General features: G+C 33.7%; 6 protein-coding genes and 1 long non-coding RNA gene across 10 annotated transcripts in view; 2 read left to right on the forward strand and 5 right to left on the reverse strand.

Annotated features, from left to right (window-relative positions):
• Nucleotides 1–2,702: 2,702 nt before the first annotated feature.
• On the reverse strand, nucleotides 2,703–9,124 carry LOC116108458 (transcription factor bHLH81-like). The gene is made up of 5 exons (XM_031394706.1): nucleotides 8,464–9,124; nucleotides 7,937–8,080; nucleotides 7,770–7,835; nucleotides 3,326–3,394; nucleotides 2,703–3,084 (listed from the first exon to the last, which is right to left on the reverse strand). Exons 1-5 carry the CDS (start codon nucleotides 8,872–8,874, stop codon nucleotides 3,037–3,039), a joined length of 738 nt encoding a protein of 245 aa, XP_031250566.1. The 5' UTR covers nucleotides 8,875–9,124; the 3' UTR covers nucleotides 2,703–3,036.
• A 14,631-nt stretch (nucleotides 9,125–23,755) lies between these two features.
• Nucleotides 23,756–28,528, forward strand: LOC116108427 (FT-interacting protein 7). Of its 2 annotated transcripts, none has more exons than XM_031394678.1 (2): nucleotides 23,756–25,934; nucleotides 27,293–28,528. In XM_031394678.1, the coding sequence occupies exons 1-2, from the start codon at nucleotides 23,912–23,914 to the stop codon at nucleotides 28,282–28,284; spliced, it is 3,015 nt and encodes a 1,004-aa protein (XP_031250538.1). In that variant the 5' UTR covers nucleotides 23,756–23,911; the 3' UTR covers nucleotides 28,285–28,528. The 2 variants fall into 2 exon arrangements, with proteins under 2 accessions (XP_031250538.1, XP_031250537.1); XM_031394677.1 differs by having other exon boundaries at nucleotides 23,756–25,067; nucleotides 26,420–28,528.
• Nucleotides 28,529–28,547: 19 nt separating this feature from the next.
• On the reverse strand, nucleotides 28,548–35,267 carry LOC116108430 (threonylcarbamoyladenosine tRNA methylthiotransferase). Its single transcript, XM_031394682.1, has 5 exons — nucleotides 35,210–35,267; nucleotides 32,143–32,205; nucleotides 31,680–31,772; nucleotides 29,616–29,776; nucleotides 28,548–29,277 (listed from the first exon to the last, which is right to left on the reverse strand). Exons 1-5 carry the CDS (start codon nucleotides 35,250–35,252, stop codon nucleotides 28,723–28,725), a joined length of 915 nt encoding a protein of 304 aa, XP_031250542.1. The 5' UTR covers nucleotides 35,253–35,267; the 3' UTR covers nucleotides 28,548–28,722.
• On the reverse strand, nucleotides 33,009–34,773 carry LOC116108431. Its single transcript, XR_004124635.1, has 5 exons — nucleotides 34,681–34,773; nucleotides 34,361–34,428; nucleotides 34,211–34,286; nucleotides 33,619–33,827; nucleotides 33,009–33,441 (listed from the first exon to the last, which is right to left on the reverse strand). It is a non-coding gene; the product is annotated as an uncharacterized LOC116108431 (long non-coding RNA).
• Nucleotides 35,268–39,419: 4,152 nt separating the features above from the next.
• On the reverse strand, nucleotides 39,420–46,377 carry LOC116108428 (disease resistance protein RPP2B-like). 3 transcript variants are annotated; one of them, XM_031394680.1, is made up of 6 exons: nucleotides 45,721–46,377; nucleotides 43,647–44,745; nucleotides 42,461–42,760; nucleotides 41,036–42,382; nucleotides 39,847–40,051; nucleotides 39,420–39,705 (listed from the first exon to the last, which is right to left on the reverse strand). In XM_031394680.1, the coding sequence occupies exons 1-4, from the start codon at nucleotides 46,203–46,205 to the stop codon at nucleotides 41,399–41,401; spliced, it is 2,868 nt and encodes a 955-aa protein (XP_031250540.1). In that variant the 5' UTR covers nucleotides 46,206–46,377; the 3' UTR covers nucleotides 39,420–39,705; nucleotides 39,847–40,051; nucleotides 41,036–41,398. The 3 variants fall into 3 exon arrangements, with proteins under 3 accessions (XP_031250540.1, XP_031250541.1, XP_031250539.1); XM_031394681.1 differs by having other exon boundaries at nucleotides 39,420–39,769; XM_031394679.1 differs by having other exon boundaries at nucleotides 39,420–40,051.
• Nucleotides 46,378–52,974: 6,597 nt separating this feature from the next.
• LOC116108450 (FT-interacting protein 7-like) lies at nucleotides 52,975–55,993 on the forward strand. Its single transcript, XM_031394699.1, has 2 exons — nucleotides 52,975–54,901; nucleotides 55,001–55,993. Exons 1-2 carry the CDS (start codon nucleotides 53,046–53,048, stop codon nucleotides 55,413–55,415), a joined length of 2,271 nt encoding a protein of 756 aa, XP_031250559.1. The 5' UTR covers nucleotides 52,975–53,045; the 3' UTR covers nucleotides 55,416–55,993.
• A 15,090-nt stretch (nucleotides 55,994–71,083) lies between these two features.
• The window catches only part of LOC116108449 (alpha-(1,4)-fucosyltransferase), a 3,419-nt gene continuing 2,413 nt past the window's right edge, over nucleotides 71,084–72,089 (reverse strand). The window contains exons 2-3 of the mRNA XM_031394698.1: nucleotides 71,938–72,089; nucleotides 71,084–71,834 (exon numbers count right to left, since the gene is read on the reverse strand). The exon at nucleotides 71,938–72,089 is cut by the window's right edge and continues 22 nt beyond it. Coding sequence (XP_031250558.1) covers nucleotides 71,265–71,834; nucleotides 71,938–72,089 — 722 coding nt within the window. The 3' untranslated portion in view covers nucleotides 71,084–71,264. The remainder of the gene's footprint in view (nucleotides 71,835–71,937) is intronic.

The raw sequence follows: 72,089 nt of genomic DNA on the forward strand, positions 1-72,089 counted from the left end.
CTACTTCCGGCAGCTGTTGGTTGCATCTGCACACTTACCAGTGATGGGCTTGCTTGGTTTTGCTGGGTTTTATATTATAATTTTATTTTATTTTTGTTTGGGGGGAGGGGTGGGTTTGTTGTATTTCTAAACAAATGGAAGTGTTTATTTCTGTAGTTGCTTTGTTTAAGTTAGTAATTATCTTCTTTTGTTATTGCTCTATATTTGGCATAGACGTGAGAGTGGAGCAGAGCAGCCAGATTGTTCTTTTCTCTCTTTGTATCTCTTCACTGATTCCATTTCCCCATTTATTATGCGAATGTCTACCGTACATCTACACCTCCATTATTATTTCTTCACTTGAAATGACATCTCTACCCGGCTATGAGTTAAGAATTCTTATCATATCGGCCTTACATTCCATATTGTAATAACAAATATTTATCTGATATTTTAAAAAAAAAAATTCAAGCGGTCAAGATATATGTATATGTCATTGGCTTATTAATATTTACTAAGTATCTTTTTAAATTAAAATTTAATAATGAAGAGATTTTATTATTTTTGAAATCTTAAAAGGACTTTTGTTAAATGTTAATTAATCAAACCTTACGAAGATGTATGCATTGTAACTCGGACCAATTTGATGTTCGACCGAGATTCGGACCCTTGTTTGGTTCGAGTATCCTAAACTTGAATAACAGTTGGACCAGATTGACCCAAGATTGAATCGGTGGAACAATGTCGAATCGTCGGTCTGACCAATGGATAGACACTCATACCAATGATGCCAGCATAACATCAATATACCATTTTAAAATTCTTGAATTTAATTTTGGATTTATTTATTTATTTTGGTTTTGATTTTGATTTTAGATTTGGATGGACTTATTTTAGAAATTATTAATTTTTAAAGTTGACATCATCGGTCTGGCAACAGGTCATACCAGTCAGGCCGCCCGACCCAGGACCAAACTCGATCAAAGGGTCAAGACTGGTCTAGGTTATAAAAACATTGATGGAATAAAGATTAAGGTCTTATTCTTACAGTGTGAATATTTACTACTAATTACAAAACATTGGGGTTCTGTTTTTATATAAGTGTAAAATATTAATAAAACTGATAATAAATTATATAAAAAAATTAACTAAATAATATCGCAATTAATTGAATTTTTTAAAATATTTTATGAAATTTTTTTTTATTTTTTTTTCGGGTCATATCCTAGATTGGGGCATAGCCGCATTAGGCCAGGTAATACTAATTACCTTGCCAGTCCAAGGCTCTAGTGGGCAGCGGACAACACCTGTCACCTATTTTAATATTAATAGAAATAATAAATAATTTAAAGTATTGAATTATGTTATGCAAATTTTATGTATTTGTCACGTGAAGGTTGTGTAACTCTAAAAACTTATTTTATTTGATACATATTATACTTAGCCATATAATTTCATCATTTTACCTCATTCGACCCATTTATCTGGATATTGATCTTTCAACTCGAAATTGTTTTGAAACCCGGACCAGGCCAGTCGGTCCAACCGTCGACCAATCCCTTCTTTGATCCAAGAACCTCTTAAACCCACTTTTAACGTTTGATTCGGAATGGCCCGGCTTTGAACCGGCAAAATAGTATCGAAAAGCCGATTCAACCGGCCTAGTCAGTAAACCGGGTCACAAAATTAAAACACCTACTTTTTTTTTCTTTCTAGATACTCAAATAAACAAACAGATCTAAGAATTGTACAATAACCGAAAAAGAAAACAAGAGTCCATAATGCTAGTAGATATGAGAAACAGGAGCAATTAAACCACAGAAGATGAATTTACAATGTAACTTTGATAATGGTTTGTGTATTACAAGCTTAATTAGTTCAGAAAAAAAAAAACATCAACTAGGTATAGAGAAAAAAATAATTAAGAAAATTGAAAACTTAACAGAAAAAGAAAAGATAAGGCTTTTAGAGGAGGTGGCCCGTGGGTGGACATTAAAACTTCTTTGGTGATTCTACTTCCTCTATTTCAGGTTAAGGGAGAGAGAGAGGGGGAAGAAAGAAGGTAAAGAGAGAAATGGTAGAGAGAAGAAATGTGGGGATAGAGTGTTTGCAAACAAGTTATTAAATATCTGTTCATGTTAAAATTTATAATTAATGTCAAAAATAAGAAAATTAAATTTATTAGGGTTGGGTTGGGTGAAGTAGATTCTAGAAGATAAAGTTATTGAGTGTGGTTGAGCGTTGGATAAGTGTGACTTTAATTTACATTTTTACCGTGGAAAGAGAGTGATGGGGTACAATAAATAATGATGAGTTGTCACTGATCCGATCCATGGGTCAGACCAGTTGGACCGCCTGACTCGAGACTCGACTCCTTTACCAAGTCATTGTTCGGGTCGATTTTCAAAACATACTCGTCAAAATGAGGAATTTATTATAATTTCTCAAAATTCAAACATTTTTTCAAAGAAATATGTATTTTATTTAGGTCTGAATGCAAATTCTAAAACAACAAATTCAAAGAATTTATGCATACCTTTACCTTTTTTGTTTCTATTATTTCTTTCCCTTTTGCCTTTAAGGTTGGGATAATGTGATGGTCACGTTTCAAAGGCAGTAGATATAGAATATGATTTTTCTTGCAACAACAAAAGCTTTGGTGAGAAGGTGCGAGAGTTATGGCAGTGAAATAATGAATATATATATAGAATGATAAATTTAGTACATGAATACCTTCATGTTTCTTCCGGAATACAAAGAAATTATTAATAACCAAAAAAATGGTTGCTAGGTGGTACATTTAAATTATATTATTGTGTACAATAAATTTACAACTACAACCACATCAGTGAACTTCAAACAACAGTTCTTGCCAAAATGAATTAAGTCCTGATCATGGACTTTATGGTTATATTGAACCCACAAAATAGGCAATCATCTAATATAAAGGAAGAAGCTAAAACACAAGATGGTGACATATTATTGCAAACAACAATGATAGATCCCGACCAAAACCTTATATATCTAATAATTACATTATCTGGTACCTTCTTCAGGTTAATCTTTCTCTATGCATTTGCAATTCCTTTGATGCTCCGTGAGTTCCTGCCATTACAAAGATTTTCCTTTTTATTGTACTGGAGTCAGAAATTAAATCAAAAGGTCGATTTCAATGTCTAACAACAATGCATCTACGCATTTACTTGTTCAACTAGAAGATGAGAAAATGAAAGAAAAATTATAACAGAGGGGACCAGTAAGGTTGTTAGACTCCAGAACTTTAATTTTGTACAAGCCTTCTCTTCGAAATTAAATAAATAATTAGCAAGTTCAATGTTAGTAGTACCTGAATTTGCTTTTGAAGAAACTTGACATATTCTACTGCCTCCTCTAACATATCTGCAGTGTTTGTTTGCTGCAAACCAGAAAAAAAAAATATGATAATTAATTTGATTAGTTTCCTTGTCGAAAAGCAAATTACAATATCCAGACAAACGATACAGGAAAGGACTTTAATTTCTTTAATAAGAAAACATGAGGTCATTCTTGTCAAACATTGCTGTAAAATTGTAAACTGTGATACAATTTTATGTTATCATTTAATCCAAAAGCTTAAGCATGTAAATACGGAACCAACAATCGTATTTAAGTTCCTAATATAGCTCCTCGCATGCAAGCCATGAGATCAAATACCACCAAAACCATGAATGCAACATGAACATAAAGAAAAAAATAATTATAAGTACACATGGCAATTGATGAAATTCCATGAATCTATATTTTCCTTTTTTCCATAGTTGACCTTGTGAAGGATGTCCTCTTTAATTTATAATTCCTTTTTTTTTTTTTTTTTCTACTTTTCTAGAATGTTGATTCATTTTATTGTTAGTTTAGAGTTCCACAAGTTGTAATACCCCATGGCTCCTACCAATACTTGCCCGAAATTTCACAAGAAGGGAGACAAGAACTAAAGCTCCTAAGACAACTTGATAAAAAGCAGATCCCTCAAGGTTAGCACATTCACACAGGTGCTTATTGACATATCATGAATGAATTGTTCAGATTTTGTGTCAATTACAAAACATGCTGAACCACCTGACATGACATCCTTAACCAACAAGAATAACATTGTCGTATGAAAGTGGAGTTTCCATAATAAGAAGTGGTCCTATAGGATGGATATCTCGTGCATAAGTACATTTTCTCTTTATTTTTTCTTATTTCATTTTAATCAAACACTAGATGTTGAAAGTAGAGATGGCTTCCATAAACCTTGACCGCTTCTCCATCCAATGGTATGAGTGGTTTCAATTTTGTCATGTTATACATGGGATAAATATATGGAAGGTCTTATTCTGTGACTTGGTCTTTCTAAAAATAAGAATATGGACGAGGAATTAGCTAAAATTTTACAAACAACAATTGTTTTGGAAGATCAAGGTCATTTTGAGTGATTATCCAATAAAACTCAGGATTGGTCTCAACATCAAACAATGAGGACCTTTACTGAAGGCCTTCCTTCTAGCATTAGACACGATGTTAAGACGTACAAACTTGAACAGTGACAAGCACTATATCCTTTGCTAGAATGCTTGAAGAAAAATCAATGAGGAGACTTATTATTTGTGGGATGCTATTGACAAGACCTCGGACAAAGAACTGAAATAATCATTCAAAATAACCAAAAAAGACTGTTGGAAAAAAAGGCTCAAGGAGCGGATAGCTACGAGATTATGTTGGTGTTGTGATGCAAAGTGGAAAAAAGGGCATCATTACAACAAAAAGAGACTTTTAATGGTGGAAATAGTTGGAGATTTTGATGGCATTGGCATCAACTACTCAAATGCACAGGATGGAGATTGATGAAACCATAATCTTACTTAGTTGATAGACTTGGGGACAAGGCTGACTTTGAGGGCAGGAATCACATATATTTGTGAATCTGTAGTTCCTTTTTCGTTGACACTGGAGATGGGATACCCTATTTAATTTATAATTCCTTCTAAATTACTTGTTTGTTTTATTTTTTCATGTGTTGTTTATTTTTGTTTTTAGTATAGAGTTCTAAAAATTCCAACCAACACCCTATCAATTATAATATGAAGGAATAAAATAATAAACATTGGCTCCCAGAGGAAGTTCCCCTCGAAGTAGTAGCCTACCTCTTTTCAATTTTTTCAAAATTTTTTGTAGTTCTATTTTTTAAAATTTGTCATTACTAGAGCCCTAGTATCCTAACAGCAATTCAATTGGTTCAAGGTGTAGACTTAGCTAATTTCAAAATAGCCTCATATATTAAAAAAAATCGTGTCAGACATCAAAAAAAAAAATTATGGGGACGATCCTAAAGACTAATTAATCAATTTCATCTCTACTCTTAAACTGTTGGCTTCCAACCTCATTAACATACTCCAACATCATACATTCTCCGATGTTAAAGTTCTCCATAGTATCATTATAGCTAAAAACAAAAAGAAAAGTGCCACTTTAATTTACCATTGCTTGAGCACACCTTTCTCATCCAATATTCTAACTAATTTCACCCGTGTGCAGAGAGAGAGAGAACACCACTCAACAAGAGTGTACTTCCAAGATCATGAGAATAAACTTAATACTCCAGGTATGTCTCTTGATTACATAACTTCACAACATCATTGTCATACTCCACCTTTGTAATTCCGTTAAAGTTAACGTTCTCCGCTATCCTATTGTAGATAAGACACCTCTTTTGTTCCTTATTTCTTAAGTATGCCTTTCTCACCCACAAATCCAACCATTTTCACTCCTCAAGCTGTTTTTGCCTGCACCCACACACACACACGTCTCTGTGTGTGTGTGTGAGAGAGAGAGAGAATTTAACGACAGTGAACTTTCAAGATTCTGAAACTAATCCTTGTACTCTATATGTAGCTTGGCCAGATGTCCTTATGGGAATTTGGAGTGACTTTCAATGGGCTCTATTGATTTCTATCCTTATATATTATGCGGCATTAAGAAACTAATAATCAAAAATAATTTAGGAATTTTTAGGTTCTTATTGCCGCATAATATATGGCTAACAGTGTCTGAGTTATCACGTACCCTTTGCTTTAAATTTCTACTTGTCTTCCACCAAAAAATATTTCCATAAAATGTCCTTTATTAATATCAAATTACAAATTGATCTAGATCCCATTCTTTAGATATTCTTATTCTTAGTTTAGATATTCTATTTCTAGGTCTTTTAGAAATTTTATTAAATCCCTTACCTTTGCACGTAACTAGTTAGTAGAGAAACAAAGTGGAAAATAAGAACTTGCAGTTCATCAAGAGATTAGCAATTCTTCAACAAACATATAAAACTATCTTAATTGATGAGATACTAAAATAGATAAGTTTATACTAGTACAGAAATTATTACAGTGACATCTAATCGACGAAAAAATATACATAGATGGATTGTATTTCTAAGAAAACGGAAAAGAAAAAGAGTTATTTCTTACTCTCTTCCATGTACAAAAGTATAAGTAGATATTATAATTGAGAAATAGATTTCTGAATCAGTTAAGCATACAAACAGAAAAGGTAGATCTTCAGTTCATTTTTTAGAATATCGGAGAAATCTGATCTACTTCGTTCCTAACATTATCATAAATGATCAGGGATGCAATATATTTCCAACTATGTTTCTAATCACATTACAACGTTTAATTTAAGTACCTTCTGTATACAATACTCCTACTGCAGCAACATTTTCCCCTTTTTGTTTTCTTTTAACTCAATATCCATTTAATAGGAGCCCAGGCCCGAGTTTGGCAAAGGTTTCATTTGTTCCATTTTCTCTTCCTTTTTCTTTCAAGACGCACAGGCATGGTCTACAAGTTTCGATCAAGAAGGTTTGAAAAGAAAGACCAAGGTCATCTTCTAGGTGCTTGATGGACAGAACTAGGGAGAAAGAATATATGTATTTAGTCCATATCTTTGTGAGGTTTCTTAAAGAATTGAATCCTTTACCAATATGACTCTTGAAAATTATATTTCAAAACTTATCATCTTGGGTAAAGAAAATATTGAATTAGGATAAATGTAATTCATAACATAAACTTGCACCATGGAAGACAATTGAGATGGCTTTGCAAAGATTGGGGACTACCTCAAGACATGTTTAGGATAATGTAACTCTTTGTAACCTTATGGTTTAGAGATGAAACAGAGAGCATTTGAAAAGAAAGTAGGTTCTCGTTGTTTTTATAAATTCAATAAATTAGGTGATTCTCATCCTCACAAACAAAATATCAGGTAAGCCGATTAAAATTTCTTCTGCTTCTATTATGATATTTGATTTCAATTTTCTACTGATTTTTCAACAGTCAAATATCACAATCAATGCTAGATTTCAAAAGAATAATTTAGATGAGACAAAAATCAGTAGCCAGATTGATCTCAGGCAATGTGAGTATCAAAGAACTATTGGAAGCCTAACCCAAACAAAATCACTTTAGACTATTAGCACATAACGAAACTGTAAAACATTTAAAAGGTACAATTTAAGCACGGAAATGAGAGGCATATTTAGTGGTTCTAAAAACAAAATATGTGAATTTTATAGGTCTAAATGAGATATCTAACGTTCCATGTCATTTCAATCTTACAAAAATGATTCAACTATTGTATCCTACATTTCAGCAGAATTTGTGAGATTTTAGTTAGGTATACAGATGTCCCTATGGCCTATTAGCCATTACCAAAATTAATTAACTAAAATCTTTGAGTTCAAAGAATTCTCTTCTCAATAAAATCCAAATATTTACCTTATCCATGTTTGGCACAAGCTCCTGAAGCTTTCTTATGCGGTCACTAATTCGTGTCCTCCGAACCTAACAAACAAAATAGAAATTCTTAGATAGAGCTTAACTCAAACACATACAGTACATATTCATAAATTGCCACATTCAGCAGAGCTAAACTGACTTCTTACCCTCTCTGCAATACTTCGAGGATGTGTAGCACAACCACGCTTCGCACGCACCCTGCAAGGCACTGAATCCTCCAAAAGTTTCTCCATATCCATATCCATCAACCCTGCTACCCCACCCCGTGCCTGACCACTTTGCTCTCCTCTCTACCAAAAATCAAAACCACCACATAACACTAACTCAATTTCTTTCTTAAACAAAACAACCCTTTGCCATCATTTCCAAATTTCATCAAAAAACAAAGATAAAATAAAATCCCCATAGGATCCAGCTTTGAGGTAAAGGGTTCAAATCCCCTCAAGGCCACCAATAGCCATTATTATAATCCCACAAGTTTCGTGAGGTCGAGGGATTTCTGGCTCTGAAAAAAGAAATAGAGTAACATCCCGGCCCACTGTCGAGATAGTGGAGTTTAGAGTGCGTCCCTCTTGATTCGAACCCATAACTTCAACAATAGGCCAGGATGTCACAAATAGACATTGAAACTGAAGAACAATTAAGCAGCTTACACTGATGAAACTTAGCTTACCGAATGGGACTGAAACTTGGGCGAAGATTGTTGAGTATTTTCATCTCTAGGTCTCTTACTGGAGGGGGAAACATCAATATTTGGAGACAAGTAACCGTAAGTGGCTGGGATTCCAAAGTTTGAAAAATACCCATCAAATAAATCCGCAGGAGAGCCGCTTTGGCGCTGAAAACTAACCGGCTCCAATTGACTGAGTCCTGGATCGGCTGCACCGCCACTATTGAGTAACTGAGTCAAGCACTGGTTAGGCTTCAATGGGTCTTCCTCTTCTTCTTCTAAAAGAGCTTCTAACCAAGTGGCTGGAGCTGAGCGGAACCGCGCAAGTCCAGGTCCTCGACTCAGTTCAGCAGCACCTCCACTTCCGCCAGCACCGGCGTTTGAGCTGCTACTTCCGGCAGCTGTTGGTTGCATCTGCACACTTACCAGTGATGGGCTTTGCTTGGTTTTGCTGGGTTTTATATTAATTAATTTTATTTTATTTTTGTTTGGGGGGAGGGGTGGGGTTTGTTGTATTTCTTAAACAAATGGAAGTGTTTATTTCTGTAGTTGCTTTGTTTAAGTTAGTAACTTTATCTTCTTTGTTTATTGCTCTATATTTGGCATAGACGTGAGAGTGAGCAGAGCAGCCAGATTGTTCTTTTCTTCTCTTTGTATCTCTTCACTGATTCCATTTCCCCCATTTATTATGCGAATGTCTACCGTACATCTACACCTCCATTATTATTTCTTCCACTTGAAATGACATCTCTACCCCGGCTATGAGTGAAGAATTCTATCTAGTTAAATCATATCGGCCTTACATTCCATATATGTAATAACAAATATTTATCTGATATTTTTTAAATTTTCTTTAAGCGTTAAGATATATGTATATGTCATTGGCTTATTAATATTTACTAATGTATCTTTTTAATATTTAAAATTTAATAATGAAGAGATTTTTATTATTTTTGAAATCTTAAAAGGACTTTTGTTAAATGTTAATTAATCAAACCTTACGAAGATGTATGCATTGTCTAAACTCGGACCAATTTGATCGGTTCGACCGAGATTCGGACCCTTGTTTGGTTCGAGTATATCCTAAACTTGATTATAACAGTTGGACCAGATTGACCCAAGATTGAATCGGTGGAACAATGTCGAATCGTCGGTCTGACCAATTGGACTAGACACTCATACCAATGATGCCAGCATAACATCAATATAGCATATTTTAAAATTCTTTGAATTTCAATTTTGGATTTATTTTATTTATTTTGGTTTTGATTTTAGATTTGGATGGACTTATTTTAGAAATTTATTAATTTTTAAAGTTGACATCATCGGTCTGGCACACAGGTCATACCAGTCAGGCCGCCCGACCCGAGGACCAAACTCGATCAACGGGTCAAGACTTGGTCTAGGTATAAAAACATTGATGGAATAAAGATTAAGGTCTTATTTCTTACAAGTGTGAATATTTACTACTAATTACAAAACATTTGGAGGTTCTGTTTTTTTATATAATTATCCTGAATTTTGAATGGGTTTTTGCTTAGAAAAACAGTATTTTTATTATTATTAATTTAGTTTTGAGCTTTGGTTAGCAATTGAGTCCAATTTGGGTTATTAAAAGATCTGATATGATTTAATGAAAAATCCAATTCGGATGGAATGGAGATGAAGGTTATAATTAAATAAATATATATATTAAAATTTTGATAGTTCTTTATAAACTTAGAAAACTACCAGATTATTTTTATGATAATTAATAAAATGGGTGAATTTACTATTTTAAAGGTAAAAATGGTCAAATTGACCGAGACTTGCAGTGGGCGGTGAGTGTTTCTTTCTTTCCAACTATAAGGGTAAGATGGTCTTAAGAAAAAAAAAACAGCTCAACGGTGACGTTTTAATGGCATGGGTGGTTTGTGATTATGATTAGAAATGGACATTTTTATATGCTTGAAATTAATGCAAACCTCATATATTTACAAAATTCTCCCAAAAATACAATATTGCCAATATCACATTTTATAATTGAAATATTAATTTTAATAATAAATAATGCTTGAGATTTTGAAAATCATCTTCTTATAACATAAAATGAGGACATCATATGGTACAATGTCATTAGATTGTTACATTTAACCAAATTTTAGTAACCTTATAATATAAAATAATTATATATTAGTAATTAATTGAAAAATGGTACACTTGGTGTCATAAAACAAAAATACTGTTATTTATAACTAAAATATTGGTTGAACAACACTATTACACCTATATTGTGACATGATCATATAAAACATTGATATTACTCGTAAAATTTTCAATCCATAAAAAATAATTATACGGTTAGGATTTAAATAAAAAGTTCATATGATATAATCAATTTGAATATATTATAACATGATTAAGATAGATGAAATCTTTATTTAATTTATGTGATTATTGAAATAGTAAGTGTCATTCGGTATGGTTTACTTATTTTTGGAATGGTAAAAATTCTTTAAACCTATTTCAAGGCTTTCGTTACAATAAAATAATAATAATAATAATAATAATAATAATAAAAGATTTGTAATAATTATCTGAGCATAGTAAAGCAAAATTGGTGGGTTCAATGACCTCTCTAAGTTTTAAATAATATAATTTTTACCCTTTGAGTAGGGAAAATTGAGCTTCGCCAAGCTAAGCATTTTTTTTAATCATTAAATTATTATTGGTCTAATGGGTTTGTATTTTTTTTTTCATTGAAGAATTTTAATGTTTTTATTTATTTATTTTTTTTGTAATATTGTTTCGTAGAAAAGGAGTGCCGAAAATTAATATTATTTTGGGTTCTCTTCCACCCCCCCTTTTTTTATAATTCTAACTATGTGTATAAGCTGAGAATCACTGCAATTCTAATAATCAAGTGAAAAAAATAAAATAAATTCATGAATTTGGCTGGTTCTTACAACATTATTAATAAGAACATGCAAGAAAGAAAATTAAATAAAAATAATGAAATTAACATTTATTGATTAGTAGTCTTAACATTATTTTAACTACTTTGACTTTATTTAAAATAAAATAATTTAGAAGAAATAATCATGAATTTTGAGGGACAAAAACTATAAACGCTATTTTGCTAATGGAATTTCAAAACTTATTTAACTAGTGGAAGAAAGTAAGGGATGTAAGTGTAAAGTTTAAAACTACAAGGGAGGTCACTAAGATATATCTTATGAAAATCTATAGAAAGAGTAAGGATGTCCCCTACAAAGCAATAACGTCAAATGACATCAGCAATTTGGGAAGAAGGGAGGGGGAGGGATAGAAATGGAAGGAGCGTGAAGGGCACGCACCAATATAAAAGAAAAAGGGAGATATGATATAGGTGCTTTATAAGGCAAAATTAAGGAGGAAAAAGAAGCTATCCAAAAATGTAAACATTAATTAAGAAAAGTAAAGGGACGGATTAGACTTTTACTTTACTTTTTATATAATGGTGGACACCACCTTCACTTCTTGTTTGAATTAGATCATGAGTGTGTAGGAATAGGATTCTCCTTCACATCTTCTTACTCAATTTTACCTTATTATAACCCTTTTTTTTTTTTTTTTTTTTTATGACCTAGGGTGTTCGGACCAGCTTGCACTCTTCTCAATTAGTCTTCTAGAACTTGAAACTATCGGTCAGATAAAAACTCTAATAATCACCCCTATTTGGGATCGCAATCAATCATCTCTTCTCAATTTCTCTCGATAACCCATTCCATCTCACTTTTACTTCAATCTACCTTGACACCCTAATTACAACACACATTGTTAAGCTAAAAAATTGATACACAAAGAATAATATTTCATCAAGTATAGAAGTAATTTTTCAAGATTTTGTTCTCGTTAAATATGTTGTTTCTTTCCTATTTGTATATGTGAATATATATTATTTTCATATGGGTTGAATGTATGTAATTGTATAAGTGTTTGGATATAAAAACTCGTGTACTTGAAATGCAAATCAGTTTTTGAGTTGTTATCCAAAACTTTTGAATAAACTTGAGTGGCTTGAGACCAATCGCTTGAGTTGCTTAAGTCCAGTGACTCCAGTGGCTCGAGCCTAGTCAATTGAATGGCTTGAGTTTGGTCGATCGAGTCAAGCGCTCAAGTGGCTTGAGTCTTGCAATATTAAACATTGTAATGATTTTAATTTAATTGTTCAATATGTTAGCTTATGGAAATTCATGAGAATTTAATCTAACAATATAAAGAAAAATTGTGTATTTAGTAGTATTCATTATTTCTTATTTGTCTATGCAAAGTAAATACAATGATTTCCACCATTCATGTCTTGATAGTGAGTGGAAAATAATGGTGGGTGGAATTGGTATTCCATTAATGATTTGAAAGACATGGACTTTCAGTTAATTTCTTAAAGTTGTTTATGAGGATTTTAGATATAAATCCTCTCAGAATTAAAATCCTAATTAAAATAACGTAACTAAATCCCTAAATATCAAGCTTCAAATTGGAAAAAATAGTTACCTTTGACTCCATCTCTTGGAACAAGGTCAAATCCAAGCTTCCTCTATCCAAAATTCTCAACTTTGGATTTCAATCTATTTTCCTCCTTATGAGATTCACGAATTCTCCCAATTAAGCCTAAAATATGCACACAACTTGATATTTTCAAAATGATGATGAACCAACGTTTAGCTTTGATTCCGATTGTGTTATCTCAGTCGCTTGAATCCATGCAATCCGTGGCTTTGGAGTTGATTGGTTGCGAGGATGAAGGCAAATAAATTACAAAAATCATGTGAAGGTTCTTGATTACAATTCAATTTAGGATTGGGTTATTTGTTCATTTTAATTTTTAATCAGTGTTACTATATAAGTAAATTTCTCTAATCTCAATTACCTTCTTCATAGTTTCAAAATTATATCATTCACCTGCATTTTTTTTTTTTTAAGTATAGAGAGTGATGAGAACATCCAAATCTTGAACCAAAACTTATGAAAAAGTTGTTGGTGTCACCGACTAACATCCATCGCCCATCGGAGTTATCTTTGATGACGTGTTTGGTGATGCCCAAGGGCGGATCTAGAGTATATCCCAAATTAAAAAAATATATATATATTTATATGTAATTTTTTTTTCTTTTTATGTCAATTTCAACTAAAAACATAAAATATGAATATTATATGTTATTACATTTTATTTTGGTTCACTCTAACAAGAATTTTTGGATCCGTTATCGGTGACGCCGTTAGTATTATTGGGTAAATTTTCAAATAATTACTTAATAGTACAAATGAAAGACATTGATGACCGTGTTTTTCCCCAAAAAAACTAAAAAGAATCAACCAATTTTTTCCATTAAATTACCTTATAGGTTGATGAGTTTTCTATTTATTTAAAATAAGAAAACATATTATTTTTACAAGTTTGGGTAATTTGGGGAAATTAGACAATTTGGAATAGGTGCAAGTACCACATCCGAACCCGTAAAAAGAGTAAGAATGAGACCATTATTATAGTCTCTTTTGTTTTTAATCTTACACTGAGCCCATCAGGTTATATTAGTTACTTCATGGGTTAAAAAATAATTTATTGTATTCATTTAAGTAAAATAATTTTTTTTTACTGGCTTGGGTTTGGCAATTGGCTCCATGTTTGGGATAGGTTGGCCTAAACCTAGATTTAGATTCAACTCAAACTTAGACTTGCCCAAAATAAAAAGACCTAGGCTCGTCCTAACCTTTGATGGACCCACTTCTTTGTCCTAGAGTTGTCCCATTTGGGTTTGCGACTGTGTGTTGTTCTACTGGTCCATAGATCTACAAGCCTAATTGTCATCCCAAGATAAAATAATAATCTTTTAGCAAAGGTAAAATACTCTAATTAGCCCTGTGGTTTCCCATAATATTAAATGGACTTGAGGTTTAATCTGTTAAAATTAATGGCTTTATGGTAAACTTGGGATTTAAAAGCAAGTGGCTTTTCCTTTTTATCAAATAAATAGAAATTACAATGAAATATAAGATAAGTCTAGATAGCCGAGTGGTCAACTATAACTTTTGGGTGTATTATTCAAGAGGTTTTAAGTTGATTCATCTCGACCCTTAATAGAAATAGTCATTAAAGTTCTTATCCGATCGATAGTTTTAAAGTCTCGACAAATTAGTTAAGGTATACGTAAACTGACGCGAACATCTTCAATTATATATACAAAAGAAAAAAATTATTATTATCTGGAAAGCTTTAAGTATCCGTGGTATCCTAAAAGTTACTACTTAAAAGGATCTCAACAACCAATACTAAGTTCAAACTTCAAAGACATGATGAAGTTTGTTCTTCATTTCTTATGGCTGCAGCTGCTAACCAAGGATTACAATCCAATGAGTATCAGAAAAGGTGCTCATAAGCTCCCAACACCAAAAATACTGAGATATAGAGTCTTAATACTGTTGGAACTTGATCATAGAAAAATTCTTGAAGGCTAACCATTGTGAAAGCCTCAGAAACACCCATCAACATATATTGAGGAATCAACGAACACACACTCATTGGAATTGTCACATCCGGCTTCAGCAGTTTTAAGCCGCTTCATCTCAACTAAAGCTGCAATCACCATGGATATAAACATCCGACCTCCAATTCTCTGAAGCGTTGTAATGCCAGCAGGTTTCCCATTAAAAGCCCTTGCTATAGGAACAAAAACAGAGTCATAAACTGGCATGGTAAGAAGAATGGAAAGGTTGAAGTGAAGCGGCTGTTATTTCGAAAATGGATGCAACCCATTAGTCCATTGTAGGTCCTTGCTTTGTAAAGTTGAAGATTGTGCAAACACGATGGCATAAACCAAGTTTGTAATCCATATTGGAACAAGCCTGAGAATTGCCTTCGCTTCTTCATCTTCTTGAAAGCTACACACCTTTCCATATTGCTTTGATCCTTCTGTTGCAAGTAAGGCTTTATTGAGGAACCTGCCAGAGTTTTAGTACATAAAAATTATAGTAGCAATAAGCAAACATCCCATTAATGCTCACAAGTATATCGCTTACTTCAATTGCTCAGATTCAGAATTATGATAATAGGTGGGGCGCAAAAAATTACTCTGTAACCCAGCCCATCCATAGCCCATTATTGTCATGTTCAGTAAGCCCGACCCCATCAATAGCCCATTATTCTCACGTTCATGTTCTGGTGTTTGGGCAAAAGTGCATCCACTTCAGCACAAAGGCAGACTCCCACCTTGAAAACCGGCTTATTAGAGTGATGATTGAGCGTTAATAAATCACCAACTAAACTCATACTTCATTGATTTTGTCAAATTTGAAATTCTAACATCGAACCATCCAAACACTTATATAGATGCTCAATTACTGATTTTTCCTAATATTTTCGACCTTGGTTCTGTAGGAGTGAGTCAGAAAGATTGAGAAACAATTTAGTCGTGCACCCTAATGATCAAATCTGTTTTACGGGGTAAAATACAATTTTACGTATTAGGTTTGGGGGTAATAAAATTAGGATTCATAAAATTTCCAAAAGTGACAAATATACCCGATTTTTCGACTTATGTTATTTATACCAATTACCATTTTACCTTTAGTTTTCATTTAATTGACAATTTTGATCAATAAAATAATGATAAACATGTGGACTGAAGCCATGCCTCTAGGCTCAAAATACCCCACAGTGAAGCAAAGCTTCTGTCAAGTCAAGCTACCAAATTGGGTATTTTGAGCCTAATTATATACAATAAAACACATTGGGAATATGTTTATGTAAGAGAGAAGAAAGTAGGGTAAATGGAATATTATGAAACTAAAAAAAAAAACCTCATGAGTGTTTATTGACTCAAAAGATAAATGAATTGAAGAATCTTTTGATGATGTGTTTGAAAGTTTCTTTATTGCTTTGTATGCAATTAATTTCACTATTTTAATCAACTATAAAATTCTATATTATATTTGCTATAATAATTACCCCTTAAATTAACCCCTCAAAGTTGCATTAAACTCAAAATTAAGTGGTCCATGAAATTATTCATTTTTGGGTTGGGGTTGAGGTTTAGCAAGCTATTGGGTTGTTATTATTATTATTTTTTAAAGTAATAATTAATCATTCACATAAAGTCACTCAAAAGTTGAATAGGGTTTTAGTTTAATATAAGATTAAATTGATAGAAAACTATATAAAACTAATAAATATTAAGTTAAATTAAACAATATTTGATGAAATTGAATATACAGAATAAAGAGAAAGATGAATAAAAAGTAGAATATCCATAATATTCAAGTATCTAATACTTAAAACTTTTCAAGAAGTGATAAAGTTACAAGAAAAAAAAAAAAAAAGGATGGGATATTTAAGAAAGGAAAAAGGATACATGTGCTTTTGCATGTGGCTAATATTCTAAATTCTATTACTACAAAACAAAACCAATTGCTACCCAACACATGCACCCTACTACTCTACAACCCTTTTTGGATTCCAATTCCATTTTTATCCATTCTTTTTCATTCAATGCTTTCATTTTGTTGCCTTGTGTTGGCCTTACTCTCACCCACCTCAATCATACATTCACACAAAATATCACATATTCTTATTTTAGTTGTTAGGTTTAAACATTATATATATTACTCTCAATTATTAATTCAACTAATTATTTTGAGTTTATTTTAGTTTTAAACTAGTGGGATATCTCTCCAACCATTACTATATGGAGATAATAGTGTCCTATTGCATGATGTAGGACACAAAAGTTGTTTAATAAAAAACCCTTTTGAAAAATGATATGAATAGTGGCATTTATAGTTGTTTTCCAGGAGAAACTTGATATTAAGATTAAGGGTTTAGGTGAAGACATTAACCAATTCAGATAAGTAAATTTGGATTATGATGTTTGGATTAGGTTTGATTAAGAAGGTCAAAATAAGTTCGAGTACTGCGGATGTTCAGGAATATTGGATTTAGCCATTTAGGTTGAGAATAGAGCCTTTTGAATCCTGGTTCAAATGTAGGTCTAATGCTTTAGGTAAATGTAGATTAAGGACTTTGTTTACTTTCAAAATACAACACTAAGTGGTAAGCAAAACGTAAGATGCTTCCCAATTAGTGTTACTTGGTATAGTATTGATGAGACTAAATGATTAATCCTCTAATTTTTCTGAGTTGTTTGGTGTTGGTGTCAAAGTCCTATATCAGTTTAGAGACGAAAACCTTAGTCACTTATATAGCACAAAGACACCCTCACCACCTAGAAGTACATTTTCAGGATAAAATCATGCGAGTTTTATGTCTCAAAACGGATAATACCTTTGAAAACTCACAAACCCCTCGTCTCTTGAGGGGATGTGAGCCACATCAGTTAAGAGACAAGAATTTTAGTCGCTTAAATAGCACAAATATATCTTCACCACTTAAAGGGATATTTTCAAGATAAAACCGCATAAATCTAAAGTAGGCTATACCTCTAAAACCCCACGTATCATTTAGAGTAAATAAAAAAAAAAAAAAAAATGATTTTAGATTGAATTAATTAGTTGTAAAAGAAGAATAGAAAAGTACGCTACAGTCCAACTGACAGTAAGTACCCTCTTGCATGTGATAATGCAAATTTATTTAATATTTATATAAATGTAAATCGTTTCTAGATGAATCATGCATTTTTATTAGGTTAAAGAGACGAAGTTGGGTTATGAACTAAAGAAAGGGAAGAAAACAAAAGTGCGCAAGTTTTGGGGATCCAATTCGAGTTAATTAACCAATTCAAACACCACCAGAAAGTTTGTTGTTTAATGAATGTTTATGGTTCGCAAATAAAAAATGTGGTTGTTAGTTTTGGATTGCGAATTCTTGAAGACAAAATGACAAGATTTGGGTCCTACTTACAGGTGGCTTTCTGTTTCCTTATATCTTAATTTTAGATACTTTCTCTTTGGAACCGACACACCGACCCACCCACCGTTTTTACTTAACTATTTCATATCAACTACTCACCATGAACATTTCTGTTCACTTTTTTTTTTTTCTTTTTTTTGGGTTTAACGATTTTTATGTTATATACGTATATACAAAAGTTAAAATTTTGGTGTAAAATTTGTTGGCTGGATGGATCAGCATCCTTTGTTAAGTCTCCTCAAATTGTGGACACATGACTTATGGTTTAAGGAAATAAGGTTGTGCCTTTGCTAACAACTATAATTTTTGGTATGATAGTATAAAGTATACGACTTTTTCCTACCCAAATAATGACTTAATGACATTTTTCCACTCATAAATTTTTAAAATATCACTTTACTTACTATTTAAATTTATATTCCGACGATAAACAAAGAGCAAACTCGATTTAAGTTATTGGGGTTTTTTAGGAGGAAAAGCCAATAAGTCTTTTAGCGGTTGAGATTGACTGTAATTTGACTTGGGAATGACGGATGTACAAACCCTAATCGCTTGATTGTCTGCGATTTATAGGGTCGGCGAAAGTAGGGTTTGAGGGGTTTTGGTCATTGATGATCGGAGAAGAGAATGATGGTGGTGTGGGGTCATAATAGTGTTAGAATCGGGAATAAAATATATATATTTAAAATTAAATTAAATTAAATTACTAGGATAAAATTAAAGTTTTATTGGGCCGACAGTTGTATGTTCATGCGATTGCCAATGAAGCAATGAAGTGAAAAGGTTGCTTTAATTAACAATTATGAAGCAATAAATAAAATCCACACTCTTCCAAAAATGTCAAAATCTTGTCACTTAAAATATTGAAAGCAACTCCCACTGTACTCACTACTATCACCATGATTTTCAATTCATTTACAAAAGTGCTTGTTTTTAGAATCTTATTTTTGGTTTTTGAAAGGAAAACATTTTCTTAAGAATTAATGATGAATAAGAAATTAAGAAATAAACTTAAAATGATAATTTATTTTTTTATTATATTCTTTTCCAATATGCTTTTATTGTTCTTTAAAAAATAAAATGAATTTTTAAATGGTCTACTACATTTATCCCTATGAGACCATTGTTGCAAAATATTATATTTCTCATTGAGAATTATTGAAATCTCTCTTAAGAATATCAATATACTATAAGTTTATATTCTTTATTAGTAGGATGATCCATATTTGAATTTAATATAGTGTCGCAATAATATTACAATTATAAATTTGAAATCTCAATATATATACTTTGTAACATAATATTATTGATAATTTATATTACAGGATGATATAAGTATATTATAAATAAATGTGGGGTTTGTGTAATAAGTCAAATATATTATACTATATCTTATTGCTAATTGAAAGCTTAAATTATCAATTTATTACCCATAATGTTAGATGTACAAACAAATCTTACAAAGATTTGTGTACAAACTGATATAGCAGAAAATAAGTGGAACAAAAAGTCAAACTTATTATATTCACTATTTCATTCATTATTGTCACACCAGTTTGTATACAAATCTTTGTAAGATTTATGTGTACATTTAGCAATACTCATTTATTACCTCTCCCCTTGTGGTTGGATCACAAACCCTTTAGCTATCGGGGTTAATTATATTCAAATTGTCTTGTGTTGGAGTCGTAGGAGAGATACCTACCTCATTTATATAATTATCTTGGTCCATTAGACTTTTAAGGTGTTCTGTTACCCTGAGGATTAGACATGTTCCAATTTGGGTCTGGATACCTCAATTACCTAAAAAAAAATTATCAACTTATTAATTTAGGTTGCTTCTAATATCATAGGAAGAGTTGGTTAGAAAAACCTATAATAATTTTGGATTTGAATTATGATTGCAACTTGCAAATAACTCAAAGGCTCTATTTTTAGATGCATCATAAAGTGTAGTAGTAGCTCAATAACATGTTTATTTCTATCTAACTTTATATTGATAGTGAAGGCAACTGTATATGAAAAAGTTGGGTGACCTTTAATTTGGTCATTTCTTTTTCTCAAAGAATAAATAAAATAATTGCAATCAAACCAACAAAAAGCCAAATGGGAAAATGAAAAAGAAGATAGAGAAAGAGTTTTTATTTTGTGGTGGACATGCACGCAGACACACACTACTTAGTAGCTAAGGTACCTCATTTTTTAACCATTGGCTACTAGGAAATCTATACTTATCTCTTATTTTTCTGTCATCATCTCATGTCATCTCATACATCATACACAAATTCTTATTAAATTATTCTTAATTTTGGATTAATATAATAATCATAATTATAATAACGATAATAAAGTTCTTCAGTCTAGAACCTCTTACATTAATTTAGTCAGGACCATACTTGTATAGTATTTAATTCATCTGTATAAATTAAACCAACCCAATGAGAACCATCCAACGCGATTGAGCAAGAGTTTATATCTACATGAAGTGTCTCTCTTATTAAAATTCAGATTTGAATTCTTACTAACAAAAGTTTACTCTTGCTTGCAATAGCTGGATTGGCGTTGGTTTAGTATAAAATTATGATTAAATTTAATATTACTTATTTATTTTTTTGGATAATTTTGGTGGTAGAATTATTAAACTTTGGATAAAAATTCTATATGAGATAGTTAAAATTATTATTTATCATTTTGATTAATTTATTATAAGAAATAGTTTGTATATATTGTGTTAGATTTAATTTTTTCTATATAAAAAAATGGATCAAATATGATGATCCAAGGTTTTCTTTAAAAAAAAAACCCAAACCCACCCCATTTTTAAGAATGTATAATAGGGCGGATTTGGATATTCATAAAAGAGATGGATATCGGGATGAATTTCTTAGTGTCTAACCCAACCTGGCTCATTGACATCCCTATGTATATTACAATCTAGATTTTCTTTTTTTACTTTGAGCTTGAATATTTCTCTTTCATTATAAGCCATTTATTTTGTGGGCCTTTGTTGGAAATATTATTCCACTATCAATTTATAAAGACAAGGCAATATTGGTTGTCAATTGAAGCATCTCTCAATGAACTTCATAACTATTGGCCGCCCTAATCCACTCATAAAATGTCATTATTTTTGAGCTATCCTTCCATTTCTATTGTTCCTTAAATAAAAACAATTCCACCTATAAACATCAATAGTCACCAATACTTCAAAAGTACTCTTGTATACATTTGTTCAAAATACAAACATCGATGATGATGGATATCAATTTATTTGACACCCACATTAAAAACAAAATTTTAAGTAAACGATTATGAAATTTTGTATTTTAATGTTAGTTAACAATAATAAAACCGAAAAATACAAATATAATTATATTTAAAAGAAAGTTTTTTTAATGTGACTGTTGAAAAGGCGGAGCCAATCCTAGCTTGTCACCACATCAATATTTTTCAATGGGCTAACAACATTTTATAGATCGGTCTCAATCATTGAATTGAAATATTTAGATAGTTAAGCATTTCAAGGTTTCAAAATGACCTAGATTGGAACGGGATGTTTAAATATGACAATTCACTTTCACTAAATTTGAGATTGTCTATAAAACATCTGGATGCCTTTACAAGTCAAAAAATTAGATCATGCAAAGAATTCGTCTTGGGTGAGCTCATAAAAACAATAAAAATCTCGAGGGGTTAGTTTGCCGGTCAAAGGGGTTTGCTCTCTTAATTGAGTTCTTAGATTTAAACTTTGAGACCACTTACTATAATAACATTGTAACTTACCTTATTTATGCTTATAGAGTGTTCAATAGACCTTGAAGATTAGTTGAGGTACGCGTAAGCTAACCCAGATATCCCAGTTACAAAAAAAAAAAAAGAAAAAAAAGATAATAATAATTGTAAAAGCATTCTATTAGATTGGAATGGGATGGCTAAATATGACAATTCACTTTTACTAAATTTAAGATTGTCAATAAAACATGTGGATGCCTTTCAAAGTGGGAAAATTAGATTATTCAAAGAATTCGGCTTGTGAGGCATAAAAACAATGAAAATAAATTAATAAATCCAAAAGGCAACTTATTTTCATATTTAAAAGTCTCAAACTTGTTATATACATACCCCAAAACAAATTCAAAAATATTAAAATTAATGCGAAGCAGGTTAACAATCTATACCTTATGATCAGGGATAGAGTCAGAACAAATATGAAAATTTTAAGAGTAAATGACTTTTTCCAGCCCAAGGTTTGCCTTAATGACTTTCCCACAAAAAAATATTTCAAAATACCACTTCCCCCCACCCAAATTTTTATATTCCATTAATAACTAAAATACACTTCACTTTCTCAACTGCATTCGGCGAGTTACTAGGAGCCAAGTAAGAGAGGTTTTGTAGAGTGGAGACCAGTGATTAAATGATGGTAACAGATTGAATATTCGCCATTGAATAACGAAATCAACTTAGAACAGAAAACCTTAGCTTTGGCGGTTGTCAGTAATTGACAAAAAATCAGATGTCAGAGTGAGAGAATTCTTGTAGAGAAGAGTTTGGAGGTTCAAATAATAGTGACAGAGAGAATTTTTGCCCATCGGAATCGGCCATAATCAGTTTTAGATATTAACAAAATATAAACTTTGGGTGAGAAAGTGATATTTTGAAACTTTTTGGATGAAAAATATCGTTAAGGCAAACCTTAGGTGGGAAAAATTCGTTCACTAAAATTTAAATAGTAAATAATGTTTTGTGACATAATGTAGTTACCTAACAAGGAGGGTATGGAAGGTAGGTGAAATGAGATTTTATTAATTCATTCAATGCAAAGAAAGAAAAAGAAGCAATCCATTGAGATACGGAAAAGCTGGACCCTGTTAAATTGCTGACCTTTTAGGCCCAAGGGAAAAGACTGTTTGTATTAATAATGTATCTGCCTAATTCCCCTGAAAAGGAGAGATCCTTCTAAAAAGTGAAAGGCTGCTTTTTCAAAACACTTTTATATGTTTCAAGAATATCACTTTCACCCTCCTTTTAAATTAAACCAATGTATATCAAACCCCACAAACATTATGATCATCATTTAAAAGCCCAGATAATTACATGTACCCCCCCCTTTTGTATCATTAACAAACAATTGTACCCACCAGAATCTCCCCTTGAATGAATAAATAAGTAGAGTCTGTAGGGGCCACCACACACTCTCTTTCTAACATAATGTTTCTGTCGTCATTCTCCATTTTCAAATTCACCATTTCATCATCTTCACCTCCTTTATATGAGAAAAGTCTAAAATACCGCGGTGGTATAACATCAGTCTTATCGCAAATCAATATCATTACTTATTTATCGTTAATTTTTATAATTAATATGGTTAATGATTTTTATGGTATTACCGACGTGGTAACCGCAGTGTGGTACAGAACAGAAGTCTCCCTATTCTTTGTTTCTTTCTCCCCCTCTCCTACAACCATTTCTGTCTTCTTCTTTACTCCTACTTTTTCACCACCCACCTCTCTTCCTTCGTTTTAGATCAAACAAACAAAAACATATCTTCATTTTCTCCCTCCCACCATGGCTAAGCTGGTGGTACAAATTCTTGATGCTACTGATCTCATGCCCAAAGATGGTCAAGGATCTGTAAATCCTTTTGTCGAAGTAGAGTTTGATGGGCAGAAACAAAGGACTCAAACCAAGCCAAAAGACCTCAACCCTTCTTGGAATGAAGCCCTTGTTTTCACCATTCACAACCTCCATGATCTTCCCAATGAAACAATTCATGTTACAATGTATCATGACCCCAAAGGTGGCCATGGTCATCACATGAACTTTCTTGGCAGAGTTAGAATTTCTGGTGTTTCTATCCCTTTATCTGAGTCTGAGGCCAATGTTCAGCGATACCCTCTTGAGAAACGTGGCCTTTTCTCTCATATTAAAGGTGATATAGCTCTAAAATTTTATGCAGTTCATGATGAGTCTGGTTTTGCTGCACCAACAAATCATGGTGGTGGTAGTTTTGAGAGTAGTCAAGAGACTCCACTGCAAGAAATAAACCCCAACAGGTATTTTGATGAGCGTATCAGAAGTGAACAGTTTGAGAAGAAAAAGAAGAAGGAAAAAGAAGTGAGGACTTTTCACTCTATAGGGACTGCAACAGCCGCTCCAACTCCAGCTCCAGCTCCAGCTGTGTTTGGTTTTGATATGAAGGAAAAGCCTGTGGAGACAAGAATGGATTTTGCCAAAGCTGCAGGGCCTGCAGCAAGTGTAATGCATATGCAAACGCCAAGGACTAATCCAGAATTTCTTTTGGTGGAGACTAGTCCACCGCTTGCAGCTAGACTGAGATACAGAGGCGGCGACAAGACATCGAGTACTTATGATTTGGTTGAGCCGATGCATTTCTTGTATGTGAATGTGGTTAAGGCAAAAGATCTTCCTGTAATGGATGTTTCGGGGAGTCTTGACCCTTATGTGGAAGTAAAGCTTGGGAATTATAAAGGTGTTACCAAACACTTGGAGAAGAATCAGAACCCAGTATGGAAGCAAATTTTTGCTTTCTCAAAAGAGAGATTGCAGTCAAATTTGGTGGAAGTGATTGTGAAAGATAAGGATTTTGGGAAGGATGATTTTGTGGGGAAGGTTTATTTTGATCTATCAGAAGTCCCTGTTCGAGTTCCACCGGACAGTCCATTGGCTCCTCAATGGTACAAATTGGTGGACAAGAAGGGAGATAAAACAAAAGGTGAAATTATGCTTGCAGTTTGGATGGGAACACAAGCTGATGAGTCATTTCCTGAGGCATGGCACTCTGATGCACACAGCATTAGTCACTCAAATCTATCTAACACCAGATCAAAGGTTTACTTCTCTCCCAAGCTTTATTACCTTCGAGTTAATGTCTTGGAAGCACAGGATCTTGTGGCATCTGACAAAGGGCGAATCCCGGAGGCATATGCTACAATTCGTCTTGGAAATCAGATGAGGGTAACTAAGCCTTTGCAGACGCGAAATCCGATGTGGAAAGATGAGTTTATGTATGTGGCATCTGAGCCTTTTGAGGATCTGATTGTTGTGTCTGTTGAGGATAGAGTTGGACCTGGCAAGGATGAGACTTTAGGAAGGGCACACATTACAGTTAGAGAGGTTCCATCAAGACATGAGGTCAAAAAGTTGCCAGATCCTAGATGGTATAATCTCCAAAAACCTTCATTGGCAGAAGAGGAAGGTGAGAAGAAGAGAGAAAAATTCTCAAGCAAGATTCTAGTTGGATTCTGCTTAGAACAAGGTTACCATGTTCTTGATGAATCCACTCATTTGAGCAGTGATCTTCAGCCATCTTCAAAGCACTTGAGAAAGTCTAACATTGGAATCCTTGAACTTGGGATTTTGAGTGCAAAAAATTTGATGCCTATGAAGAGCAAAGATGGTAGAACTACTGATGCATATTGTGTGGCAAAGTATGGCAACAAATGGGTCCGAACTAGAACACTCCTTGACACTCTGACTCCACGATGGAACGAGCAGTATACCTGGGATGTTTATGATCCTTGCACAGTGATCACAATTGGTGTTTTTGATAATAACCACATTAATGGAAGCAAAGATGATGCAAAAGATCAGAGAATTGGAAAGGTGAGAATTCGTTTATCGACTTTAGAAACTGATCGTGTATATACACATTACTATCCTTTGCTGGTACTCACACCCTCCGGTTTGAAGAAACATGGGGAACTTCAATTGGCATTGAGGTTTACATGTACAGCTTGGGCAAACATGGTGACGCAATATGGAAAACCATTGCTTCCCAAAATGCATTATGTGCAGCCAATACCAGTTAGAAATATTGATTGGCTTCGCCATCAGGCCCAGCAGATAGTTGCAGCAAGGCTTGGAAGATCAGAGCCACCACTTAGGCGCGAAACAGTTGAGTACATGCTGGATGTCGATTACCATATGTTTAGTTTGAGGAGAAGCAAAGCCAATTTCCAAAGAATAATGTCACTTCTTTCAGGGGTTACAGCTGTTTGTAGATGGATAAATGACATTTGCACCTGGAGAAACCCGNGGTGGACAAGAAGGGAGATAAAACAAAAGGTGAAATTATGCTTGCAGTTTGGATGGGAACACAAGCTGATGAGTCATTTCCTGAGGCATGGCACTCTGATGCACACAGCATTAGTCACTCAAATCTATCTAACACCAGATCAAAGGTTTACTTCTCTCCCAAGCTTTATTACCTTCGAGTTAATGTCTTGGAAGCACAGGATCTTGTGGCATCTGACAAAGGGCGAATCCCGGAGGCATATGCTACAATTCGTCTTGGAAATCAGATGAGGGTAACTAAGCCTTTGCAGACGCGAAATCCGATATGGAAAGATGAGTTTATGTATGTGGCATCTGAGCCTTTTGAGGATCTGATTGTTGTGTCTGTTGAGGATAGAGTTGGACCTGGCAAGGATGAGACTTTAGGAAGGGCACACATTACAGTTAGAGAGGTTCCATCAAGACATGAGGTCAAAAAGTTGCCAGATCCTAGATGGTATAATCTCCAAAAACCTTCATTGGCAGAAGAGGAAGGTGAGAAGAAGAGAGAAAAATTCTCAAGCAAGATTCTAGTTGGATTCTGCTTAGAACAAGGTTACCATGTTCTTGATGAATCCACTCATTTGAGCAGTGATCTTCAGCCATCTTCAAAGCACTTGAGAAAGTCTAACATTGGAATCCTTGAACTTGGGATTTTGAGTGCAAAAAATTTGATGCCTATGAAGAGCAAAGATGGTAGAACTACTGATGCATATTGTGTGGCAAAGTATGGCAACAAATGGGTCCGAACTAGAACACTCCTTGACACTCTGACTCCACGATGGAACGAGCAGTATACCTGGGATGTTTATGATCCTTGCACAGTGATCACAATTGGTGTTTTTGATAATAACCACATTAATGGAAGCAAAGATGATGCAAAAGATCAGAGAATTGGAAAGGTGAGAATTCGTTTATCGACTTTAGAAACTGATCGTGTATATACACATTACTATCCTTTGCTGGTACTCACACCCTCCGGTTTGAAGAAACATGGGGAACTTCAATTGGCATTGAGGTTTACATGTACAGCTTGGGCAAACATGGTGACGCAATATGGAAAACCATTGCTTCCCAAAATGCATTATGTGCAGCCAATACCAGTTAGAAATATTGATTGGCTTCGCCATCAGGCCCAGCAGATAGTTGCAGCAAGGCTTGGAAGATCAGAGCCACCACTTAGGCGCGAAACAGTTGAGTACATGCTGGATGTCGATTACCATATGTTTAGTTTGAGGAGAAGCAAAGCCAATTTCCAAAGAATAATGTCACTTCTTTCAGGGGTTACAGCTGTTTGTAGATGGATAAATGACATTTGCACCTGGAGAAACCCGGTTACAACAATTCTTGTGCACGTGTTATTCTTGATACTGGTTTGCTATCCAGAACTGATACTGCCCACAATTTTCCTCTACCTTTTTGTTATTGGAATCTGGAACTTCCGTTTCAGGCCAAGGCACCCACCTCACATGGATGCTCGTCTTTCACAAGCAGACCATACACACCCAGATGAGCTGGATGAGGAATTTGATACATTCCCGACAACAAGACCTGCAGACATTGTAAGAATGAGATATGACAGGCTTCGCAGTGTGGCAGGTCGAGTGCAGACAGTGATTGGAGATTTGGCGTCGCAAGGGGAACGGGCTCAAGCTATACTGAGCTGGCGTGACCCAAGAGCTACTGCTATCTTCATCATCTTCTCGTTGATCTGGGCAGTGTTTATTTATATTACCCCATTGCAAGTGGTGGCAGTTCTGGTTGGTCTCTACTTTCTGCGCCATCCCCGGTTCAGGAGCAAGATGCCTGCTGTACCTGTCAACTTCTTCAAAAGATTACCAGCCAAGTCAGATATGCTACTATGATACAGCAACTGTGTCACTACATTCTTGTAAATGTCAAGATAAATCATAGCTGCAGAAGACCGAAAAATAAAGCTGCAGCAGTTTTCTTTTGTCCCTGTTATCCTCCATGGCTCCGTCAGCAGAAGAAGTTACTCCGCCAGATTTCTCAGAGCCCACCATTCTTTGGGCTTCTATATATACTTTGTTTATTTTTCTCCTGTTGGGTGAATTTTCAATGTTATATATATATTGTATTCTCGAGTAATAAGCAAGCAATCAGAATAGGAAAAAAAATGAGTACATTATGATTACTTGAAATTTAGCAACTGTTGTAATAGTGAAATCAGTTAAAATTGTTTGGTAAACAAAATTGGTTGCATTCTCAGCGATCAATCTATAGCAATCTTCAGTAAAATATCTCAATACCAAAATATTGCAAAACCCAATACAATAAAAGCTTCATTTGGATGGGGGAGTCCTATATCCAAGATGTATGATCACGGCTACAATTGTCAAGAAGCTGAAAAGCATTCCTCCGAGAAGAGCCTTGTCGATGACATCCCAACCACCAATGCTTCCTCCAACACATTCTTGCTTTTTCATGGATCCTAATGCGATATCATTTTCCACCTTGTGCACATGGTTCTTACGCTTCCTTAGTAACCATCCCATCAGATTTCTGCTGCTACGGTCTTCCAGCAATTTGTCAATCCTGGAAACTCTACTTTCCTCCAAGGCTATCTCACCTCCACAGCTTTCTGGTCCACAAGTACCACAATGTGGATCATTTGAGCATGCACATGAGTCATCTTGGTTGGAGCACGGATCCCATCTGACCTGACTAGATATTCTCCTGTTAGAAGCTGCTTTCTCGTCTATTTGGCTGAGAGTCTCAATCACTTCTCCAAAAACTGACCACCTTCCTACAGATGTTATCTTCACAATAGCTGAAGCACCAAGCATACTTTCTGCAGCAACTACAAGGACCTGGATATATCCCTTGGTATGGCCAACCTTGAACAACAAAGAAACATCTAGTCATAAATATCAAACAGTCCATAACACGACTTTGCTCCTAGAAAATAAACTGCAGAACAAAAGCATTTAGGTGCAACCAAATGACATTGTTTTACAGTTTTACCAGAACACGTGGTTATACAACAATAATTGTTAAAAGTAAAAAATGGATTCTTTGCTTGAAGTTATTCAAACATCAACAGATAAAAAGAAAAAAGAAATTACAACCTCATTTTTCAAAAGGGTAAAAATGAAATATATTAATGCTGAAAGCAAGAGAATGAGCAAACGGTTTTTCAGCATGGAGTTCATTTACAAAAGTTGTTCAGCCTTACCAGGTGTATTCCATCAGCTGCAATGTCAGTAATCCATATTCTTTCCACTCTACTCTCCATTCCATTATAGGGTGTGAAAGCTTCAAAAACAGATGTCAATTCACGACTTCGATTCTTCACTATATTACTTGGCACCTTTTTCATCCTTGCTGCAGGTGTCCCTGATTTCAGAAAGAAATGTTTATAGACATGGAAAAATTAAAGTATTCAAAATACCACAGGGCATCACCCAGCAAATCTATTCTGCACCAAGGATAGACTGCCTAATATTAGTTGAAATCTCTTCAATATATGTAAAGAACTACATCACATACAAACTTCAAAACAAGAAAAGTACCGCCGCTGCACACTCAAAGTCAAGCTAATGGCTAGGGATAAGTGTCTTTTACAAACTAATACATAGAAAGATAATAACTATATATTACAAGAATATAATAGAATAGCTTTTCTCTTTATTACCTTTAAGGGTGATTTAACATCATAAGCTTCTGCATATTACCTTTTCTCTTTATTACCCTATTTATTGCAAGAGTATTATAGAATAGCATATAAATATATTTGACATGTTATACTACAACTGTTGGAGTTAAGGACACAAAAAAGGTGTGGAGAAGTTTTCCAACTAGTTTACGTTTTCAGACCTACTGTTATCTCATCTTAACAATAGAGGTAAGTTGACTAAATCATCGTGTTCAAATTTCCAGTCTATAAATTATACTTTAACACGTAGTAAGTTGTGTTTATGTTAGAATCCACGTGTTCAAAACCACGTGATGAATCTGTTAATTCCACTTGGCCATACATGTGAAGGGGCATGTTAAAATAAATGCTATTCCTTTTGGGACTAATGGTATTTCAATCACATGTGTTCATTTTGCTGTAAAGAATGGAAGAGAGCTTTTAACACCAAAACAATTCAATCAGGTGTCTGTGTGCTAACTTTTGGGAATTACAGGATCCTGACACCTAGATCCACACTGCCATATCAAAGTCCATGTAGCATAGGGTTACAAATGCTACATTGCCAAATATGGTTAAAACTGCACGACAAACTGATTCCTTTATCTTGATACTTTATCATATAATTAAGCTGATAATAAAAATCTAAGCAAGAAAGTTTCGATTTTATTTAAAAGATATATTCACCAAGAGATGGAGCAAACAAGTCAAACTTTTGGTATTGATCTACTTCCACTTCCTAAGCAACATGTATCAGTCTGTTTACTTCGCACCCCAATGAACTTTGGGCAGTATGAGGATAGCTTGGTCATAACCTAAAAGATGTCTTCCCAGATTTCCCAAATCTACAGTTATAGCCTTTATTCTGGCTAAATGTCAGAATGCGACTTGAACAAACTTCATTTAATCACTAAAATCTTATTAAATGTGGTCAAAATAGGATATGCAAAGCCTAGTCAACTGTTTTAAACCTAACACTGACTCTCACAATTAACTGAATTTGAGTTGATGTCAACTAGTGAAACAAAAAAACACACACACACAACATTCATCTTCACTTAGCTTGCATACCAAGCCAAGACTCATGGAGAAGCAAAACTTTTGGAAGGCAGGTAAATTGAAATAGCAACTTACAGAATCTGCAGTAGCAGGAATTTGAGATGGGTGCAGTTATAATTTTCTAATGAGTAGTTGCCAAGAAAAAGTATTCTACACCTTAAAGAGAATATAAGGAGTTACATATTTAAGAATTTGACACAATGTCCAGGTTATTTTTATTTTATTTTATTTTTTTCAAAATAAGAGTTTCACACCCCAAGTGAATTATAAAATAATAGATAATAGATTAAGGAAAACATATAACTCGTCTAACTTAATCTAATATAGCCAGTGAAGAAAGATCCAAAACCAACACTTTAAAAGCTATGTGTCACAATGATAATGAGCTCCCACAAATTATAAAACACTTCCTCAATTACATGACAACACATCTTAGGTCAAAGAGACATGGAGCAACTTACCAAAAATACAATTAAGAATACAATGAAACAGTTATCATTATTTCTAAGCATAGAAGTTCATTAATATGCAACATGAATAGCATACCTGGCCTAGGATAGAACTGTGAAATGTGAACTTGGGAGAACTTGTACTCCTTAATGAGGCTAACAGTTTGCGCAAAGTCTTTATCCGTTTCACCTAAGCAGCACCATAAAATGAGTATTACTGTAACACTTTTTACCTAAAACTCTAAACAGGTAAATATTCCAAAACCTCTTCCACCAGTTCCCAAAATTCTGAAATCATACGTAAATAATTCCAATCCCCAAGGAGTTAGTAAGGCAGAGATGTTTTATAATTGATGCTCCCCTGACAGTAACTATTGCTAGTGCCACACAGAGTTGCAATATGGGAATTAAAATGAGACACAGCCGATCATTGCACAAAGTAGATAAACAATTTACCATTTAGAAGGAGTCACACCCTTCTGTTTATTTCACTTCAGCTTTTACAAGTCAAAGAATTTCAACACACACAAAAGAAGGGACAATGGAGAAGAAATACTAACCAGGGAATCCACAAATTATATCAGTTGCAATCTGCATCCCTGGCACAAGTGCGGTCAAGGTATCTACCACTGTCCTGAAGTCACTAACAGTATATTCCCGATTCATTGCCTGATACAATTAGAGCAATCATGTGATGAGATTCAACAGCCTTCTTTTACTATAATTTCAATAGAGGGAAAATTGCAGAAACAGACAATATACAGTTACATTATCAGAAAAAAANGGCAGAGCATTTGTTGTCACAAAAGGGCATTGCACCCACTAAATCGATTATTTCCTAGGTTGAATCCAACTTCCCATTATTCTATTATTTAATTATTAATTTTTTTGCACCCACTAAATCAATTATTTGACAATGAGTAAATTGGAAAACAATTAAAAAAGACTAAAAATAGAACAATAAATTAAAATATGATCTCCACTTAGAAGTTAGAACTTCGTTTATGGGTTGAAGCCAACAATTTCCCATTACTCTAAAGATAGAAAAAGTTAAATTTAGACTTGTTATGGTGGCAGATTTAACAAATAAATATAAATCACGCGTAAAAGAAATTTAGGGCCAAATCGATTCCCTTTTCAATTCCAGTTTTTTCTTGGAAAATATAGTGTTCGTTCACTAATCAATTTGTGTCACTACAAGAAATAAAGTTTTTGTGACAGTATTTACTGTCACAAAAGGGTTTTTGTGACAGTTTTGTAACACATCTAACCTGTTACAAAAAAAGCGGCGTTATAAAAAGTTTGCGAAAGCTTTGTAACAGGTATAAAAACATTTGTAATGGCAAATAAATCACAAATAATCTTTTGTGACAGCATATTGACAACATATCTTAGGTCAAAGAGACATGGGGCAACTTACCAAAAATACAAAGAAGAATAAATAAATAATTCCAAAACGTCTTGCACCAGTTCCCAAAATTTTGAATCATACATTAATAATTCCAATACCAAAGGAGTCAGTAAGGCAGAGATGTTTTATAATTGATGCTCCCCTGACAGTAAATATTGCTAGTGCCACACAGAGATACAATATGGGAATTAAAATGAGACACAGCCGGTCATTGCACAAAGTAGATAAACAATTTACCATTTAAAAGGAGTCAACACCCTGTTTATTTCACTTCAACATTTACAAGTCAAAGAATTTCAACACACACAAAAGAAGGGACAATGATGAAGAAATACTAACCAGAGAATCCACAAATTATATCAGTTGCAATCTGCATCCCTGCCACAAGTGCGGTCAAGGTACCTACCACTGTCCTGAAGTCACTAACAGTATATTCCCGATTCATTGCCTGATACAATTAGAGCAATCATGTGATGAGATTCAACAGCCTTCTTTTACTGTAATTCCAATAGAGGGAAAATTGCAGAAACAGACAATAGACAGTTATATTATCAGAAAAAAATGAAAGCACAGAACCAGTTTTTTAAGGAAAAGAGACAATTATGTTGACAATCTATTGATTTACCGTCAAGACAGCCTCACTCCCAGATTGGACTGGTACATCAAGAAAGGAGTATACACATGGGTGACGCAAAACTTCGGCTATTTCTTTCAAGTGCTCAAGAATAAAAGGAGGATTGGTCATTCCTATTCGAAGCATTGCACTTCCATCAGGAGGAAATGCTGCAACAAGAGCATTCAATACAATTGGAAGGTTAACCCCAATGTCACGACCTACAAATATTTCAGGACAAAAGAAATGGTCAACAACCTGCATGTTATGTCGAAGTTTACCATTAGGCATTAAGTAAAATATGTATTAGCTTGAATTCTAAATAAGCTTATTTAAGAGCCAAAACCTTTTAAACATATAACTAAGGTAAATCTGTAGTCAATTATAAATGCCTTGCAACATAATTGCAAAAACACAGTAATTGATCAGTTTAAAAAATAAATGAACAAAGTCACTGTATTACTAATGTGTTGTGATCATCTTAATTAAGACGATCACTTCGCATTAATAAGTAAATTGTGAGATATATCCTGTGGACACTGAGATTCCAACCAAAAATCCTAAAGAAACAAGAAATCTTCAAAACAAGTCATTTTTATATTACCATATGCTCCAGTATCTTCGCTGCCCAACCATATCTCCTCAACTCCATCAGTTATTACAGTTCTCACACAACTGACCTGCAAGATTGAAATTTAAATTAAAATATAGCCTGATGGCTTATAAGTACTAATTTTCCATGTTACAAACTTACAGGACTGTCAACAGTGTAGCTAGCTAAATGGCCTCGAGCATGCTTTGTCTTGCAATAAGTGCTAGCACCTAAGCAACCGACATTAATTGGAACAATCTAAACAAACTTTTTCTTTCTCACCTGTTGGAAAAGCAAGTTATATTTATTTTGAGAGAAAAACTACAGCTCCATCACTAGTTATGGAAATTATTTCAGGCAATTAAAAATGCATTAGTGCTACAAGTGATAATTAAAAATAACTAATGATCAGTGGAAATAACTCCTAAAAGGTCCTCCTAGTCTGAATTAGAAGGAAAATTTCAATGTAAATTACAACTCACCTTCGGAAGTTCAAGAGCTGGCAGTGTTTTGCAATGTAAGAGCCACACCTTATGACCTTTCAAAGTCTCTTCAACAACTTCAACAACATGGTCAATTTGCTGGACTAACTGTACTGACCCCTNGTATTTATAGTTTTGTATTATATGTTATTGTTTGTTTATGTGTTATTTGTTTTTTTTTTTTGGTTCATATTTGTTTATATTCTTAATTGAATTGAATTTAGAGTAGTTGATTTAGGGGGTGTAAATGTAAAAAATTAAAACTGCAGGAATTTTGGGGGTGTAATTGTCATAATTGAAAACTGTTAGGGGTGAAACTGTCAATACCGAAAGCTGGAGAGAGAAAAAACGGTCCACCCGCGGGTCCACCCGTACCCTTATAGGGTAGGGCACGGGTCCAAAATATTAGACCCGTATATATCCACCCGTATAAGACCCGTACCCGTTTTACTCGTGCCCGTTTTACCTGGCCCGTACCCGGCCCACCCACCCGTTTTGCCAGGTCTAGCCACAAGTGCGGTCAAGTTACCTACCACTGTCCTGAAGTCACTAACAGTATATTCCCGATTCATTGCCTGATACAATTAGAGCAATCATGTGATGAGATTCAACAGCCTTCTTTTACTGTAATTCCAATAGAGGGAAAATTGCAGAAACAGACAATAGACAGTTATATTATCAGAAAAAAATGAAAGCACAGAACCAGTTTTTTAAGGAAAAGAGACAATTATGTTGACAATCTATTGATTTACCGTCAAGATCGCTCTTTCAAATCTCGGCTTCCTTGTGGCACACACCCAGCAACCACCAGGGACTTTTTCACAGTTTTGCACTTTGTTATTAGAGTGTCCATGGCAGACTGGCTGGGGAACTTTACTGTGCATCTGTGTCAGGCAGTATGAATTACTAGTGCACTAATAGTACATGTACATACCATGGGAAAGGGAAACAACTTGTTTCACACATATTGTATCACTGTTACTCAAGAGACAACTACATAGAGAAAGCCCCAGTGGAGTTTTTACATACTAAATTACCAATCACAACCCCTTGGCCCTTACTGCATCAAGATCATCACCCACACGTAAAGCAAGTCACACAAAAATCATATGACATGGTGATCTAGTTGAAAATAATTACATCTTTCTTAACAACACATACAATTGGGTTATGGAAATACATTTAGAATAAATAAATGATTGAAAGAAACCCAAGCAGTACTACTCACGTATTTATCAGCCAAAGGTCTGCCTCCTCAGGATTGTCACTTAATGAATAGCCAAATGCCGAAAGCTGACAAGCCATATATTCACTGTCACTCTGAAACAATGAAAAATGAGAGAACAAAATAGTCAAGCCAAAAATCTCTGATGAACAAAAGTTGAAAATTTCCACCTCATTTTTCTTTTTGTTTTTCATTTTTGATATTTTTTCTCCTCCATGAATTTGGTTTACATAAAATTTCTTAATACAGGGTTTGGACATATTCTAAGATTCTTCAAAAGAAATAAAAGAAAACACCGCATAAATTACATTCTTCTGTGGATGATTCATGATTGACAACCCAATATTTTTACTAATTTCGATTAAGGAAAATTGTTCGAAATAATCATTTGAAATCAATAACAAATGATTTCTACCCTTTGAAGCGTAGAAAAGCAAAACTTCAATAGTGTTCTACTTTATTTGCATTGCATGTTTCTATATTACTTCATCATCACGAGTTTTAGTTTCTCAATATAGAATATCCATTCTGAGAGGTAAGACTCATATGTCCACCAGTTAAGTGTATCTTTCTTTCTCTGTTAATAAAATTCTTCAAACTGCCAAGGTTCACTAAGAAAAATATACTATATGACTTCATATTATTGCAAAAAAATTTAGCCCAACCCATAATAATTTCCCTTGCCTTAATTGAACTTACATGTCTAAATATGCTTATTAATATGAGAATATTAAGCCATAGTTTTGAGGTCTATATCGACAAAACTGTATTGTCAAATCAACCAAAGTTGATGGACTAGTACATGACAAAATCACTACAAAGCTTAAAAAAAAAAATGTGAAAGACTTAAAAAGTCAATTAACTCCAAGCTTTGAAACACTTGCACGCTAGAAAGTATTGTGCTTCCATTCTTTAATCTAGAGTTGACAATCTTTATATCTTTAGTCATTTTGCCTCTGACATACAAAGAACAGACAGTACCTTAACAATAAAATGATACCACAAACACCAAATTTGGGAATGAAATTCACAAATCAATTAAGCAGTCTACTTCAATTAACCAGCTTGTCATGCTTACTTCATTATCTTTATAACATCTGAAACCATGCTTAGGTAAAGCAGAAGCTTTGAGGTATGTCAGTGGCCAGTTAAAAAGTTATACCCACATCTTATGCATACAAAGTAGAAAAGTAGCCAATCCCAACTAGTTTTGAATTGTGAAGAATAAAGGACTTGTCTTATGCAAAAGAGAGCCCTATTTCCCTATTGAGGACAAATTGGGAAAATTTCGGCATATTTAACCATTTATCACGACAAAATAGGGAACTTTTAATGAAACTAAAGTAATTAGTGATATACACTGGTCACTAAATCCCTGGGTAACATTAGCAATATCAAGCTAAGTTAAATCCTTCAAAAACCCCAGATTTTAACTCTACAGCAGCTGTTTTTCCTAATCATTTAGCCAAAATGGCCACATTGGAGGAGGATTTTTTGAAAATTAGCCTATTCCAATTGTTCTTGCAATACCATCTATAATTAGTGACCAGCGCGCGCAGACACACACACACACACACACACAAAAAAAAAATAATTTGTACCTCTCTTCAACCATTTCAGGGGAGTCTTTCATTAAACAATAGCAGTACTATTAGCAAACGAGACACTGATATCAAGCACTGTCTTATGCCTGCAAAGACAATGCTGTCAAGCAGCATTTTGAATGTTATCTAGCTCCATTATGCAAACGAGATGGTGCTCAACGTCACCTCTCTCATGCTAAACAGAGTGAGAAGGAGCTCACCTGTGAAATGGATTTTCATGAAAAAACCCCATAAAAAGTGTTGAAAAGAGGCATTATCATTATTCCAATTAAACATAATATATCTTTGAAGACGCTACCAAAAGTGACATTGTTTCAACCAAAACCTCTGAAATGGCTATTTTTCCTAAAACCACTTTTCTAAAGGGAAGCAACCTTGTCAACAAGACTTAATTCACTGGGATTCATACACAGTGTGTAGAAAACAGAAACGCATGCATCTAACAAGCATAAAAAACAATTAGAAACATGTAATTTCAACCCATATTTAGATTCTCCCAAATAGGATTTCTCTATCACTGCATGTAACATACATACAGTTCAAGAAACAACTTTTTATCAACACAATTAGAAATCTCATGCTTTCCCATCTTGAATTAGTCTCACATATTATAAAAATGTAATGAAACAGAGTACCTGGTTATGTAAGCATCCAAAGGTCTTGATATATATAGTCTGCAGCAAGAGAAGATCAAAATAAACGAAAAATTCATGAGGGGAAAAAAAAAAAAAATGATGAAACAAAGAGAGACAGAGAGAAAGAAGAAATTACCTGGGTTCCAGGGACTTTGGAAGCAAGAGGGTGATCAAATTTGGTGACTTTTGGTTTGTTGTTATTCTTTCTGGGATTGAGTCCAACAGCATTGAGGGGCAACCTGAAACCTGGAGGAGCACCGCCACCTCCATTACCTACCAACAAATCTTCAATGTCTTCCATTCCCTTGTTCACTGCAACACAGTCGAAAGCCCCGAAAGGGTTCTCTTTCGAAACAGGTTAATTTTGTGAGTATGGACTTGTTAGTAAGGGTGTGCAAAAACCCACCCGAACCGGACTGAAAACATTTTGTTACTTTGCAGACTGATGAAGAAGAGAATGGCATGCAAGATTGAATGTTCAGATAATTCTGAAGACATCTGCATATTTTTTGCAAACTTGTGGTTTCTAACCACAAGCTTGAGGGGGAGTGCTAGAATGCAAATAGTAGAAAAATATATGTTTTCCTTAATAGTTAAGTAATATTGAGTTTACTTTTTTAAGAGATCATAATTATTATTAGCATATTTTACTTACCTTCTTTTATAGTTTATTTTAGTATAAATAGGCAATGTTGATTCAACTATAATTAATTCAATACAATTGAATTAAATTATCTCCTTGAGTCTCCTTTGTTTATGTTTCGCTCTTCACTGCTCATAATTTTGACACAAAACATCTCCACTCATACCCAAAAGTGTCATGCATTCAATCTCGAGAAAAATCCAAAATTTCCGAAACTTATAGGCTAAAATGTGATATGCAAAATCTTTGATTCAACCCAAGCTCTCAAACCCATTTCAATGCTCAAGTCAATCAAACATGCAAGGCAAGACTAGCAAGATATCACACCAAAATTTCTAGATTTCATCAAGACATTGTGCTAGAATCAAAATTGGACATGCAGCACTTCAAAGTCAGCTGAGCCGACACATGCAAGGCAGATTTAACAAGATATCCACCAAAATTTGGATCAAACACTATAATAGAAATCAACACTTTACATGCAAACAGGAATTGAGTATTTAAAAGAGTTTTTGGCTGGTCCACTTACAGATTTTCAGCTCAGCCGAAGCTTCAAATGCACCCTGAAGCACTCCTCTCTCCCGTACCCGAATCCAGATCGGAGTGATCTGCTCAAATTTTCTCCTTCTCCATTTTTTTTTTTTCACTTCACTCTCACTCTTCCTCGCCGCCAGCCCCTCTTCTTCCCTTTTTTTCAACTCTCTTTTCTTTCTCTCCTTCCTCTCTTTTCTTTCTCTCTCTGCTCTCTTCTCTTCTCCTCTGGGTTTTCTTCTCCTATTTTCTTTGTTTGGGCGACACAGCCCTTTTTATATTTCACACTCCTTTAAAATTACCATTGTTCCCTTCAAATTCACGAAATCCCCTTAAAACCCCGCCACATCAGCTTTTCCTTGCAAAAGTCTCATGATTTTTCCCCTTCTGACATGCAAACCCAACAGATTTTATTCCCTTTAGTTTTCACGCCTGACACAAATCTAAAAAACTGACAGAAACGCTCTTTCTTACAACCAACTCCATAAGACACATATACAATTTATAAGAATAAAATGAGGGGCTCACATTTATCTTCATCATCACAACGGCCACTTCCATTTTATTAGCAGGACTCTGCATAATTGGGGGAATCAGATCCACTGTTGAACCAACAAAATCATGAGCGAATTCACTCAATCAACAATAGCAAGGCTGCTGGTTTCATTTGTACTTGGATTGAACTCTTTGACTTCTTTCCATCGTTCACTAGAAGCACCCGACAGGCCCACACCTATTTCACATCCAAATTCAAACCAAAATGGAAAAACAAAAGCATGTCAAGCATCATGATCAATCAACTTTAATGAATAAATAATTAATACAAGTCATGTATCATATTAACAAAAAAAAAAAAAAAAAGCAAGTAAACAATATCTTCATCCAAAAAAAAAAAACATCTCCGATTTGTTTAACTTTTCAAACTCTATTTATTCTACTATCATACCCTAAACAATGAAAAACGTGTTTGTTTTAATATTAACTATTCAATTTAAGATCCAATCCAATTTTATTCAACAAATAACATTTAACAATTACCTTTCACAATAAAAGTTTATAAATTAACAAACACAACCTCACCCACCCAAGCTATAGTCACCCGCCAGCAACCACCGTTGGCATCGGAACGATGCACTATCTGTCGGATTTGGCCGATTTGGCCATTCGCGGCCAAACTATGGTTGTAGTCTGGTAAAAAAAGGCCAGATCGACGACTGCTAACCACCATCCGGTGGTGGTGAATAGCTGTCGATAGTCGGTTGGATGAGTATGAGTGTTTTTGTTAATCTATAAACTTTTATTGTGAGAATGTTTAGTTAAATTAACAAATGTAGGAGGTTAAAAATAATCTAAATATTTTCAGAAAATGTTTTCAGAAAATATATAAAACACATTCTCAGATTTTTATCCTATTTAATTAAATCTAATCCTATCTTATTCAGAAAAAAATATCTTATTTGATTTTATCTAAATTTGAGTTATCAGACTGTTTGAGCTTGTTAGTTCTTGTGACATACTGACAAGTTGACATTGTCAATATCAAATGAATTATTTGATTGAGATTAATTTATTATATTTCTAATGTTGGTCACGAACTATGTCTAAGTGAATTCTACCCAATATGAAAATAAAATTTCCTAAGAACCATGAACTTATAGATGATATTTGACACAAAAATAAAACCATTCAGAGATTTAAAAGCGAAATAAATGCTAACCTTGATCTTGGGCAACACCGTGATACTGCAATTACTTCCAAAGATAACTGCGAACCAGATAGCATATCCACCAACTCTAGACTCTTAAGTCTTTCCAAAGATAACAAGGATGCTCAAAAACAAAAGGATGCTCAAAAATACAACATAAAAAACATCTCTTTCAGAAATTTCATTAGTTTCCAGCATCTCTGAACTTTGTAAATTTCCATAGCCTTTAAAATTTTCAAATTTACTGAGTTTTGAACAACCAGATGCATCCGAAAATTGAAGAGACTTCAGTATTCCCATTCTAAATAGACGTCTCTCAAGGCTTGAACAGTTTCTAGGATAAAATTGGGCTCCAACATATATATATTTGGTTGATTAGGTAACTTCTTTTATTGCGGCTTCATCTAAACATAACGGCAATTCCTTAATGGCTGTTCCATCTAAATCTAATTCTATTAATTTAAATGGCAACTCAGAAATAGTCTTGAGATTTGAACAACCTGTGAGGAAAAGATATTCAAGAGATTCGAGCTTAGAGAAGCCCTTTGGGAGACTTTCAAGCTTCGAGCAATTTCTAAGCTTCAACTGGACTAGATTGGATAAATACGTAATTGATGATGGCAGTTCCTTAATTGCACTTCCATCTAAATCCAATTCTTCTAATCCACATGGCAACTCTGAAATAGTCTTGAGATTTGAACAACCTGAGAGGATAAGACATTCAAGAGATTCGAGGTTATGGAAGCCCTCTGGCAGACTCTCAAGCTTTGAGCAATTTCTAAGCTTCAATTGGATTAAATTGGATAAACATGTAATTGATGACGGCAATTCCTTAATCGCAGTTCCTTCTAAATCTAATTCTTCTAATTCACATGGTAACTCTGAAATAGTCTTGAGATTTGAACAACCTGAGAGCAGAAGATATTTAAGAGAATTGAGCTTATCAAAGCCCTTTGGGAGACTTCCAAGCTTTAAACATTTCTCAAGATTCAAACCATCTAGTTTAGAAGGATATTCGATCAAAGATGAAAATACTTCTATTGAAGTTCCGTCCAACCATAATTGCTCCATATTACTTGAGATCTTTGGAGTTGTGTTGAGATTTGAGCATCTAGACAGAATAACAAATCTAAGAGATTTTGCTTGAATGCCCATAGGAAGACTGGTGAGGCTTCTGCAATCTTCTAGATTCAGAGTAACAAGTGATGTAACATTTTGAATAGATGGAGGAGTGATCTCATACAAATTTTTGCAACCTTTTAGAATCAAACTCTCTAGATTTGTGGCAAGAGAGAGGTCTGGGATTTTAAGTAGATAATTGGAGTAGCTGAGATCAATATATTTTAAATTTGCAAGATTCTGCAAAAGGAAAAAAAAAATAAGCAGATAGATGAAATTAATTAAGATTTAGAATATATATATAAGAGCAACAAATACCTCAATGCCAGTCCAAAGTTGTTCAAGTTTGCCATGATGCATTTTAAGTACATTAAGGTGCTCAGGATGAAATTGTGATGGCAATGATCTCTGCGGGTATTCATGCCAACTGAGGTACCTTAGCTCTCTAAAGTTTGATTCAATACCATCAAAACCATGAATCATATTATTCTTCTCTCTGATTGAGTTATACACTATCAGGATTCTCAAATTTAGTATATTTGAGAATGCACGAGGAGTTAAGTGTATCTCTCTTATATTAGACATGTCAAAGCATATACCTAATATTTTTCTTGTCCCCTGACAATCAAGATCAAATCATAAGTTAGCAGCACTTATATAGAGAAAAGCTTAAATCAAATCATGCATAGATACATAAATACATATCTGTTGGGTTGGGGGAGGGGGGATAGTACTATCTAATACTACACTGAACATAATATTGTGGTTGAGGCATCATTATATTATATTAATTTATATTTTTTACAATTAATTTTTTTTCAAAATATTTATAATTTAATAGTTTATTGAAAAATTCATTTTTGTTTTAACTTATATAGATATTTAAAGTAATTTTTCTAAATTAAATAACTAATTATAAAGATTAAATAAAATAAAATAGTATAATACATCCCTTAACCTTTAGTTTTACTTTGTATTCAATAGTACGATGTTTATGTATACAGTATTAATTTGTACATTACATTAGTTAATATAGTGGAAAGTTTTTACCAAACAATATTATATTGTATTATCCAATATGCATATTCTATGCAGTACGACATACAAAGCATGACCTTACACTAAGCAGCAACACCCTATATGAAAAACTTGAAATTGAATAAAAGCAACTGAAGAACAAAGCAAGTTCTGTGCAACATGAATTATATATGGATCTGTTGTTCTGCGCAAAACTATACATGTGTGACTCTCTTTAATCTACTTCACAAACATAACAACCACTATGCAAAGTACTAATTAGTAAATGCAATAACTAAGTTCAGAAGGCAGGACACTTGGGTAATGCACACAAGAAGATTTTATATTTCATCAAACCCCAACCCTTCACCACTTCAAAACTAGTGCATGTATAAGGCAAAACAAAAACTAATAATATTCAGGAGAATGTTTACTAGATTTCACAAATATAAAACAGAAATTGAAAGCTATATGCCTTTAGTCTCACCGTATTACTTGATAATACACTGTGGATATCGTTATGATGGAACAATCGACTGCGTTGGCCAGGATCATGAATAGATTCTTGCTTAACAATTTCTCTACCCACTAGTTGAAGTAAATCATGCATGGTTATGATGTTGTTTGATATGGTTATGAGAGCCTTATCGATAAGAACGCTTAATCCAATTTGTACAGGCAAGCCCAAAGAATCAAATATTTCTTTTACTACAAATTTTTTCCATCCATTGAAGAAACATGCAATATCTAGAAATAAATCCTTCTCTTCATAATTTAGCCCATCATAACTTATTCTTAATACCTCTTGAATATACATGTGAGGAGACTCTTCCAATTTATCCAACGCACTTTCCCAATCTTGTTTTTGCCTATTTTGCAAATGTCGACCCAAGACTTTGAGAGCTAATGGAATACCTTTTGCACATCTTACTGCCTTGTTTGACAATTTTGTATAATCTGCCAAGGGACTATCTTGATTGAAGGCACATTGACTAAAAAGTTTAAGAGCGTCGTGATCAAATAATCCATCAACTGGATGAATTTCATGAACTCCAGAATTTCCAATCACTTGTCTATCTCTTGTTGTTATTATGACTCGGCTCCCAAAGCTCAAATGTTTAGGATCTCCAATTAATACTTCTATTTGTTCAAAAGAAGTTACGTCATCAAAAACAATTAGAACCTTCTTCTTGAGAAGCATATTTTGTATAAATGAATTTCCCATATTGGGAGTACCATGGCAGAGCTCCCTACTTATCTCTAATAATTTTGAAAGAAGTTTTTCACGCATATGAGTTAGTCCATTAGGATTTTGTGATTCTTCCCTAACATTCTGAGCAAAGTAGGAACTTTCGAATTGACTTGATATTTTGTTATATACCGCAGTAGCAATAGTTGTTTTACCTACACCACCGATGCCCCAAATTCCTACAATGCAACGATCATTAATCCCACTCCAAAATGAAGACTCAATTTTTTGGATAGTGGATTCTACTCCAACCAAGTCTTTGTAATCACTTGAAAACATATTTTTCAATCTCTTCAGAATATCGTTGATAATTTGCCCCATAAGTTTTGATTCGGACCTAATAATCAAACATAAAAAACAACAATACGTTTAAAAATATTAAAATAAGGGACAATATATCTGAAATTCAATTCAAATAAATTGCTCTTCAATGCACTTGAACAATTTCAAAATAAAGTTTCTCTTTTTCATTGTTATTCATTAAAAAATAATTAAAACAATTAATTGATCCATTTACTTGTAAATTAAAGGATTGTGACAAAGACTCCCAAAAAAAAAAAAAAAAAAAAAAAAAATCAACTAGACCTATTAATTTAGATTGATCAAATGTATTTGATATCCTTCAACTGCATAACCATAAGGATATAATTAATCTGAGGTATTTCTCCGCTCTTGATGGTGAAAGCATTACAAAAATGATCATTTTCTTTAAAAAAATAATGCTCTTGTGAACTCTATGAATTTAATCAAGCAATTGATAGACGAAAATCCAAAGCATCTTTTAGGGTCTTGTTTCGATAGACTTAATTGACGAAATCTAAATGTCAAAGGAAAAAAACTACACACAAATTACAAATAAACAACTGCAAAAAATTTAGGATCGATGTTTACATGTTTTACTTGATTAAGTCCGGATACCTTGGTTAAAAAAAAAAAAATGATTAGGCCCGAAAAGTTTATCTTCTTTTTTATAAATTGAGAGTCGCAACAACATAGAATGTCATTCTTATTTCTCTTAATTATGTTTCTCTGGTGCTTTGACTTTACTTATATCAAGGTCTGTGGCATATAAACCTTTTCCTCGTTTATTACAGTCTATGAAGTTAAGAATCTACTTAAAACATTTTGAGAATTTGCCTTAGGATTCTATTATTAGATGTCTCAACTAATAAGTTTCAATGCTCAAATTCAACAAAAATGAAACATACGTCCATGAGAAAATATTAAGTTAAAAAATTGGTCAACAACTATCGTAACTCGATATGCACAAAAGTATTATGTGATAATAATAACTTAGTGTAGGTACACTTACTTGGTTTCATCTAAATGCCAACCAGATAGATTAGCTGTTTCCTTCAAAGCATCCCTCCATTTATGCACTTCATCTTTATAGCGTTCGTCGTAATTGTTAGTAAAAAGCTCCCCAAATTTTCCAGCCTGATGCCTAACATCTGATGGATCTACGTGATAAAAAACTGGTATTACAATCTGACTATATTTCTTCTTGCATTCAATGATCTTTGCAAGTTCGTCGAGACACCATCGGGAAGATGCATAGTCTTCTGAAAAAATGGTAACTGAGATCTTCGCGCTTTGAATTATAACATCTGTAAGAGATGAAATTGGATCTCCTCCTTTGAGTTGGTTATCAATGAAAACATTAATACCTTTGCTGCACAAAGCTGAATGGAAATGGCTCATAAAATTGTTGCGGGTGTCTGCTCCTCTAAAATTAAGGAACACATCATATTTTAGATCAGGAATACAGATGGAAGAAGAAGAAGAAGAAGAAGCCATAGTAATTGGCAAATGAACTCTTTAAAAATTTTCTTTAAGAAGAAGATGGGGAAGCCTCAGTACTTTGATTGAACAGAGGCTCTTAGGAGTTTAGGGATACGCTCGCATACACTTGTGAAAGAAAGGAGGCTATGGAACTGTTCTGTTTCGTGTTACTTTACTCTTGCTCTGCCTTAGGCATTTCTTTCTTCTTTCTTTTGCTCTTTTGTTTTATGTTTTGTCCGTGTGTGAAAAGATATAACAAATAAAATTTTGACAAATGTCAAAATTTTAAGCTTAGTTTGTTATATATAACCAATGAACGCAGATGCATTAGTTGAACCGTAAAATATATTTCTTTATTTAAGAACAGCCTTTTCTTTTGGAGTAATGACTGGTGTGTATCGATTTTGTGTACCGAATTACGTGACACAATCCTGATCATTTATTTATTATCAGTTAATATTAATCAACGATCAGGATTTTATCATGTCATTCGATGCACAAAATCGGTACACACTAATCGATAAATCTATCATTTTCCTTTCTTTTGTCGCCCACTTTACCTAACACTCTTTATCTTCTCCCACTACAACTCCGATACTTGATTACTCAGTAAACGGATCAAACTTTTGCAGTGGTCTTTACATATATAATAATTATCAATTATTACAGCCTTCTAGACATGGTATCCTATTATTCCAAACCATAATTAAAAGGTTTGGTAAATCTGTTTTCTTGGTGGATAGATAAGCTTTAGTGTTTATGTGGTGTAACAGAATACAAAATTTTATTATATTTAAAGGACTTGTGAGATAATTATGTAATGGAATAGATCATGCAACTTTAGGGTTTTGCTGGGAGTTTTTTTCACTAGTTTTGGGGGGTTTTTAATTAGATTGATTTTGAGGTGTTTAAAAACCCTCACTTGTGAGATTTTTAATAGGCTCGTTTTTTAAAAACCCCTCAAAATCAGTATAGTGTATTTTTGAGAGGTTTATAACCGCTACCATAAAATTCCTAAGTAGACAAATTTAAATTTTTTTGAAATAAAAAGTTAGTGTTTAGAAGAACACAAAAAATAATTGTAATTAATGATTCGTTTCCTCGCTGCAAAAATATGGAATAAAGAGACCTATGCCTCTTGTTTTATGACTATATACATATATAGTAATCTTTATAAAAGTAATGAGTAATTTATGAAAAGCTTTGCAGTTGAAAATGCCAGTTTTTTGTGAGATTATTTGTAGTTTAATTTCACACGGAGCCCTGATTACCGCTTAATTAAGAGTAAATCATCATCCAGTTTATTACAGCCAAACTGTCTATTTTACACAACAAATTGCAGAGAAAATAACATTAAAAATATTCCAGTAAGCTTCCTGTTAACCATCAATTATTTTCTTTCTCGGTCTCTTCATTTCTGCTTTGAATTCTAAATATTTGAAATTTAAAATCTTAGTTCCGATATCATATTGACTTCAGGTCAAACTTCATGTTTGTATTTAATGTCCAGAATTTTGAGCTTTAAATATTTTATATTTAAAATTTTAGTTCCAATATTATATGAATTTTAAATCTTTAGGTTTTATTTTATTTAGGACTTAATGTCCATAAATTCGTAATTTTGCAAACTTCAAGTTGCAAATAGAATAGATAAATTATAATGTAAAGATAATACATAAATAAACTATTGTAAAGCTAAACTTTTTTTTTGATTTGATGGGTCCAGTTAATATTGACAACCACAGAGCATACTCATGTGGAGTTATAATAAATAACATGTATATGTTAAACACATATAATAAATTAAGCATTTAACAACAATAGTGTAGAAACATATCCGGATTACTCGTGCTGATAATGTATTATAAAATAATTACAAACAATAAAATCATAGGGATTTAAGTAAAATAAATGAAAAATAATGGACTTAGAAAACAAACGAAAAATAGAGGGACCACGAGGTCAATTTCTTCCTGTTTCACTCGTCACTCACAAGTTGGTACAGTAAAATTACAAAAGGGGCAGGTAGGAGTTTATATAGTACTTCTGCAGCCCCCAAGCTAATAAAATTTTCCAAAATTAATGGACATTTGGCAATAAAACAAAAACTCCCTATGCCACACAATGATACAGCCCACTAGGGACACCAAGCATTACGGTGGAAAGCCACCAAGTATGTTAATTTTGTGGCCATGACAACCGGTTCGACAAGAAGAGATCCATTGACTCGAAAATATAAAATCAGGAGTACCACTGACTTCATCTGGATTCGAGTTCCTGGACAAACGTTGATAAATATCGAAAATCAGAATCTCTGACTAGAGTCTATTATTAGTCATACGAAAAGCAAGTTCGTGGTGACAAGTTCCGGACATATTGATTGACGATTCGGTAGAAGATCGAGTTTAAGATTTTGACATTCCTTGAATCCGTACTCAATCAGGATATATCAATGGAGGGACTTTGCCTACATGGTACATATGATCTAAAAAGGGTTCAATGAAGTATTTCTTTATCATGGTTTGAGGACTATGACACATTGTTAGATGTTTACTATAGTCGTTGGGCCTTCGGACAAGTTTCTGGATTCATCTAAAACTAACTCACGACTAATCCACGGTAGACCTACATGGTCACACCAATAGCCTTAAAAAGTTAAAGAATGATAAGAGAGAGAAATAATTATCTGAAGAGGGCTAGCACCTTCCGAGGGTAATGATAGGATTTCTATGGTAACAGTTACATAAAAAATTATTTGTGATATTTTAAAGGTTAAAATGGTCAAGCAATAATTAATTGTATTTAATTATTATATCTTAAAGCGTTAAGATAAATTAGATGAACTAAAATAGCCTTTTAATAGTTAAAGGGCAAAAGGGTAAACTTATGGGTTGTTAATATAAACTAATTTAGTTTACATGGACCCTTGAATAGTATTGATTATTCAAAATGCAAATTAATAAATGCTGGGGCTCATTTTAGAATAAGATTTTATTGGGGCATATAAGTGAAAAATAAGTAATTACAAAATGACCCATGTATATATAAATACAAATGATTGCATTTTAGGTTAAGTGTTTATTGTTCACTCAAAAGGAAAAGAAAAGAAAGCTATTTCTTAGGTTTGACCACTCTCTCTTTCTCTCAAGGTTTGACCACTCTCTCTTTCTCTCAAGGTGGTGTTAAAGTGTGGAGGATTCATAATTTTGAATATTGACTTCATCAAATAGGTATAACTTTAATTTATGCTTTATTTAAAGTTTTTGCCTCTGTAATTCATATCTTACCTTGCGTGTTTTGTTTACATGATTTCCATCAATTTTTCCGCCACCACTTCATGGTTTTTCTTTCAGTCTCAAGTCTCGAAGAACAATACTTTTTGATGTCATGCTTAAAGCTTTTCGAAATTATAATCCTCAGCTTATAAATGTAAATATATTCAACAAAATTGACAAAGAAATTAAAATTAAAAGTGACAATAGTCAAAATAATATGACAATCGACAGCAATAGGGCTTAGCCAAAAACAATTCTTAAGCTGGTCTATATTTTAACTGAAAAAGATATTAATTAGGAAGAACTAAACCTCGATGAAATAATTAAGAGAAATATTAATTAAGAAAGTAGAATTTTGTACTTAGCATGCATGATAGAATGAACATAACCTTGATAATGTCTATTTAATTCAAAAAACAAATCAAAATAATTTACGTGTAATTAATTAAGAAAATTTAAATAAGTAACATAATTTAAAAGTAATTTGAGCAAACAAAAATACAAAGAAAATATATCAAATTCCAAAAACAGAAACAAACAAAATATGTCAAATTCCAAATGAGAATTGTGTGAATAAATAGAATTGATATAATATTGATTGTGATATATAATATTGATTGTGATAAAGTGAAAGCTATTTCAAAATAAATAAAATTAAATACGAGGAAATAGCATCTTGACAAATTTTTATACATTTTTTTCGAAAACAAATAGAGGAAAATGAACAGAAAAGAAGTCATTCTGTTATGTTAAATTATATTATTTTTCTTTGCATAAACAACCACCAACCTTGATTAAGTCTTTCTGTTATGTTAAATTATATTATTTTTCTTTGCATAAACAACCACCAACCTTGATTCACGTTATATAACACTCTATTAATATTGGTTTTTATTTAATATTTTTATTTATTTATAAAGTATAGTGTATTTGTTTTTGGTATGTATGTATAGGGTATTGGATTTTCATAATTTTAGATTCATTAATAACTCAGTACATTTTTAATGTTTTAGATTTAATACTAGTTGCATGATTAATTTTGGGCTACATATATTCTTTGAGTAGTTTAAATAAAATATAAATAATGACAAATAACTCCTTTTTTTTTTTTTTTTCCTATAATTCGAAGAGAGATTGAATCAATTAAGTCTTTTTATAAATCTTATAGAGCAAATGACATGTTCTCCCCCGAGGTTTAGCAGAATTCTTGAGTTTATACCTCTAGTTTCATTTACTCCAAATTCACACCCTTAAACTAATACTGTTAATTAATTTTGAATTTTGACTTGTGTTATTTCCATCATACCCTTTACCTTTTATTTGCCCCCACATAGTCACCATCACTATCACCATCTAGCCACCACCACCACCACTACCCAGCAATCGGCGTGTTCAGCCTTGTTCCGATTGGTTTTTCACCTAAAATCACCTCCAACCTCTTCCTTGTAACCCTTACACCAAAACCTACCAAACCCCTTCACCATTGCACCCTCCCATCGCTAGAAAATGGCCTCCTTGGCGTTTAGCGTTTTCTCCCAACTTTTCAACAATTTTCTAGCTAATTCCCTTACTAAAAATTCACCTCGAAGCCACCAATCGAATCCCCTTCATTGCCTCTACAAAGCTCACCCTCTCATCAGCCGTCATGCTGCCCAAGTTCCATTCCCACTGCCATTTGACAGCTTTTTTGCTCCCTTTTTCCACCCTCTTTTTTGCCTTTTTGACCCCCAATCCTCCTCTTTGTTGCTTTGTTGTGGTTTTTGTGCATTCTTTGGCCACTGGTTATCATCCACCAACCCCTCTATTCAAATTCATGCCCACTAGCTGTTCGAGAAAATTCTTTAACAAGCTGTCCAGCCAAGCACAGTCTGTTTTTGGGCGATGGGAGGGTGCAACGGTGAAAGGGTTTGAAGGTGATTTTGGGTGAAAAACTAGCCAGAACAAGGTTGAAATGCCGGCGGCTGGGTGCTCTATTCAAATTCATGCCCACTAGCTGTTCGAGAAAATTCTTTAACAAGCTGTCCAGCCAAGCACAGTCTGTTTTTGGGCCATGGGAGGGTGCAACGGTGAAAGGGTTTGAAGGTGATTTTGGGTGAAAAACTAGCCAGAACAAGGTTGAAATGCCGGCGGCTGGGTGGTGGTGGTGGCTGGATGGTGATGGTAATGGTGATGGTGATGGTATGGAGGAAATAAAAGGTGAAGGTAGGATGATAATAACATAAGTTAGAATTCAAAAGTAATTAATAGTATTAGTTTAAGGGCGTGAATCTTGAATAAATGTAATCAGGGGTATAAAGTCGGTATTTCGTTAAACCTCGGGTGTGCACATGTCGTTTTGTTCAATCTTATCCCATAAAATAAAGATAGATTGACAAACACTTTTCATTAACATTTTCTCACAAATGTGACGTAACAATTCGCATTTAGTCAAGTGAGATCTATTATCCACTGATCAATTGTAAACTGACACGTTATGTTTGTGAAAGAAAATTAGTAAGTAGTGTTTATCATTATAATATTACCCTATACTATATCTTATTATTATTATTATTATTATTAACCACCAAATACATGATTAATTTAATGCAATTTGATTTATAAAAGGACAACAGATATTGATTTACATAATTAACAATGACCACTATATTAAAATAATATTATTTTAGAAGAACAAGTTTAGGATAAACCTGACAACATGAAACCATCCAAAAAGATATAACAACATTCACCTACTTCTATTGGCCTATATTAAAATAATAATATTTTGAAAGAACAAGTTTAGGATAAACCTAAATTCATGAAACCATCCAATAAAATATATCAACATTCACCTAATCCTGCCGGCCACTACCAATATAAAATAATATACTCAAGTCGTTGCAAGGAAATAAAGTCTCCTTCATCTTATTAATGGGTGGCATATGAACAATAAGTGAATGGACTTTTATTATGTGCTGAATCGGTAAAATTTACTGTCTGCAAAATGGTTACTATTATATGTATACATCAATGTAAGGTAGTTTAATTTGAAATGCACTTGTAACGATAAAAAAATAAGGTATCACATTAACTATAAAAGGTCCCTATGATTATATTTAAACAAAAGTCTTATAATCAATTAGAGTTTGATTACCCTTGTTGAGAACATTTTCGAAGTAGAGCCCAACAACCCACATTGAGCCATACCACTGACTCAATGAGCCCATCTTACTTAGATCCAACAACACGGACATCAAGCTAGACCACTAACCGTTCAAGCCCATCTAAGAAAAGCTCAAGCCCAACAACCTGTAAGAAAGTTGTCACAGCCCCAAGCCCAACCCAAAATGAAAGTCCTCTTCTTACTTTCCACGATATAATATCAAAGTCAAGAGATTGTATAACTGTTACTAATTTGGATTTCATAATTCAAAATTTTAATGGCAAATGAGAAGTGCCCACGTAGCACTTACGTCTAAAATATATTAAAAACCTCAATCATGCCTCTAAAAAGCCATCCATCAAAATACGAAGGAAAATGCTTAATGGCAAATGAGCTGTGTTTGGTTTTCATACGAAGGAAAAGCCTGTGGAGATAGTAATGCATTTTGCTAAAGCTGCAGGGCCTGCAACAAGTGGAATGCATATGGAAATACCAAAGACAAATCCAGAGTCTCCTTTGGTGGAGAATAGTCCACCGATTGCAGCTAGGAGAAGATATAGAGGCGGCGACAAGAAGTTGAGTACTTATGATTTGGTTGAGCAGATGCATTACTTGTATGTGAATGTGGTTAGGGCAAAAAATCTTCCTGTAATGGATGTTTCAGGGAGTCTTAACCCTTTTGTGGAAATGAAGCTTGGGAACTACAAAGGTGTCACCAAAGACTCGGAGCAGAATCAGAAGGGGGTATGGAAGCAAATTTTTGCTTTCTCAAAAGAGAGATTGCAGTCAAATTTGTTGGAAGTTACTGTGAAAATTAAGAATTCTGGGGAGGATGAGTTAATTGTGGGCAGAGTTCTTTTTGATCTATCAGAAGTTGCCATTCGAGTTCCACCGGATAGGCCATTGGCTCCTAAATGGTATAAATTGGAAGACAATAAGAGAGTTAAAACAAAAGGTGAAATTAGGCTGGCAGTCTGGATGGGAACACAAGCTGATGAGTCATTTCCTGAGGCATGGCACTCTGATGCACACAGCACTGGTCAGTCAAATTTATCTACCACCAGATCCAAGGTTTACTTTTCTCCCAAGCTTTATTATCTTCGAGTTAATGTCTTGGAAGCACAGGATCTTGTGGCATCTGACAAAGGGCGAACCCCGGATGCATCTGTAAGAATTCAACTCGGAAATCAGGTCAGGGTTACTAGGCCAAAGCGGACGCGAAATCCAATATGGAAAGAGGAGCTTATTTATGTGGCATCTGAGCCTTTGGAGGATCTGATTATTGTGTCTGTTGAGGATGGAGTTGGAGCTGGGAAGGATGAAATTTTAGGAATGGCACACATTCAAGTTAGCGATGTCCCATCAAGACATGAGACCAGTAAGTTGCCAGATCCTCGATGGTTAGATCTCCAAAAACCTGCATTGGCTGAAGAAGGAGGTGAGACGAAGAAAGAAAAATTCTCAAGCAAGATTCTGGTTGGATTCTGCTTAGAACAAGGTTACCATGTCCTTGATGAATCCACTAGTATGAGCAGTGATTTTCAGCAATCTTCAAATCACCTGAGAAAGTCTAACATTGGAATTCTTGATCTTGGGATTTTGAGTGCAAGAAATTTGCTGCCTATGAAGAGCAAAGATGATGGAACTACTGATGCATATTGTGTGGCAAAGTATGGCAACAAATGGGTCCGAACTAGAACACTCCTTGACACTCTGACTCCTCGATGGAACGAGCAGTATACCTGGGAAGTGTATGATCCTTGCACAGTGATCAAAGTTGGTGTCTTTGATAATAGCCACATTGATGGAAGCAAAGATGATGCAAAAGATCAGAGAATTGGAAGGGTGAGAATTCGTTTATCAACTTTAAAAACTGATCGTATATACACACATTACTATCCTTTGCTGGTACTCACACCCTCTGGTTTGAAGAAACTTGGGGAACTTCAATTGGCATTGAGGTTTACATGTACAGCTTGGGTAAACATGGTGACGCAATATGGAAAACCATTGTTTCCCAAAATGCATTATGTGCAGCCAATACCAGTTAAATATATTGATTGGCTTCGCCATCATGCCCAGCAGATAGTTGCGGCAAGGCTTGGAGGATCAGGGGCACCACTCAGGTGTGAAACAGTTGAGTACATGCTGGATGTAGATTCCCATATGTGGAGTTTGAGGAGAGGCAAAGTCAGTTTCTTCAGACTAATGTCATTTCTTTCAGGGGTTACAGCTTGTTGTAAACTTATAAATGACATTTCCACCTGGAGAAACCCAGTTACGACAATTATTGCGTACGTATTATTTTTGATACTGGTTTGCTATCGAGATCTGATACTGCCCACAATTTTCCTCTACCTCTTTGTTACTGGAATCTGGAACTTCCGTTTCAGGCCAGGGCACCCACCTCAAATGGACGCTCCACTTTCACTCGCAGACGCGGCACACCCAGATGAGCTGGATGAGGAATTGTATACAGACCCAACATCAATACCTGAAGAAATACTAAGAATGAGATATGACAGACTTCGTAGCGTGGCAGGTAGGTTCCAGGCAGTGATTGAAGATTTGGCGTCACTTGGGGAAAGGGCTCAAGCTATACTCAGCTGGAATGACCCGAGAGCTACCGCTATCTTCACCATCTTCACGTTGATCTGGGCAGTGTTTATTTATGTTACTCCATTGCAAGTGGTGGCAGTTCTGGTTGGTCTATACTTTCTGCGCCATCCCTGGTTCAGGGGCAAGATACCTGATGTACCTGCCAACTTCTTTAAAAGATTACCATCCGAGTCAGACGGGCTACCATGATACAGCAACTGTGTTACTACATTCTTGTAAATGTCGAGATAAATCATAGCTGCAGTCTGCAGAGGACCTCAAATGAAGTTGCAGCAGTTCTCTTTTGTCCCTGCTATCTTGCATTAGCAGAAGAAGTTACTCTGCAAGATTTCGCAGCACCAATCGTTTCGTCATCTATGTATACTTGTTTATTTTTCTCCTTTCGGCTGAATTTTGAATGTTATATATATTGTCTTCCTCAGTAATAAGCAACGTACTGAAGATTAGCTAAAAAGAGAACAAAGCAATCATGATAGGAGAAAAAAGAGTACAAGTGTTCTGCTCTAGTTGCTGTCCTTCTAGGCCAGTCACCATCCAGCTTCCTTCCATCATCAACATATATATTTAAGAGAGGCAAAAACAAAGAGAAAGGGAGAGTAAATATGAGTTTTCTGGTCTGTAAATAGTGTATCATCAAAACGTGATCTGAAGCTCGTATGCTGTCCGATCGTTCTGATTTTTGGACATGTTGTTCATGAGACACAAATCTACATTCTGAACGGTGAAGATTGAAATCTAAGTACTGTAAGACAGTCAATTATAGGTAAACTATTCTGATTAATTTTGGTGATACTGAAAAACTTTAATCGAATTATGATATATAGTTTTTACTCCCAATAATAATTTACTTGTAACTGAATCATACAATCAGACAAAAATTATACAAAATTTATATAAAAATGATTACATTATCTTTTTTTGGTCTGATTATATGACTCAGTTGTAAGCATAAGATTACCTTTTTACTCTTCACATTGAAAAGGTTTTCCAAATAAAATTTAGGTGTCATTGATTTACTATTTCTGCATATATTTGTAGCTTTTGATTATATCCACTCAACAGAGAAACGGAATTGGAATTGTTGAATTGCTAGGTTCCTTTTTTAGTTACACGAACAAGCTAGAGACCAAAGTCAAACAAGAGAACAAAGTGAAGAGCAAAATCAATTAAAAGTGAGGATGAGAAATAATTCTTTATTTATTTATTTATTTATTTTAAATAAGAGGTTTTAAGGAAACAAAAAACGATAAACAAGCTTGCAAGAGGGTTTATTTATTTATTTATTTTTGTAAACGAGAAATAAGGGAATGCAAAAGGGTTTTCTTTTAAAAAAAAAAAATTAAACAAGAAAAAGAAAGAGTTTTTAAGTTAAAGGATTTTAATTTTCAGCAATAAAAAGTATTAAAAGAAGAGGGCTTAAGAGAGGTGGAAATTAAGGAGGGGAACAAAGAGATTAGTGATGGATGGCAAACAATAGCAAAAGTGCTCTTGGTTGAGAGCCTAGTTAGTAAATTCGCAAATTATTTTCGAATTATACGCCCACCCGTATAATTCATATATTATTCGCGAACAACCGTATTTTATAAGCCCAACTATATTATTCACGAATTATATGCCTCAGCTGTATTATTCGCGAATTATTTCCGTATCCAAATTTTTGCTGAATTTTTATAAACATATTTTTTATTATTTTCTGTATCATACCCATAAAATTCCCGTACCTTTTTTTTGTCGTACCTGTCTATTTGAAATGTTATATAGATTTTAACCAAGTGGTCTATGAAAGTGCTAAAACTAGGATTCATATTACCGTATTTTTTAAAACGTATTATTGATAATGCATCGTATTAAATCCGTATATATCCGTATCATATTTTTTCTATATCTGAATTTTATGATCAAATTTTTATAAATATATTTTTTATCATTTATCGTATCATACTCATCAAATTCTTATACTCTTTTTTATCGTATCCATATTTACTAACTAGCGCTGAGAGTAACTTGCAGTGAAATAACACCTTATCACTTGACGGTAGGAGGAACCAACATTATAATTAACAAAAAGATTTGGTATCATTGTTTGAAATTTTAGTACTAATGTTTGAAATAGAAAGTCGACTCTACTGCCGAAACAAAAAGAGAACTTTGAATCAGACCACTTTATGCATAAAACAAAAACAAAACTTTGACTAGAAACTCTGCTACCGTAAGAAAAACAAAACTTTGAATCAGACCACTTTATGCATAAAAACAAAATAAGAAACATGATAAGTCTTCCTTGTAAAATGTGACCTCAAGTGGAAGAAATAAAATATTCCTCAAGCGGTGGCCTTGATCTGCATCTAACGTAAAGACAAAATGTGAAAGCCAGAAACTACAGAACAGGTGCAAAAGAAATGATAGGGCAGAAATAAAAAATAATATTAGCAATTAATAAATATTAACACTCTAAATTAAATAAATAATTATAGACGTGGCACACGCTAGAGTGATGTAATTGATTTGTGGGCTGCAAAAATAAGTTAAAAAAGTGACACATAATATTGAAGTGGTGGCATAAATTGATGTGCATCATAAAAGAATATTAAAATGCATGCTCAAATCTAATATGTGTAATAGTATAAGCAGATACAACCTTTGCACTAACTGTTCGTTTCATATGTTAACGGAAAGAGTAATGTTATGTGCATTAATTAATTTGTACTAATCCAAGTATTAACATTATAAATTTAAAATTCTTAAAAAAAAATTCAAATTTTTATTGTTAATAGTTGAATTAATACAAATTGATTAATACACATAATATTATTCCATATAAATATATAAAGACTAGAGATATATACCCGAACCTTTTATTTGGGCTTTAATTGATGATACTTTCAGTTGATACTTGATACAAAGACATAATTCACTAAGAATCTGCTTGTATACTTTTTGGACTGTATTGTTTACTTTAACTTTCACAACTGATTTCAACAAAATATCCTAGTGTAATTGATCAGAGGTTTTAAAACTTGTACCTACACATTAGCACACTAATGCTTTTGATAATTGTAATTGATATATACCTTTCTTCTTCTTTTTTTATTTTTTTTATTTTTTATTTTTAAGTATTTATGATAATGGCACGTATGATTTATATATAAGAAGTTATATATATACTTTCTTTGTGTAATATGAATTTTAGATCTATATGTGGGACTCCGCAAACAAGTGTTCTTTCCAAAGTTGGTTCCTGTAAATAAGGCAAATTTCAAATGCTACTGGTGCAATAAAAATCATGGGTTAAAAATACATTCTATTTGTTATAAATAAATGGAAAATTGTGGGTACGTTTAATTTATTATTTTGGATAGGATTTTTGGAATAATATTAAATAGTTGGATAGGGGAGTATTACGAAGTAAAATTTAAAAATTTATAAAAAAAACCCTAAGTTTGCTAATTTAATTAAATGCTCTAATATATAAAATGACAAAAACACCCCCATCACTTGCAGTGCCAAATTCTGGCCACCACCGTCGGAATCTAGCCGAAAAATCGCGTTACGACACAGACCGGTCAGATCTGTGTCGTAATGCGTTCTTATGGCCTTTTCCGGTCAGATCCACCACGGATCTGACTGGAAGAGGCCAGATCTACGATGGCTGGGAAAGGCCAAAACGACGGCCATCTTTGGCCGTGAACGACGGCCAAAGATATGGCCGTCGTTTTCGGTCAACGATGGCTAAGATTTGGCCGTCGTTGACCTCAACGACAGCCATTTCATTGGTCATCGTTCACGGCCAGATCCGCGATGTATCTGGCCGGAAAAAGCCACATCGGTGAACTTTCGGCCATTTATGGTCAGAAGGTAGGCCGTTGTACAAATTCCGGCTGCCATCGACGGTGGTTGCCAGAATCTGGTAAGTATGGGTCGCGGGGGTATTTTTGATAATTTTTAAACTTTTTTTCAGAGTGTATTTGATAAAATTAATAACTTTATGGGGTCTAAAAGTAATTAAAAGAAATAGGGTAATATTTCTAGAATAATGTATTAAATATTATTTGGAGAATAGGATTGGGAATAGGGATAAAAATAATAAGCCAAACATGCCCACAGTTGTTCAAGGATTGCTTGACGGAAGAGCTTCCGTCCCAGAACAAATAAGCAGCCTGATTAGAGGAAGGTGGGGGCCTTTTGGGGGCTGTTAGGTTGGAGGGAGTGGAGTCGGTGGCCTTTGATAGGATGAAAATTGGCTTGAAGGGCTCGTTGGGGAAGGCGGAGAGGGGTTGTTTTGGCTGCAGGCGATGAGTGATTTAGTTTATTTTGATAGGTTTTTGCTTTGTTTTCTTTTTTCTTTTTGGTTTCTTGGTTGTTTTTTTTTTTTTCTCTTTTTGGTTTCTTGGTTTAGTATTATTAATCTGCCCGGCTAGATGCTGGGCCATATTAGTCCCTGGCGTTTGGCTGCCAGCGATGAATTTTTTTTCTTTACTTTTTTAACTCACAACTGCGGTGGTTGGGGTAGTTGCGGCATTTGGTTGCCGGATCGGCTGAATTGAATGTATGCAAAAGAGAAAGATTAGGGCTTTAAGTTGATATGTTTTTTGTTGATATATAATAATATAAATATATGACAGGTAAATAGACATAAATACCCTTATGCCGTTAGAGTTAACGTTGAAACTTTAAAAAAAAAAAAAAAATTGGTGCAAATTTGATGGTTTTTGAAAGTGAGGGTATCAGTTGTACTTAGGCTAAATGTTGGGTTGGAAATGATTCGGCCAATCTGTACTTATTAAAAAGAGTTAATACCACGAACTTTTTTCGAAAATATAGACCCTATAATTATGAAAAATAATATTTACCTCCCCTAAAATCTCACAAAAATACACTTACCCACTTGGAGTTTATTTCTTGATATACAACGAGTCATTCACCTTTTTAACACATGCAATGTGTATTGAATAACTATGGGTGCGTTTGGTTTATTATTTTGGATAGAATTTTAGGGATAGTATTGGATAGTTGGATAGGGGAGTATTACAAGATAAAATTTAAAAATTTATGAAAAAACCCCCAAGGTTTGCTAATTTAATAAATACCTCAATATATTAAAATATTATAAAATGACAAAAACACCCCTATCACCCGCAGTGCCAGATTCCGGCCACTACCGCCAGAATCTGGCCGAAAAATTGGATAACCACTTATACCGGTCAGATCTGTCGGGTATTCGATCGATATGGCCTTTTCCGGTCATATCCACCACAGATCTGGCCGGAAAAGGCCGGATGTGGCCTTCGACTGTCAACGACGGCCACTTCTTTCGTCAACGGTGGATCTGGCTGGAAAAGGCCAGATCTGGCCATTACCGACCACTTCCGGTGGTTGTGTGACTATTGTGACAAATTCCGGCTACCACCGGTGGTGGTTGCCGGAATCTGGCAAGTATTGGTTGGTGGGGGTGTTTTTTTTAACTTTTTTCTGGAGGGTATTTATGAAATTAATAAACTTATGGGTCTAAAAGTAATTAAAAAATAGACTAATATTTTGGGAATAACGTACCAAACAACATTTGAAGAATAGGATTGGGAATATGGATAAAAACAATAAGCCAAACATACCCTATGTGTTTGTTTTATTATTTTGAGTAGTATTTTTGAAATATTATTGGTAAGTAGAGTCGGATGATTATTACGAGGTAGAATTTAAAAATTAACACAAAAACCCCTAGGTTTACTACTTTAACTAAACACCCTAAGATATAAAAATTTTGTACACGGCCAGAATCTGGCGTTACAGCGCACAACAGGCTGGATCTGGCCAATCATTGGCTAATCTGGTGGCTCTAGCCGAAAAGGCCAGATCTAGCTAGATCTAGTCGTCAGTGACAGTCAAATATATGATCATTGTCGGTCAACGATGACCAACTCTTGGCAGTCGTTGATGTCTAAATCTGGCCTTTTTTGGCCAGTATATCTGGCCAAAAAAGGCCAGATCGATGCATTACCGGCCAATTCCAACGGATAGTGCACCATTGTGACAAATTTCGGTCACTACCAAGGTGGTTTCCAGAATCTAGCAACTATGGGCGGATATGAGTGTTTTTGTTAATTTATAAAAAAACTATTGGGGGTGTTTCTGTCAATTAACAAACTTAAAGGGTTTAAAAAGTTTCTTAATTTAGGATATGACTTTGAAAATAAGGAAATAAACGCGTATTTGTATTTAGAATAAGGATAGGATAGTAGTGAAATAATTAAACAAACGCAGCCGTGCCAAATTTCTTGCATGCTAAACACTTAAAAAAATAAAATAAAAACTACAAATTTTAAAATTAATTATAAAAAAAAGAAAGTGGAAATTGTTTTAAATTGAAAGAAGCAAAAGCATGTAAAAAGTTTTAAGAAAGAAAACGAAAAATTCACAGGTTCCACAAATTACTTGATATATATATATATGGGGTTTTACTAATTTCACATGTTTTAGACAGTTATTCAAATTTTTTGCTGTCAACTTAAAATTTTATAATTTTTGAGGTTTTTTCTTAATTTGTAGAAGTTTGTTTTTAAGGTTTATTTGGCCATTACTTTAGTCAAATATGGTCCACAATTGAAGTCAACACCAGAAAATTATTGCGGTAAGGGGGAGTTAGTCATTTTTTGATACTAGATTGCAAGGCAGTAATACAAACTTTGTTTTGTTCTATCAAGAAAGTCAAAATTGCAAAGTATAGTATTCTACATGGATGTGGTGCGTCTACACTTTTTTGTTAGGATAAACATATGTAACACATGGATATCTTGGTTAATTGGTGACTAATTATATTAATGTGACACCAAAATAATCGACTTCGACCAATCTATGTGCTTATTATCAAATTTTCATAGGATGACCTTTTTACTATGAGTAATACTAGCTTTACAAAGAGGTATACAAAGAGTTATACAAAAAGTCAAATTTAACCCTTGAAAGAAGGGAAAAAAAGAGAAAAAAAGAGACAATCATGAATTTTAAGGATTGGATTTGACTCTTTGTATAGCTCTTTGTAAGGCTAGTATTACTCTTTTATTATTCTCACCCTCAACCCTTATTAACTTTGCCCTACAATCGTAATAATAGCCATTGCAAGAAATAGAAGCCCCACGACAATGTTGAGACTAAATCTTGCCTTGCAATGTCAGCAAAGGCTAAATTTGGCCTCACAACATTACAGAGGTTGGATTCAGTGTCACATCCCAAGTCGTATAGTGAATGAACCTGAAACTCGGGTTTATAATGCTTGGGTCCGTGTAACTAAGTAAACGCGTTTTAAGTAGAAGACGTTTGTATAAAACCTAAAAACAAACACATGTAGATCTAAATCCAAAACAAAAACAAAACGAGAGTTAGGGTCACATTTTGGTTTCAATTGTCTATCAATTCTATTTCTTTTAAAGTTACAATTACATCTTTATAAATGGTTATCTTATAAATTAACTATTTTTATTTTTTGTAGCTTTAGTCCATTTTTCAAAATTAACTCTTAAATAATAATAACGCAAGAGAGTATTTGTATCAAAGCTAATTTACTCTGGAAATCACGCCATAAAGATCAAAGTACACGAAAATTTGTTAACAAACTGGCACTTAAACTTTGAAATAATAAATAAATATATGTAACACAGAGATAAGAAAGCAATGCCTCTCCTTTTCTTTTAAAAGAAAGATGATAAAAAATACAGTCTTAATGTTATGGCCTCTTCTTCAATTGATCTCTTGAAAAAATCTCAAAGAGATCAAGATATAACTATGATCTAAATATTCGTCAAGTTAAGTAAATATCTCTATAATTAAAGAATATATAGACACAATCTTTTAATTAAGCTAGAAGATTTCTTGTTTAGCTTAATTGTACTAACGAAAATACATATGTATGTTGAGAATAACTCAAGTCTTTGTTTAATTACTCTATAAATATATAAGAAAAACTTATACTGATTTGGTGAGACATTCAATAAAACCGTCTCATGTATTTTTATATTTCTCTATCTATTCTATTGGATTTCTTGAAACTCCTTCAAGCACCATACAATGCTCTAATTCATTTAACACCATTATCGTTCAAACTCTTTACAAGATCGAAAGGCATTATTGGGAACATAATAGACTCATTATTCGACGAATGTGCAAGCCCTAAAATATGACTAAGCTCATGCAACGCGATACTTTTCCATATCAACACTATTTTTAACTAAACCCATAACCCAATATTGTTGATCAACATCAAAATGAAGCCGCCCATCCAGCGGGGGAAACGCATTAGCCAAAATGTTCGTCGAACTAAGACTCGCGCCATCGAAAGGCCTCCCAAGTCCCATCCCCATGATCGCCTTGTTCAAAACTAATCTTGATATCAACCTTACCATAATCCCATTGTTGGATAGTTTCAGTAATAGGGTTTATAGCCTCGACCGATGTTCGAGGCTTGAACGTGTAGTAGAGGGTTCGTTTGTTACTTAGCGAAACGTTAGCTTTTACCATAGGACTTGTATATCAACTGAAAATTATCGTAATAAGATCCTCCATATTTCATGCTTGTTTTGCCATCGCCAAAATCCAACACACCGCAACAAGGCATCACCATTGTTGATAATGTTTTCTCATCTAAGGTTCCCGAGGGTTTCAGATTATGATTGATTCTTACGCTTTGACGATGGAGCGTAAGTTATCATCAAAATAATCATCAACCTCACAATTCTCATTATTTTGAATTGACTGATCATTAAAATAACCAAGTTTTTGAAGGCAGATTTTGATCAGTTATTGAATTTTCTTTCCCTTGTCACTTTTTTGAAGCCCTTGAAGCTGCATGAAATACTGAGATGGTGACGATTTTGTGTCGGTTATTTCAGTGGGAATTGCGTACAATGAGAGGCATTGGAGGAAGAAGGAAATTATGAATGCAAAAGGAGAAAATATTTTGAGTGTGAATATTATAAATGTAATATTATTCATATTACTACAACTGCATTCCAATTTAATAAATTTATGAAAAAGCATTACAAATAAAAACAAAATACACAAAAGGGATTTTTAGTGTAAAATCTAAAATACGTTCAAGTACTCCACTTGTCCTATTTTAGAATATGCTCCCACATATCGAAATTGGTTTATATGACTATTTATTAAATACATTTTGGTTTTTGAGGTTTGGCCTAAACAAGAAAAGGTTCACTAGAATCTGATAGTAACACTTAGGTCCTTGCAAGGTAGCAGGACTTAAAAATTTTGATGTAAAGTTTAAAACACCCTGAACATTTTCTTATATAAATAAAATTAAAAATTAATAGAACCATCAAATAATAGTAATAATAAACGGCTGCTAATTGGGAATTCTGGTAAAAATTTAGAGCAATTCCATTAATTATAAGAAAATAAAAATTAACAGAACAAAGATATTTTAGACATTTAAAAAAAACTTCAAAAAGCTAACATCTGACAAAGTTGGGCTACTATCAGATTCTACAGGACATAGCCTAAAGGGATTAATATAATAGGCTGCGTTTGGATGAATATTTTCATTAGGGGTGAAAAAATCCGGTTAACCGAACCGATTAACCGGAATCTTGAACCGAACCGGTTTTTAGTTTAAAAAATAAACTGAACCGAAACTGGTCCGATTTCGGTTATTAACCAGTTATAAACCGAACCGAAAATTCGGTTTGGTTAACCAGTTTTTAAACTGGTTAATAAAATTAATGATGGGCTGCTTTTTCGGCCCAATTCACACACTCCACTTATGGCCCATAAGTTATGGGCTGCCTTTTTGGCCCAATTTGCACACTCCACTTTGCACTTTTTTTTTTTTCCAGGCTTTTATTTTTTTTTAACATGACTTAAAGTTATAAACTTGTATCTACTGTAAATTCAATTACGTTAATAAACTTATATCTATTGTAATTGAATTTGAATTCATATAATTTGAATGTACATCAAAATCAAATATTAATAATTTAAAATTACAAATCAAAGATTGCAAAAACAAAGATATGATACAAACTCAATTACAAACTAAAAAATATACAAACTAAAAAATATACAAACTATACAAACAAAGAAATAGTCCCCTGTTGCCAACTTAGTTTCCACAAAATCCACAAAATCAAACATAATAAACACATTTCCACATCCTAAAATTACAAATCAAACACATGAAATGAATAAAATAAGAAACATATATCCACAAAATCCAAATCAAACACATGATTAAAACTAGCAAACACATTTCCACAAAACAAACATAATAAACACATTTCCACAAAACAAACTTAAGTACTAACAAGCACATTTCCAAATCAAATAAATGAAATGCAAACTTAAAAGATATACGAACAAAGTTCACAAAGACAAATATAATATAACAAACCATAAAAAAGATTTCAAAAGAGGCCTCCAAGCAGCAATAACTGTCAACTGCAAGCACATTCCAATCCATTGTCAAAGTCAACTGTCAAAACAAAAAAGTTCCACAACTTGTTAGATAGCTTCATTTTAAATTTCTTTCTTTTTATAGTTGTCCAATCAAATCTAGAAATTAGTAAATAAAAGAACAAATGAAACTAAAAAAATCATAGATTATACCTCGTTATTGGAAATTTGAATTCCCTTCAATCAATTAGTCGAGAACGAGTACTTTCTCTAACACCAAAGGCCTCTTATTAGTTATTACACAAAAGACCAGAAATTAAAGAGTTTTGGCACCTGAGCCGTCCCTGATACAAGCATTGCCATCCTGAGTAATATGGTTACTGTCTCTAAAATCATAATTATTTTGATTACTGAGTAATATTAAAAAAAAACACATATGTCAATGAGTAGGTAGAGAAAGTAAACTGTTATGATTGCGACTTGCTCAAAAGATTAGGTATTTGTGCAAAGCCCAGAGAAGCACTTTAACTTAGAACTCATCAAAAGCTACTAATTATCCACAGATAGGCACTTCTCAAATATATAATACCTCTAAAAGCATAAAAAGTAGAATCTGGAAACAGATGAATGGGATTTTCATATTATTGTCAAAGATATACATTATCATTCCAACACTCATATAGACATAAAAAGATAGCTCCAATCATCAAACATTGCTAAATGCCTTAAAATTGAGTTTTTTCTTTAAAAAAAATTATCACTGCCTCATCCTTGGTTAGAACAAAAATAACATTGACGATGATGAATTAAATGGAAATATAAATAGGGGGGCTGCAATTTTGGGGGGAGAACAACTAACTACTTAGAAGATAAAAAAGTTATCAGCCTGCTCACCTGGTTAGAACAAAACTAACATTGACGATGATGAATTAAATGGAAATATAAATAGGGGGGGCTGCAAATTTGGGGAGAAACAACTAACTTAAAGAAGATAAAGATTGACATAAATAAAATAGACATGATAGGAAGTAATAATAACACAAGAGGTATCAATCAACCTCAAACAAAGATAAATTAACTAGAGACTGCTTGATTAGATGTCCAATTATTGAAGAAAATAAAAGAATGAATTGAGTAAATCACATTAGTTATTACCATCACATTGTAAATTTGTAACAAGAAGAATAATAAAAAAAAATTTACAGGACATCAAATATCTAGCCGTGGGCGAGGGTCACCAACAATACAAAGAAAAAAAGCCAAAGAGATGAGGTCACCCACCGGAAACAGATGATGACGTGGAGACTTGGTGAAGGAAGAAGAATGGTGACCGCGACTTGTGACTGCCGACCGTTAAGCAACAGATCTGAGAACTGAGAGTGAGAGACTCCGGCGTGACCGCGTGACTCCGACGTGAGAACTGACAAGGAGACAGAGACTCTGAGAGTGTGAGACAGAGACTGACGGTTATTGAGGTATGGGTGAGTGTCTGAGTACTGACGCCGGCGCAAGTGCGTCTGAGATCTGAGTATTGCCGTACTGGAGCAGTGGAGCTGCGTCTGCCGAGCTGGAGAATGGAGACTGGAGTAGACTGAGTAGTGAAGACTGATGAAGACTGAAGGTGTGAAGTGAGTGTCTGAGACTGAGTGAGACCGTGAGAGTTGAGACTGTGAGAGTGTTAGATGGTGTTAGGGTTTGGAATTGCAAATGCAAATGCAAAATAAAAACGTAAAAATTAAAATGCAATAATTTTTTTAAAATTTCGGTATAAAACTGGTTCGGGTAACCGGTTTTCTTTTTTTCAAAAATCGAAACCGAACCGAATATCCGGTTTTTTAATATCCGAACGAAACCCAAAAAAAACCAAATTTTTGGTTCGGTTCGGTCTGGTTTCTCGGTTTGGTTCGGTTTTTGGGTTTTTTTTCCACCCTTAATTTTCATCCATATTGAGTAGATTTTGAGAATAGTGTTTGGTTTAATGTTTAGACAAAGGATTTTCAAACTATTCCAACACTTTTCTGACTGAGTCTTTGAATTTTTTTTTTTTTTTTTTGCAGCCTTCCCCTTTTTCACGTGTTCTCTTGACAGATTATGACATGTTTGAATTTTTTTTTTTTTTTTAGTTGTTTAGAATATATGTGTAAGAATGATTGAAGGGTTGGTAATGAGTACTTTTGTATATGATGTTTAAATAGTTGGATTAGTACTTGAAATTAATATGGGTTTTTGTTTCTTAATATCTATAGGTGACAAAATTACCAATAAAATATTTAGAATTATTAAAATGTAACTTCATAAGTATATATATAATAATACATATTTTAACAAACTTCAACAAAATATTATATTAAAAACATTATAAAAAAATAATTAATCAAATATTCACACAAATATCAAGGTCAAAATACTCAGCCAAACACATATCTGCATAACTTACGAATCATAACCATCCAACAATCCAATCCTATCCAAAATACTGAACCAAACGCACCCACAATAATATTAGAGTAATATTAGCCTTACAAAGGGTCATACAAATGGTCAAATCCAGCCCTTGAAATCAGATTATCTCTTTCTCTCTTTCTTTTTCCCTTCTTTCAAAGGCTAGGTTTAACTCTTTGTATGACTCTTGTATGCCTCTTTGTAAGGCTAGTATTACTCATTTCTCTATTATAAGTACTAGGAATAGTGATGGTTTTTTTGTTTAAATTTTAAGGCATGACTCTGATTATTGAAATTTATTGTGATTAATTTCAATTTATCATAATCATAGTAATAATAAACGGCTGCTAACTGGGAAATCTGGTAAAAATATAGAGAATTCCATTAATATTAAAGAAAATGAAAATAACAGATCAAAGATATTTTAGACATTTAAAAAAAACTTCAAAAGCTAACATCTGACAAGTAGGGCTACTATCAGAACAGGACATAGACTCTTTTTTTTAATTCTTGATTAATTTTCTTATGTAATTTCTCTATTATAATTTATAAGTACTAGTGAATAGTGATGGTTTTTTTTCTTTTAAATTTTTTAAGGCATGACTCTGATTATTGAAATTTATTGTGATATAATTTCAATTTTATCATAATCAAGTGGTAGATTTTCCAAAATTAGATCAATTAAATATATTCTTAATAATATCATTTATTGACCTCTCTTGAGCTTTATCTTAATTATATGCAACCCTCTTATTAACTTGAAAAATGTACAAAATTATCTAAACACTTGGCTCCGTTTGGTTCACATTTTTATGTTTTGGGAAAGCTTTTTGAAAACAGTTAAAAAAAAAGTTGATGGACGGATATTACGATGTAAAATTTACAAATTAATAAAATACCTCCTATGTTTTTTTTTTACAAAAACACCCCCATAATAAAATATTAAAAGTTAACAAAAATCCCCAACCACCCATCAAATACTGAACAACCGGCCACCACCGCCGGAGGGTGGTAAGTCACCGTATCAATGCATGACCGGCTAGATCTCGGTCGTGCGCCGATATAGCCTTTGCCGGCCAGATCCACGGTGGATCGGCCAGCAAGGACAGATCTACGGCTAGATCTGGCCATTGTGGCAGCATCTGGCCGATTTGCTTTCAACCACGGCCAAAGATACAGCCATCGTTGATGGTCAACAACGACATATGTTGGCCGTCGTTGATGTCCGGTTACAGCCAAAGATCTGGGGAAAAGGCTAGATCGGTACCCTACCGGTAAGATCCAGCCGATAGTGTGCCATCCTACTAGATTCCAGCCAACTTCCGGCAGTGGTGGCGAGAATCTAGTATAATGGGTTTAAGGGTGTTTTTTAATTTCGAAAAAAATATTTAGGGGTATTTATAAATTAACAAATTCGGGAGTTTAACAAAAGTGAATATATTGGATAATATTGTGAGTTTTGGGTATTTACTGTTTAACTTTTTTGGGAATACTATAATAGTATTCCCAAAAACCAACCAAACGGAGCCTTAATATTAATTGAAAGTGGTTTTCTAAATTTTTTTTTTTAAAAAAAAAATCTAAATTATGATCCTTGATATCTCAAATAAAAGTTTGTATCAATAGTACTAAACATACAAATTTATGTATAAATTAATAGAGATAATAAAAATCAATTAATAAATATTCAACAAATAACAATAACTTATGTTGGTAAAAACATACAAGTTTATATATATATATATATTTATTTATTTATTTATTTATTTATAGTTTTGTTGTTATTGCATTGAAAGGAGCGCTATATTTTGACTTGTATTGAGAACTTGTCATCCTGTTCCTTCATTAATTGATTGAATAATTTAATTTAAATGATATTAATTTTGATTTATAAATTTGAAGGAAACAATGCGCAGTAGCAGTGTGAAGGAATTACAGAAAGAAGAAAAAAAAAAGAAGCTCTGCAACTAAATAATACTCTCAATCTTTCATGTCAAGAGAAGAAGAAACTTCTTGACGAGGAAGAAGAAGCCTTGCATAAACAAATCACGCTCTCCAAAAATGGGTACAATCTTATCTCATCCTTTAATTAACGGGTTAACATATTTCAATTTGTGATCGTAATTCAATGGTTTAAGTTGATGAATGAACTATATGTTGAGCAGACAGATGAAATGGATACAATGAATGATCAACAGTTGAAGGAATATCTTCAAAATAGACCTCCAGAGTTAAAGACTATCAAGATCCAAACACAAACCAAGGCAAAAGGTATCAACATATAAATAAATATGAAAATCAAAATCAAAATTATTGTTTAACTTCTTAGTTATAAGAAGAAGTTTATTCACTTCACTCTTTAAAATTTGTTCGAATACTTATTTTCTTTTATTCGGTTAAAGGGGGAAGAAATTTTGAGTTATTCTTTGTATTATCATTTTGGCTTATTCCTTTTTGTAAATTTTAATTGTTTTGAAATCTCACATATTATGATGCAGGCTCAAAGAATTAAGAAGAGTAAATTCCAAGTTCTTCTAATGGGATAATGGCATCGTTTGGAAGTTTCATAAACCGGATAATAATGATTCTTCTGCCAAATTCAGATGCCCAGAAATAAATATTTTAATTTCAGATTTCTATCACTGTATTTTTCTATGTCAATATAAGAACATGTTTGTAATGTTATGACAAAGCAACTATATCTGTATTATTAATTTAGTTTTATGCATATCTAGTTTTTGTCATAATTTTGTAAGCCATATAATATTTTTTTTTTTACATTTGGGATCAAAATCCTTACCTGCATTTGATTGTTCATTTACATTATAGGATTCTGATTAGTGTTATTTTGCAAACCATGGAAAATCCACTTTTACATTCACACCATATTTTATAGGGAAATTTCAGCAATTTCGACTACGGTGAACGTTATCAGTTGTAGGAAATTACATGATCAATACGCAAACCATCGATCACGTAATTTCCAGAAACTAATATCATTATCGATCTCGTTACCATAAACTTTCTCCTGTTTCATCCTCCAAAGAAATGCAATTTCAACAGTTTATATGAATATGTTAGTTTTTGTATTCTTTTAATCTTTTCTGTGTACATCCTCTCAATCTAAGCCTGTATACACCTTCCAGCAACAATCATTCTACCATCAGAAGCAACCCAAATGAAATACAAATAGGCAAAAATTCACTTAGCTCTTGCATTTCTCCCACCTTTTCTGCTAATGGCCTCACACAGCCGGCAAGGCAACGTGTCAAGGCTTGCTGCACGAGCCTTCCCATAGTTACCCATAACACCGCATCTTCGCCATGCATGGTACTCTGCATACGCCACAGGGTCATTAGCTAGGGCCTTGACATAAGAAGCCAATTTTTCCAAAGATCTGAATTTACTTCCATCTATTATTGAGTGTGGTGGGACAAAATCCCAAACATTTGGGGCACCAAAATAGATGGGAACTGAACCAGAATCTAGAGCGTAAAATAGCTTCTCTGTCACGTAACTCTCGGTCACGGTGTTCTCAATAGCAAGTACAAACTTGTAGTGAGACATGGCACAATGTAAATGATCCCACCATCTTGGCTGGACACTGGCATCATTGTTGCATTCAGGATAGAGCGAAAGGGCCATGTCTGGGCCACCGACATTGTTCAAGCATTTGCCAAACGAATGGTGAGGCAGCAAGCTGAGGAGATTTTTGGCCAGCCGATTTCTTTGAGGAAGACAGCGTGATGAAGACCAATAAACAAGTGTATCCTTCAGATTTCAGAAAGAGAAAAAAGGTTAGAAGTATTTTTTTTGGTTGAAAAAAATCAGTGGAAACTATCAAAAGAAGCAAATAACTTCAGCTAACACTTACATTGTTCTTGTCAGATGACACCTGATAATTTCGACCATTGTGAAAGAGTGCACCAGCATAAGTTGACTGTACATCATCTTTGGCATGATAACTAATAAATATATCCTCAAGACCAGACCGCTTCCTACCAGCCTCAAGATCCATGTATACAC

The sequence above is a fragment of the Pistacia vera genome, unplaced genomic scaffold (assembly GCF_008641045.1).
Source record: "Pistacia vera cultivar Batoury unplaced genomic scaffold, PisVer_v2 Contig564, whole genome shotgun sequence".
NCBI lineage: Eukaryota > Viridiplantae > Streptophyta > Magnoliopsida > Sapindales > Anacardiaceae > Pistacia > Pistacia vera.

Bases quoted from the DNA above. Each gene is read 5' to 3' on its own strand.
- LOC116108458 (XM_031394706.1), bottom strand. From the start codon at position 8,874: ATGCAACCAACAGCTGCCGGAAGTAGCAGCTCAAACGCCGGTGCTGGC. The intron at 8,081-8,463 runs GTAAGCTAAGTT...GATTTTTGGTAG, and splicing joins CCAAGTTTCAGTCCCATTCG to AGAGGAGAGCAAAGTGGTCA. The intron at 7,836-7,936 runs GTAAGAAGTCAG...TTTGTTTGTTAG, and splicing joins CTCGAAGTATTGCAGAGAGG to GTTCGGAGGACACGAATTAG.
- LOC116108450 (XM_031394699.1), top strand. From the start codon at position 53,046: ATGCATTTTGCTAAAGCTGCAGGGCCTGCAACAAGTGGAATGCATATG. The intron at 54,902-55,000 runs GTACGTATTATT...CTTCCGTTTCAG, and splicing joins CCAGTTACGACAATTATTGC to GCCAGGGCACCCACCTCAAA.
- LOC116108427 (XM_031394677.1), top strand. From the start codon at position 23,912: ATGGCTAAGCTGGTGGTACAAATTCTTGATGCTACTGATCTCATGCCC. The intron at 25,068-26,419 runs ATAAAACAAAAG...ACAAGAAGGGAG, and splicing joins ATTGGTGGACAAGAAGGGAG to ATAAAACAAAAGGTGAAATT.
- LOC116108428 (XM_031394680.1), bottom strand. From the start codon at position 46,205: ATGGCTTCTTCTTCTTCTTCTTCTTCCATCTGTATTCCTGATCTAAAA. The intron at 44,746-45,720 runs GTAAGTGTACCT...TTTGATTATTAG, and splicing joins TGGCATTTAGATGAAACCAA to GTCCGAATCAAAACTTATGG. The intron at 42,383-42,460 runs GTATTTGTTGCT...TTCCTTTTGCAG, and splicing joins AACTTTGGACTGGCATTGAG to AATCTTGCAAATTTAAAATA.
- LOC116108430 (XM_031394682.1), bottom strand. From the start codon at position 35,252: ATGAATCGGGAATATACTGTTAGTGACTTCAGGACAGTGGTAG. The intron at 32,206-35,209 runs GTAACTTGACCG...GGACAGTGGTAG, and splicing joins TGACTTCAGGACAGTGGTAG to ATACCTTGACCGCACTTGTG. The intron at 29,278-29,615 runs GTAAGGCTGAAC...TTGTTGTTCAAG, and splicing joins CAGCTGATGGAATACACCTG to GTTGGCCATACCAAGGGATA.